Genomic DNA, 72,089 nt, shown 5'->3' on the forward strand with positions numbered 1-72,089 from the left:
GGGTGCAAAGGTAGCACAGGGTGTTACTATAGTGGTGCACAGGTAGCACAGGGCGTTACTATAGGGGGTGCAAAGGTAGCACAGGGCGTTACTATAGGGGGTGCAAAGGTAGCACAGGGCGTTACTGTAGGGGGTACACAGGTAGCACAGGGCGTTACTATGGGGGGGGCACAGGTAGCACAGGGTGTTACTATAGGGGGTGCACAGGTAGCACAGGGCGTTACTATAGGGGGTGAACAGGTAGCACAGGGCGTTACTATAGGGGGTGCACAGGTAGCACAGGGTGTTACTATAGGGGGTGCACAGGTAGCACAGAGCATTACTATAGGGGGTGCACAGGTAGCACAGGGCATTACTATAGGGGGTGCACAGGTAGCACAGAGCATTACTATAGGGGGTGCACAGGTAGCACAGGGCGTTACCTAAAAGATGTGCTCAGTAAATGAACACGCATTTCTTGCTCATGGGCTGATCACTGATCATTAACATGGGGAAATTATTCATAGAAAACAAACATTCCTATAAATGTCTGCTTGGCCAATAGTCCCCCTGTGTATTAAAGGGGTACTCCGGTGGAAAACGTTTCTTTTTTTGTAAATGAACTGGTGCCAGAAAGTTAAACAGATTTGTAAATCACTTCTATTACAAAAATCTTTATCCTTCCAGTACTTATTAGCAGTTGTATGCTACAGAGGAAATTCTTTGCTTTTTGTATTTCTTTTTTGTCTTGCCCACTGTGCTCTCTGCTGACACCTCTGTCCGTGTCAGGAACTGTCCAGAGGTAGCATAGGTTTGCTATGGGATTTTCTCCTGCTCTGGACAGTTCCTGATACGGGCAACAGGTGTCAGCTGAGAGCACTGCGGACAAGACAAAAAAGAAATTCAAAAGGAAAATAATTTCCTCTGTAGCATGCAGCTTCTAAAAAGTACTGTAAGGGTAAAGATTTTTTAATAGAAGTCATTTACAAATTTTTTAACTTTCTGGCACCAGTTTATTTAAAAAAAAATGTTTTCCACCGGAGTACCCATTTAAGGCCTTTAACTCCTTAATGACGAAGGATCGCGTCATATCGGGTCGGTCCCGGCGGCCATCAACGGCCGGGACCCGCGGCCAATACAGAACATCACCGATCGCGGTGATGCCCTGTATTAACATTTCAGACACGGCGATCAAAGCTGACCGCCGCGTCTGAAGCGAAAGTGAAACTATCCCGGCTGCTCTGTCGGGCTTTTTGGGACCGCCGCGGTGAAATCGCGGCGTCCCGAACAGCTTACAGGACACCGGGAGGGCCCATACCTGCTTCCTCTGTGTCCAATCGACAAATGACTGCTCCGTGCCTGAGATCCAGGCAGGAGCAGTCAAGCGCCGATAACACTGATCACAGATGTGTTAATACACGCCAGTGATCAGCATAGGAGATCAGTGTGTGCAGTGTTATAGGTCCCTATGGGACCTATAGCACTGCAAAAAAAAAGTGTTAATAAAGATAATTTAACCCCTTCCCTATAAAAGTTTGAATCACCCCCCTTTTTCCCTTTAAAAAAATAAAACAGTGTAAATTAAAATAAACATATATGGTATCGCCGCGTGCGTAAATGTCCGAACTATAAAAATATATTGTTAATTAAACCGCACGGTCAATGGCGTATGCGCAAAAAAATTCCAAAGTCCAAAAAAGCGTATTTTTGGTCACTTTTCATACCATTAAAAAAAATGAATAAAAAGTGATCAAAAAGTCCGATCAAAACAAAAATGGTACATATAAAAAAGTTATAGGGGTCAGAAGATGAAATTTTTATACGTATACATTTTCCTGCATTTAGTTATGATTTTTTCCAGAAGTGCGACAAAATCAAACCTATATAAGTAGGGTATCATTTTAACCGTATGGACCTACAGAATAATGATAAGGTGTCATTTTTACCGATATATGCACTGCGTAGAAACGGAAGCCCCCAAAAGTTACAAAATGGGGTTTTTTCTTCGATTTTGTCCCACAAATATTTTTTTTTCCGTTTCGCCGTGGATTTTTGGGTAAAATGACTAATTTCACTGCAAAGTAGAATTGGTGATGCAAAAAATAAGCCATAATATGGATTCTTAGGTGGAAAATTGAAAGGGTTATGATTTTTAAAAGGTAAGGAGGGAAAAAACAAAAATGCTAAAACTTAAAAACCCTGCGTCCTTAAGGGGTTAATGATAGGATCGAATTGATATAATTATTTAGACCATTTCTGCACATGGTAAATATTATGGCAGAAATCGCTACGTGCAGAGGCATCGTGAGGTTTTCTTTATTACACATGTTTACTCGGTGTACATTTCTAGTATAAAGCAGTTGTTCTCTCTGGTCTCACTTCAATTAAACTTGTGCCCTACCTTTCTTTACCACTCACTACTGCAGTGTAAAACTCCTGGTGCTCGTGCTTAATTGCTTTGTTCTGGTGTTGTGTAACCTCTATAAACCTGATTCCCAAATCAGCCGTCTGGGACAATCACGCTCAACGCTGAATAGAATGTGGCTCATTCTTCCAACACCGTTATATCTTTGTCATTTCCTTAGACACTGCAGTTGAATTTCTTTTATACTTAATTCCCTGTTACAGTTGCTTTCCCAAGACTTCACAGTGTCTCATAAAGGACAACAAAGTCCTAATATATGTATTCCAAGTGCTAGCTGTGTCTTTTACAGTATTACATAATAACCTCCAATATCTATGTGTAAAATAGAAGTATTCTATCCTGCTACTCACTGTCATAAATAATGGCAAACTATCAAATTAATCCTTAAAGGGGTACTCCACCCCTAGACATCTTATCCCCTATCCTGATCGCGGGGGTCCCGCCGCTAGGGACACCCATCTGTTTCTTGTCCAGAAGCGCTGGAGGGTCCGGGTCCCGACCACGGGAACGGAAGTTTGTGACGTCGCGACTCCGCTCCCGTGTGACATCACCTCCCGTCCCCTCAATGCAAGTCTATGGGAGGGGGCGTGACGGCCGTCACGCCCCCTCCCTTAGACTTGCATTGAGGGGACGGGGCGTGACGTCACACGGGGGGCGGAGTCGTGACATCACGGCTTTCCTTTCTGGTGGTCGGCACCCGGACCCTCCAGCGCTTCCGGAGCAGAAACAGGGTGGGGTGGAGTACCCCTTTAAATTTGTTGTGAATGCTGTGGTACCAGATAGGGGTTCACCTAAATAAAGTGTATGAACACCTATTTAAAGGGGACCTGGGACCAACTCCCAAAAAACGAGATTGCATTATCATTAGAGAGCTTATGGTGCCCCGATCACACACCTTTTTACAGTTTCTTGATAATTTCCTTCCATTTCCAACATATGTGGTTTATAGTTTGTCTGACAATTCAAGGAATCAGCCAGATGTTAATTTAACTTTAAAAATGGGATCAAGTGTTGGGCGGGATTATACATTCAGGGGGTGTGCATTATGCAAACACACTCCTCAATGTGAAACATTGACACCCCCTGACTGTATAATCCTGCCCACCCGATCACTCCCATTACTAATAACTAAGTTCACGCCCATCTGACTGAGTCTCTGAATTGTCAGACAAACTATACACCCTCATATTTAGACACAGAAGGGTATATCAAGAAACTGTAGAAAGATGTGTGACCAGGGCTCCATAAGCTTTTTTATGACAGTAAATGTCAAATTTTGGGGGTTGGCCACAGGTCCTCTTTAAAGGGGTACTCCCGTGGAAAACTTTTTTTTTTAATCAACTGGTGCCAGAAAGTTAAACAGTTAAGTTTGTAAATTACTTCTATTAAAAATTCTTAATCGTTCCAGTACTTATTAGCTTCTGAATACTACAGAGGAAATGGTTTTCTTTTTGGAATACAGAGCTCTCTGCTGACATCATGACCACAGTGCTCTCTGCTGACATCTCTGTCCATTTTAGGAACTGTCCAGAGTAGGAGAAAATCCCCATAGCAAATTTATGCTTCACTGGACAATTCCTAAAATGACAGAGAGGGCAGCAGAGAGCACTGTGGTCATGATGTCAACAGAGAGCTCTGTGTTCCAAAAAGAAAACCATTTCCTCTGTAGTATACAGACCCTAAAAAGCACTGGAAAGATTAAGATTTTTTATAGAAGTAATTTACAAATCTGTTTAACTTTCTGGAGCTAGTTGATTTAAAAAAAAAAAAAAGTTTTCCACGGGAGTACCCCTTTAACAATTGTTTTGTCCTAATGTATCTTTAAAGGGGTTACAAATTATCTCCTAGCTAAAGGATGGGGGATATGTGTCTAATCATGAAGGGTCCAAATGCTGGGATCACCCTGTGATCTTGAGAATGGGTTTCTTAGTTTTCTGTCAAAACAGCAGCATTAACATATGAGCATGGCCACTCCAGAATTGTCTGTGGGTGTTGCCAAAAATAGCCAAACACCTTGTGTCAGGTGACTTAATGTCTATTTATCTAAGAAATTCCTAGCTGAGAAAGTTTTTTTTTTACCAGTAAACCCCTATTCAGAGATGTGAACTTCTCTGCAGATAACTCTAGATCACTTACCTCAGAGTAGTCTCCATTACCAACAGCTGATGATTCCAAAGCGTGGTGTCACTTACCTCAGAGTAGTCTCCATTACCAACAGCTGATGATTCCAAAGCGTGGTGTCACTTACCTCAGAGTAGTCTCCATTACCAACAGCTGATGATTCCAAAGCGTGGTGCCCAAGAAGAAGACAAGCAAAAGTCAGGACAGAAGGAGATCTCTCAATACATTTGATGATCAGAACAGTAGACCACTTTTGCAAGAACCTATAAACATTATTCTATCCTATAAGTAGGAACTGATTAAAGATGGATGTTCAGATAGCATCACGCTCTGCAGCAGAAGTCATCCCAGCAGGAGAAAAGTGTTGCGGCTATGATACCAGAGATGAGAAGACAGAGGTGGGTGCCACAGTGGAGTAAGTGTGACAATGACAACTATAGCATACACAAGGGGGTAATTTCACAGTCTTAAAGGGGTAGAGCCAGTATTGGGAGCTCGTGACGTCATAGCCCCACCCCTCATGACATCACACCCCGCCCCCTCAATGCAAGTCTATGGGAGGGGGCGTGACAGCCGTCACGCCCCCTCCCATAGACTTGCATTGAGGGGGCGGGGCGTGACCTCATGAGGTGGCAGGGCTATGACATCACGAGCTCCCGATGCCGGCTCTAAGCATTCGGAACATTTTGCTCCAAACACTGAGCAGCGGAGTACCCCTTTAAGTGCCCCATTGAGCCCCATTCAACTGTACGAGCATCTTCAGGAGTAATGGTGAAATACTTGTGTGCCGCTTTTAACTGTTAGTGCATTCTAAGGATGTGCTTCCAGTTAAAAGCAGCGTTCCTTTTCCTACAAACAGAAGATGCCACTCATCATATGCATGTGTGTTCCAAATAAAGAGACCCCCCAATCTGCCTAGAGCCATGATGATATGATGATAGAAGAGTGCTAGTGACTATGGAATAGCTGAGGTGGGTATGTTTTTTTTTTTTCCTTCTCTTTTATAATCTTGCTTAGTGGAAAATCTACATACTGGAGCCTATTTACAGGGGAAACCACCTACTGGGACTTAACCACCAGTAGGTATGTTTCCTTTGTAGATATCTACAGGGGCAACATACCTACTGGAGGTCTATTAACTGAGACTACCTAATGGGGGCTACCTACCAGGGATAACTACCTATTGGGGGCCTATATACTGGGGAAACTACCTACTGGGGCACGTGTATCCTGGGGGGAAATTACAAACTGGGGGAGGACCTATCTACTTACTAAAGTGACTGACCTTCCTATTGGTTAGACATACCCCTATAATTTATTGACTGAACCCCAAAAATACAGTGGCAGTTCTTAAAAAGATGAAGTTGTGCACATTATTAAATTAGTATTATTTGGCTATTATCAAATTATACGAAATGTATTGTTACTATTGCTAAAAAGTTGTTTATTTTAATGTAAATGTTTTAAAGAATAAAATCGGTATACAGTAATACATGCTAGAAGCTAAACAACTTTAAAATGTGAAAGCGCTGGAGAAAACCTAAAAGCCAATGCCAAAAACCATAAAGAGCACAAATCATTAATGCTTCCATGAGCCCAATGAGCCAATTTAAGAGGATTTAACAGAATTTTACAAAAATATACAGAGCTAATAAAGCATAAAATAGGCAAGAAACAGCAAGTCGGAGGGAGAAGTGAGAGAAGGGCCTTCCCGCTGGCTGCAGGGATTCTGCATATGGCTGTGTAGGCCTCTGCTCGAGGCCTCTATGGGCTGTGAAGTTTTACACTCACAGAAGCAGCAGCTGGGATGTCAAATTGCAATTAGGTTTGCCTTCCAAAATCATATTACTATGATTCCCTCAATTAGGAACTCATGCTAACCAAAAAGGAGAAATGTGTCTCATCCGAGCTCTGTAAACTAACTCACGTCAGGTCCTGTCTCCCGTGTATACAGTCATTGCTTATCAGTTCTAGGCAGCCATTGATTTGACAAGCGTGGAGAAATATTGACTGCTCTTTTCCTTCTCCAGCTGCAGCAAAGCTTCTTCTTACAATTTGCCGACTTTCTAAGGGAATATACGTACAGGAGTTATGTAAAATGTAAACATAGAAGATGGGAACAATAGGAAATCCAGTACAATGCTTAGAGGCTTTATTGGGAGCTAAATTTATGAATATTTTTGTTGATTACTTTTATATTATTTATACTATAACTATTTATTGTGAGGCTACAATAGGTGATGGAAAACAGCAGTTCTAGTGTTTCCACAGCAAAGTTTTTAGTAAATTAAACTGGAAAAAGTTGAAGCAGTTTTATAAAAAATAAAAAATAAAATAAAAATAAAACTATAGCTGTTTTCTTCTAGAAATAGTACAACCTCTGTCCATGGGTTTTGTGTGATTTTCTAGTTCAGCTCTGTTGAAGTAAATGATGCAAAACCCCATGGAACCTGGTAACAGGCAAAGCACTGTTTTTGGAAGAAAGTAGCTGTGTTTTTAATCCTGTAAAATATCACTTGTGGCGGAGGGGTCAGTGCCTATAAACGTCTGGGCGGTCTGCCACAAACTCTACAAGGACACTTCTGGTGTCCTCAATAATGACTACAAAGGCTTTCTGCTTCCCACCCTGGAGATTATGCAATCGGCGTGTACCTGCACTGAGGTATCCAGATTAACCCAGATTAAAAATAAATAAATATATGTATTAGGGATCGACCGATTATCGGTTTGGCAGATATTATCGGCCGATATTGACGATTTTGAACATTATCGGCATCGGCCCCCGTGCTATTCCCATTCCCCCATGATGACTTCCTCTACAGTGAGCAGTGGATTGTGGTGAGTGCAGAAACATCTTGTTTTTTACATTATGTATATTATTATTATTAACCCCTTAAAAACACAGCCCATTTTGGCCTTGAAGACACAGGGAATTTAAATTTTATTGTTTTTGTTTGTGTTTTGTTTTTTCCTCCTTGCCTTCTAAGAGCCATCATTTTTTTATTGTTCAATCTACAGAACCATTTGTGTGCTTGTTTTTTGCTCACCCAATTATTCTTTGTAATGAACCTTTTATTTTACCATAAAATCTATGGCACAACCAAAATATGGCAGATCGATTAGAAACCGTCAATTTAGCTATTTTTGGTATTTTTTTTACGCACTTTCGGGGACATTTATCATCGTTGCTTTGGTAAGCAAGTTCTGTAGTCATTTTTTTCTTGCTATTTTTTTGCTTATGTATGACACATTTATCATACTATCACAGGGGGTTGATAAATTTGGCTTACATGAGCAAAAACCAAGAAATCACTTTTAACCCCTTAAGGACCAAGGGCGTACAGGTACGCCTTTGCTCCCTGGTACTTAAGGACCAAGGGCGTACCTGTACGCCCGTGGGAATTTCGGTCCACACCGTGCGCCGGGCGGGGATTGCGCCGGGGTGAGTGCTGATATCTATCAGCAGGCACCCCGCGCAAATGCCCAGGGGAGTCATTAGACCCCCCCATGTCGGCGATCGGCGCAAATCGCAAGTGAATTCACACTTGCGATTTGCGCCGATTCCGGGTCATACGGGTCTATGGTGACCCGGTGACCCGGGATAGAAGGGGGATCGCGGGTGTCCTAGACACCCACGATCCCCCTGTAGCGATAGGAGTGAGGTGGCAGGGTTGCCACCCCTCCTATCTCTGCTATTGTTGGTCTAGACGCGACCACCAATAGCAGATCGGGGGCAGAGGGGTTTACTTTCGGTTTCCCCGTCCTGCCCTCCCACAATAGGCGGGGCAGGACGGGGAAACCGACAGGGACCGGCGCCGAAGATCCACTTACCCATCGGCGACGGCAGCGGCGACGATCAGCGGCGTCAGCGGGCGACGATCGGCGGAAGAAGAGGACCGCGACACAGCTCCCTGGATCCAACGGAAGCCGGTGAGTTACTTAGCAACATCTGGAGGGCTACAGTCTGAGACCACTATAGTGGTCTCTAAACTGTAACCCTCCAGATGTTGCAAAATTACAACTCCCAGCATGCCCAGAGAGCTGTTTAGGCTTGCTGGGAGTTGCAGTTTTGCAACAGCTGGAGGTCTACAGTTTGAGACCACTGCAAAGTGATCTCTATACTGTGCACCTCCAGATCTTGCAAAACTACAACTCCCAACATGCCCAGACAGCAGTTTGCTGTCTGGGCATGCTGGGAGTTGTAGTTTTGCAACATCTGGAGGTCCACAGTTTGGAGACCACTATGCAGTGGTCTCTAAACTATAGCTCTACAGATGTTGCAAAACTGCAACTCCCAGCAAGCCTAAACAGCAAACAGCTGTCTCTGCATGCTGGGAGTTGTAGTTGCGATCCCTCCAGCTGTTGCATAACTACATCTCCCAGCATGCCTTTCGGCGATCAGTACATGCTGGGAGTTGAAGTTTTGCAACAGCTGGAGGCACACTGGTTGGAAAATACTGAGTTAGGTAACAGAACCTAACTGAAGGTTTTCCAACCAGTGTGCCTCCAGCTGTTGCAAAAGTACAACTCCCAGCATGCACGGTCTGTCAGTACATGCTGGGAGTTGTAGTTTTGAAACAGCTGGAGGTTTGCCCCCCCCCCCCCCCCCCCCCCATGTGAACGTACAGGGTACATTCACACGGGCGGGTTTACAGTAAGTTTTCTGCTTCAAGTTTGGGCTGTGGCAAATTTTTCACCGCAGCGCAAACTCCTAGCGGTAAATTCACTGTAAACCCGCCAGTGTGAATGTACCCTAAAAACACTACACTACACTATACTAACACATAATAAAGAGTAAAACACAACATATACACCTCCTTACACTGTCCCCCTAATAAAAAATAAAAATTGTATTGTACGGCAGTGTTTCCAAAACAGAGCCTCCAGCTGTTGCAAAACAACAACTCCCAGCATTTCCGGACAGCCACTGACTGTCCAGGCATGCTGGGAGTTTAGCAACAGCTGGAGGCACCCTGTTTGGGAATCACTGGCGTAGAATACCCCTATGTCCACCCCTGTGCAATCCCTAATTTAGTCCTCAAATGCGCATGGCGCTCTCTCACTTCGGAGCCCTGTCGTATTTCAAGGAAACAGTTTAGTGCCACATATGGGGTATCTCCGTACTCGGGAGAAATTGCGTTACTAATTTTGGGGGCTTTTTTTTCCTTTTACCCCTTATGAAAAAGAAAAGTTGGGGTCTACACCAGCCTGTTAGTGTAAAAAAAAATTTTTTTTTTACACTAACATGCTGGTGTTGTCCTTTACTTTTTATTTTCACGGGAGGTAAAAGGAAAAAAAGACCCCCAAAATTTGTAACGCAATTTCTCCTGAGTACGGAGATACCCCATATGTGGGCGTAAAATGCTCAGCGGACGCACAACAAGGCTCAGGAGTGAGAGCGCACCATGTACATTTGAGGCCTAAATTGGTGATTTGCACAGGGGTGGCTGATTTTACAGTGGTTCTGACATAAACACAAAACAATAAATACAGACATGTGACCCCATTTTGGAAACGAAACCCCTCACGGAACGTAACAAGGGGTATAGTGAGCCTGAACACCCCACAGGTGTTTGACAAATTTTCATTAAAGTTGGATGGGAAAATGAAAAAAAATAATTTTTTCACTAAAATGCTGGTGTCACCCTAAATTTTTCATTTTCACAAGGGAAAATAAAAAAAAGCCCCCCAAAATTTGTAACCCAATTTCTTCTGAGTAAGAGCATACCCCATATGTGGATGTAAAGTGCTCTATGGGTGCACTACAATGCTCAGAAGAGAAGGAGCGCCATTGGGATTTTGAAGAGAAAATTTGTCCGGAATTGAAGGCCACTTGTGTTTACAAAGCCCCCATGGTACCAGAACAATGGACCCCCCCATATGTGACCCCATTTTGGAAACTACACCCCTCATGTAATGTAATAAGGGGCGCAGTGAGCATTTACGCCCCACAGGTGTCTGACAGATTTTTGGAACAGTGATCCGTGAAAATGAAAAATGTAATTTTCCATTTGCACAGCCCACTGTCCCAAAGATCTGTCAAACGCCAGTGGGGTGTAAATGCTCACTGCACCACTTATTAAATTCTGTGGGGTCACATGTGGGGGGGTCCACTGTTCTGGCACCACGGGGGGCTTTGTAAATGCACATGGCCCCTGACTACCATTCCAAACTAATTCTCTTTCCAAAAGCTCAATGGTGCTCCTCCTCTTCTGAGCATTGTAGTTCGCCCGTAGTGCACTTCAGGTCCACTTATGGGGTACCTCCATACTCAGAAGAGATGGGGTTACAAATTTTGGGGGGTATTTTCTGCTATTAACCCTTGCAAAAATTTGAAATTTGGGGGGAAACACACATTTTAGTGAAAAAAATATATATATTTTTTTACATATGCAAAAGTCGTGAAACACCTGTGGGGTATTAAGGCTCACTTTATTCCTTGTTACGTTCCTCAAGGGGTCTAGTTTCCAAAATGGTATGCCATGCGGGTAATTTTTGCTGTTCTGGCACCATAGGGGCTTCCTAAATGCGACATGCCCCCCGAGCAAAATTTGCTCTCAAAAAGTCAAATATCACTCCTTCTCTTCGGAGCATTGTAGTTCGCCCGTAATGCACTTCACGCCAACTTATGGGGTGCCTCCATACTCAGAAGAGATGGGGTTACAAATTTTGGAGGGTATTTTCTGCTATTAACCCTTGCAAAAATGCAAAATTTGGGGGGAAACACACATTTTAGTGAAAAAAAAATAATTTTTTTTTACATATGCAAAAGTCGTGAAACACCTGTGGGGTATTAAGGCTCACTTTATTCCTTGTTACGTTCCCCAAGGGGTCTAGTTTCCAAAATGGTATGCCATGCGGGTAATTTTTGCTGTTCTGGCACCATAGGGGCTTCCTAAATGCAACATGCCCCCCAAAAACCATTTCTGAAGTACTCTCCAAAATCCCCTTGTCGCTCCTTCGCTTCTGAGCCCTCTACTGCGCCCGCCGAACACTTTACATAGACATATGAGGTATGTGCTTACTCGAGAGAAATTGGGCTACAAATATAAGTATACATTTTCTCCTTTTACCCCTTGTAAAAATTCAAAAATTGGGTTTACAAGAACATGCGAGTGTAAAAAATAAAGATTGTGAATTTTCTCCTTCACTTTGCTGCTATTCCTGTGAAACACCTAAAGGGTTAAAACACTTACTGATTGTCATTTTGAATACTTTGTGGGGTGTAGTTTTTATAATGGGGTCATTTGTGGGGTATTTCTAATGGGAAGACCCTTCAAATCCACTTCAAACCTGAACTGGTCTCTGAAAAAAAGCGAGGTTCAAAATTTTGTGAAAAATTGGAAAAGTGCTGCTGAACTTTGAAGCCCTCTGGTGTCTTCCAAAAGTAAAAACACATCAATTTTATGATGCAAACATAAAGTAGACATATTGGAAATGTGAATAAAATAAAAAAATATTTTGAATATCCATTTTCCTTACAAGCAGAGAGCTTCAAAGTTAGAAAAATGCAAAATTTTCAAATTTTTCATCAAATTTTGGGATTTTTCACCAAGAAAGGATGCAAGTTACCACAAAATTTTACCACTTTGTTAAAGTAGAATATGTCACGAAAAAACAATCTCGGAATCAGAATGATAAGTAAAAGCATTCCAGAGTTATTAATGTTTAAAGTGACAGTGGTCAGATGTGCAAAAAACGCTCTGGTCCTAAGGTGTAAAATGGCCTGGTCCTTAAGGGGTTAAATACCACTTTTTTAGCACACATAAGCAAAAACCAAATAATGACTACAGAACACCACTTTGCAGCTTTGAAAAAAAAATTTGCACATATTATATATATATATATATATATATATATATATATATATATATATATATATAATGTGTGTGTTTATTACATATTTTTAACACAGTTTTTTCTCCCTAATTGTACTTACTTTTTTTTTTTTTTTACTTCTTCTACAGATCCGTGTATCCTGTGGACTCCTTCGGATTCGGGGGACTACTTCGACAACCAGCGTTTTTCTTTGCTTGATATTAATAAAATGGTTAACGAGGGCTTGCGGGGGAGTGTTTTTTTTTTTTAGAATAATTTTTTTTAAACCTGTTGTGTTTTTTTTTTTTTTTTTACTTACTGTACAGGCTTAGTAGTGGAAGCTGTCTCAAAGACGGAGTCCATTACTAAGCTGGGCTTAGCGTTAGCCACAAAAACAGCTAGCACTAACCCCCAATTATTACCCCGGTACCCAACACCACAGGGGTGCCGGGAAAAGCCGCTACCAACATGCCCGGAGCGTCAAAAATGGCGCTCCTGGGCCTAGGCCGTAACAGGCTGGGGAGGGCCAGTACCAATGGTCCTCGCTCACTCTGGTAACGTCAGGCTGTTACTGTTTGGTTGGTATTTGGCTGAGAATCAAAGTAGGGGGGACCCTATGTGTTTTTTTTATATTTAATTATTTATTTAAAAATAAACGCATAGGGTCCCCCCTATTTTTATTCTCGGCCAAATACCAACCAAACAGTAACAGCCTGACGTTACCAGGGTGGGCGAGGACCATTGTTACTGGCTCTCCCCAGCCTAAATAACGCCAGCCTGTTACTGCCTAGGCCCAGGAGCGCCATTTTTGATACTCCGGGCCTGTTGTGTTTTTTTTTTTTTTTACTTACTGTACAGGCTTAGTAGTGGAAGCTGTCTCAAAGACGGAGTCCATTACTAAGCTGGGCTTAGCGTTAGCCACAAAAACAGCTAGCACTAACCCCCAATTATTACCCCGGTACCCAACACCACAGGGGTGCCGGGAAAAGCCGCTACCAACATGCCCGGAGCGTCAAAAATGGCGCTCCTGGGCCTAGGCCGTAACAGGCTGGGGAGGGCCAGTACCAATGGTCCTCGCTCACTCTGGTAACGTCAGGCTGTTACTGTTTGGTTGGTATTTGGCTGAGAATCAAAGTAGGGGGGACCCTATGTGTTTTTTTTTATATTTAATTATTTATTTAAAAAAAAACGTATAGGGTCCCCCCTATTTTTATTCTCGGCCAAATACCAACCAAACAGTAACAGCCTGACGTTACCAGGGTGGGCGAGGACCATTGTTACTGGCCCTCCCCAGCCTAAATAACGCCAGCCTGTTACTGCCTAGGCCCAGGAGCGCCATTCTTGATACTCCGGGCCTGTTGGTACCGGCTCTTCCCGGCACCCCTGTGGTGGTGGGTACCGGGGTAATAATTGGGGGTTAGCGCTAGCTTTTTTTGTGGCTAACGCTAAGCCCAGCTTAGTAATGGACTCTGTCTATAAGACAGCTTCCACTACTAAGCCTGTCAAGTAAAGTAAGGAAAAAACACAACAGGTTTATAAAAAATTTTATTACAAAAAACACTTCCCCACAAGCCCTCGTTAACCATTTTATTAAAATCAAATGAAGAAAAATGCTGGTCATCGAAGTAGTCCACCGAATCCGAAGAAGTCCACATGATACACGGATTGGAAATGAGAAAAAAAAAAATGGGTTAGTACATTTATCACCTGCTCGCATATCTCCCGCCCCGCACAACTACAACTCCCAGCATGCCCTTACAGTAAGGACATGCTGGGAGTTGTAGTTGTGTGGTGCAGGAGATGTGTGGGCAAGTGACAAGCTTGTCCCCTGCCCCCAGCTGCAGGACTACAACCCCCTTGCGGGCGCGGGGGTGCTGACGGACCCCCCCCCTGACAGACTCCTATATCTCCTAATGTTATGTCACTGTTCCAGTTGGGTCCTGTGATTGGCTGCTGGTCCTGGCCAATCACAGGACCCAGCGGGAAATGTGACATTACAGCAGGGGATTTTGGAGTCTGCGGCACCGGTATATGTTATAAGGAGCCCGGGCTGACATTACAGTGCAGCCGCCCGGGCTCCTCATACAGCCTCCCCGCTACCCTCACTTAATAATGATGGGGACACTGATATCCCCCCCCCTTGTCTCCCACCCGCGCCGCTCAGCTCCCGCTGCTACAAGACTACAACTCCCAGCGTGTCCTCACTGTAAGGGCATGCTGGAACTTGTAGTCTTGCCACAGTTAGCAGACAGATGGGAGTTGTGTGGCGCTGGCAGCTGAGAGGGGGGTGGGATGTAAATCACTGCAGTGTCCCTGTAGCGAAGTGAGGGTAGCGGGGAGAAAGTATGTCAGAGCCCGGGCGGCAGTAGCTTTTCCTGCTCCATGTTGGAGCTGGAGTAAATTTAGTCATTTTTTACGGCTGTTGCGACATTTTATTGCGCAGCTGCGACTGTCGCAGTTAATAAATACCTGACTAAACCAAGTAAAGTTTTCAAACCCACGTACCGTAGTCAAAAAAACAAAACTTGCTCTTCTTGCTCGCATAGATGATTGTCGCACGAAAAGTCACAGTGTCGCAGTAGCAACTTTTTTGCGACAAATTTACACTGAAAAACTCGGGTAAAAGGGTTGATAAATGCCCCTCTTTATGTTTTCTTTATTCTGTGGGGCAATGCCCATCTTTACATGCTTTTCTAACATTGTACTACTTTTAAAAAAACTCAAAAATTCGATCACTTTTTTTTTCCTTACAGCAGCGCCAGCGTTATTTAAAAAAAATCAAAAAAAATCCCAGAAGACCCCTTAAATATCTTACTATCTGCCATTATGGGGAGCCTTGGAACATAATGCATACTTTTAAGTCAACAATGAAACCGTACGCCATATGTTCCTAAGCTCCCGCTTGTGGCACCTACAGGCAACCAACATTTTATCATCAAATATGATGTTTACTTAGATGATTTTCTCTGTATTTAAAAAAGAAACAACGCTTTGACAAAGATACATTCAACAATACGTCAATGCAGAATGTTGGACCTGTAAGGTTTTAATATCCACAAATTGCATCCTAATATTAGCACATTAAAGGAATTGTACTGTTAGATTTTATACTGACGGTTTTTTTGTACTATACTTTTTGTTTTATCTAGGCTATGCAAGAAAAAGGGCAGCTGAGAATAAATGAAAGGGAAAAGGCTATGATGTTTTATTCCCTGAAAATGGCCTAGGGCAATTGACTGCTTGTAACAGCTTAACTACTTTACAGGATAAATATTCATTGTTTTATTTTTAGCTTTTACCCTACTATGTTCCAATACATTCTACACGCTCATAAGGACAAAATGGATATTATAGATTTTTTAGGGTACAAATACGTTTGTGTTCTATTTGATGAATATTGAAACATATATAATAGTCTTTTGACAAATAATACATGAATTTGTTGCCTTTTAAATAAGGGTGGTCTTCATTGGATACAATGCATTGGGAAAGTCTTTAGACCCTTTAATGTTTTTTAAGTTGTAATGTTGCGGCCTTATGCTAAAATAAGAAAAAATGAAGTGTTCCCTCATCAATCTACACCCACTACCCCATAATGAGAATGTGAAAACAGATTTTTTTTGCCAATTTATTAAAAATGAAGAAATAAAAATTTGATTGGACATAAGTATTCAAAACCTTTGCTATGACACTTGAAATTTTTCTCTGAGATGTTTCTACGCCTTTTTTGTCACTTTTGGTCAATTCAGTTCATTCAGTTGATTGGACATAACTTGACACAGTCCTGTCAATATAAGGTTTCACAGCTGACAATCTACAGGGTGGGCCATTTATATGGATACACCTTAATAAAATGGGAATGGTTGGTGATATTAACTTGTGGCACATTAGGATATGTGAGGGGGGAAACTTTTCAAGATGGGTGGTGACCATGGCGGCCATTTTGAAATCAGCCATTTTGAATCCAACTTTAGTTTTTTCAATTGGAAGAGGGTCATGTGACACATCAAACTAATTTGGAATTTCACAATAAAAACATTGGTGTGCTTGGTTTTAACATAACAGTATTCTTTCATGAGTTATTTACAAGTTTCTGACCACTTATAAAATGTGTTCAATGTGCTGCCCATTGTGTTGGATTGTCAATGCAACCCTCTTCTCCCACTCTTCACACACTGATAGCAACACTGCAGGAGAAATGCTAGCACAGGCTTCCAGTATCCGTAGTTTCAGGTACTGCTCATCTCGTATCTTCACAGCATAGACAATTGCCTTCAGATGACCCCAAAGATAAAAGTCTAAGGGGGTCAGATTGGGAGACCTTGGGGGCCATTCAACTGGCCAACAACGACCAATCCACTTTCCAGGAAACTGTTCATCTAGGAATGCTCGGACCTGACACCCATAATGTGGTGGTGCACCATCTTGCTGGAAAAACTCAGGGAACATGCCAGCTTCAGTGCATAAACAGGGAAACACATCATAATGTAGCAATTTTGCATATCCAGTGGCCTTGAGGTTTCCATTGATGAAGAATGGCCCCACTATCTTTGTACCCCATATACCACACCATACCATCAATTTTTGTGTTCCAACAGTCTTGGAGGGATCTATCCAATGTGGGTTAGTGTCAGACCAATAGCGGTGATTTTGTTTGTTAACTTCACCATTCACATAAAAGTTTGCCTCATCACTGAACAAAATCTTCTGCGTAAACTGAGGGTCCTGTTCCAATTTTTGTTTTGCCCATTCTGCAAATTCAGTGCGCCAATCTGGGTCATCCTCGTTGAGATGCTGCAGTAGCTGGAGTTTGTAAGGGTGCCATTTGTGAGTAGCTAATATCCGCCGAAGGGATGTTCGACTAATGCCACTCTCCAGTGACATGCGGTGAGTGCTACGCTGTGGGCTCTTGCTGAATGAAGCTAGGACAGCCACTGATGTTTTTTCATTAGTGACAGATTTCATGCGTCCACATTTTGGCAAATCCAACACTGAACCAGTTTCACGGGTGGTCTTGTAGGGTGTCTTGCATTGAAATCTGCTGCAATGACCCGGTTACTGCGTTCACCATACATCAACACAATTTCTATCACGTGTTAACCTCGACGACATGTCAATGGCTGTAAACAAAGAGAAACTTGTAAATAACTCATGAAAGAATAAAGTTACTTTAAAACCAAGCACACCAGCGTTTTTCTTGTGAAATTCCCAATAAGTTTTATGTGTCACATGACCCTCTTCCTATTGAAAAAACTAATGTTGGATTCAAAATGGCGATTTAAAAATGTCCGCCATGGTCACCACCCATCTTGAAAAGTTTTCCCCCTCACATATACTAATGTGCCACAAACTGGAAGTTAATATCACCAACCATTCCCATTTTATTAAGGTGTATCCATATAAATGGCCCACCCTGTACATCAGAGCAACAACCAAGTCATGAGGTAGAAATAACTGCCTGTAGAGCTCGGACACAGGATTATGTGGAGGCACACATCTGGAGAAGGGTCCAAAACTTTTCAACTGCACTATAAATTCCAAACAACATAGTGACAACTCCTGATGAAGCTCAGTTGAGCGAAACATATGTTTGGGTTTTCACCTACCTGAGTAAGGTTGATATCTATGACACATGTTGGGAATTTTGTATTTATATTGTTTATTTACCTGTAATTCTGACTGCATTATGCTTCTTACTGATTGTATGAGTTTCTTTGACTAGCAATGTATGTACACCCTCTGCTTTATTCATGATTCATTATACTTTCTGCCTTCCATGAGTATGCGCTCCTTAGGGGACTAATTTTGGTGCCATTTATATGTCTATTATGTATATTATTTCAATATGGATTTTCAATAAAGTTTTGTATATTCTGTTGGAGTGTTTCAGTTTTGGGGTTATTTATATTAGACGCTACACATTTTTTTGTGTTTACTCTGTAGGTGGAAAAATTTAAAAAGATATAGGGCTCAGACATTGGTAATGAACAGATTTTCCGATTATTATTTCTATCAAGTTTTCAATTTTTTTAACCTGTAAAACAAAACATACATTTTCCATGTTTGTACGTTTGGTATCATTGGAATCATACTGACCCATACAATAAAGTTAGCATATCAGTTTTACAGTTAAGTCAACTCCGAAAAAACTGTTGCTCCACAAAATTGTGCAATTCCATATTTTTTCATATAATTTTTTTCTGGCTTTAAGGGTACGTTCAGACGAGCGGGTTTACGGCGTATATTATGCTGCGGATCCGCCGCTGAAGGACCTCTGTATGCTGCCTTTACATGTGCCTGCTTGGAGCGGCAATACGCCGCTATGTGCAGACACACTGAAGCGGTGTGCGAGTCGCCCACGCATGCGCGATGTACTCGCACACATCGTGGCCGCTCCCCCTGCTCTATGAGCTAAGCCGAGAGCTGCCGCGACGTGCGAGTATACTGCACATCGCAGTGTCTGCTCGTAGCAACGTATTGCCGCTCTGAGCAGGCACATGTAAAGGCAGCAAACAGAGGTCCTTCAGAGGCGGATCCGCAGCAAAATACGCACGGAAAATACGCTCGTCTGAACGTACCCTTAGCATACATTATTTGATAAAAAATAAAGTGAGCCAATGAAAAGTACAACTTAGTCCTAAAATAAGGCCTAATACAACTTTGTCGAAAAATAAAAATGTTATGGGTCTTACAAGGTAAGGAGGAAGAAAACATAAGCCACAAATCAAAATTCAAGGGGCCATGAAGGGGTTTAGATGGGTGATACCCTCTTTAAGTGGAATCTTGCATAGTACACAGGTTACCTATTTTCACTCTCGATAATTTAAAGGAGAAATTCGGCAAAAATAAACGGGGATAAGTAGCTGATCGCAGGGTGGTCCGAGTGCTGGGATCCCCCGTGCTCATTGGGATGGAATACAGCACTCAGTGAGGATCATGTGCTGCAGCTGACACGCGCTCCATACATTTCCATAGGAGTGCCGAAAAGACCTGAGTACAGCACTTGGGCATCATCGGCACTCTCATAGAAATGAATGGAGCGCATGCAGTCTACCAGTAGACCACACGCTCTCCTCACTGAGAGAGCCGGGGTCCCATCCCAGAGATCGAAGAGGGCCCCAGCGGTCAGATCCCCCTTGATCAGCTACCTACCTTAAAATTTTTCTTTTTTTTTTGCATCAGCAATACATAAACTTGTATATCTTATTAGCGGAATGTTACATTTTACTAGTCTGTGGTTTAACCTTCCCTGTAATTAATACATTGTTTTACAATATGAAGAACAGCAAATAGCGGATAAAGAAGCCAAATAAACGCATTCCTTGTATATTCAGTGAAATAATAATTCTCATGTAACATATGTTTTTCTAATGGACAGATCAGGTTTTACTAAACTTTCCATCTGCTCTGTTGTTTTAGTAGATGAATTCTGAACAGTATTAACTACAGCAGTGAATAAAAAAAAAAAAGGAGAAAGAGGTGTTAAATCCCCCTGAACATTACAAGTGAAGTCTAGAGTGCAGCTGTTACAATATTTCAATGTTAAGTGAATGCATTGTGTGACAGTGACATCGCTGCAATGATACAATCACGATTGACTTAGTCTTGCTTAATGCTGAAAATATGGAATGAGAATATTTCCTATCTATGAATCTGAATGTTAATTATGATGAGCGCTACATGGTTGACAGGAAACATCTGGCAGTGTTATTGTATGCCCCATCCATCCCCTCCTATAGGGTACAGCGAACATCATAGGATACGGAGGTCACTGTCAGGTGAAAACGAAGAGCTTGCACATTGCTGGCTTATTTATTTTTATCTAACTGTTAAAAGGTGTTTGAGATGTGTCATCGGTAGCTGTGGACACTTGTTAAGTTAGGGTTAATCATAGTCATGTTGTCGCAATTACGGTGATTTTTTAATATACTCACTAGACTTACTTGTACTGAAGCAGAACTTTAAGGGTTAATTTTTCATTCCAAATGGGACAGAAGAACAAATCTCCTAAATTATAAATAGATGAACAATTAACTGATCAGACAATTAACGCTTACCAGCAAGAGACACTATAAGAACCCCCTAACATTTAAACTTTCCATTATGTCCCTCAGCAGCACACCAAGGGATTCATAAAGCAATAATAGGGAGGGGTCAGGAAACCACTACTTCCAGTACATGCCTGCCTTTGGATGCCTCTTTGCTCCTAAGGGGATCCAATTGGGAATACTTCACAAAACACGTTGCAGCAGCCCAGACCTGTACCAGTGAAACTTGGCCCAATTCAGCCCACATAGTAGCTGTTGATCTGGCAAGAAAGACCTGCAGATGAATAACAGAACCAAATGGTGTATTTAATCCACTGAGAAATTAAAAGGGTACTCCTGAAGTTTTTTTTTTATTTTTTTTTTATCAACTGGTGTCAGAAAGTTAAACAGAATTGTAAATGACTTCTATTAAAAAATCTTAATCCTTCCAGTACTTATTAGCTGCTGAATACTACAGAGGAAATTCTTTTCTTTTTGGAACACACTGCTCTCTGCTGACATCATGACCACAGTGCTCTCTGCTGACATCTCTGTCCATTTTAGGAACTGTCCAGAGCAGCATATGTTTGCTATGGGGATTTTTTCATACTCTGGACAGTTCTTAAAAGGGACAGAGTTGTCAGCAGAGAGCACTGTGGTCATGATGCCAGCAGAGAGCTCTGTGTATCAGAAAGAAAATGATTTTCTCTGTAGTATTCAGCAGCTAATAAGTACTGGGAGGATTAAGATTTTTTTTTAATAGAAGTAATTTACAAATCTGTTTAACTTTCTGGCCCCAGTTGATAAAAAAAAAAAAAAAAAAAAAAAAGGTTTCCACCGGAGTAACCCTTTAAGGCTATAGAGGCTGTTTTGCCTTTGTTAGTGCCACAAAACTGCAGGAACCAAGAGTCTGATATGCAAAAGTCTTCGATTTCTCAATATAGCCCAAAACTATCCTCTTGGCATCTAACAAATATTGCTGTTCAATCTCGTCTTCAGGATCGAGAAAAAATCGGGCTTCTTAATTAATGTTGTAAGTGGAGGCCATTCTAGGAATAATAGATGGTTTAATCTAAGGCAGTCTTGCCTGCTGCCGCAGACTTTTGTGCCTGTCATTGTAGATCTACTTGTACAAGCTGCCTCAGACAGGCTGTACTAGCAGAGCACATATTTAACTGATCAATGCTATGCAATAACATAACATTGATCAGTATAAGCAAGCCAATGGACTTAAAAAGTGTAAAAGAATAAAATAAAATTTAAAAAAGCTAATTCATAGCGGAACGGATGATCTTCATGTAGTCTATTGTGGCTCATCAACATCACAAGGAACAAAATTGGGTGACACATTGGGAGGAGTTGTGCAGGGGCCTTCCCTAAAAAAAATGTTTAAATTAAAATCATCCTCTTTTTCTCATTTTCCAAATAAATAAAAAAATGTACACAAAAACATAAACATTTGATATGTGGTCACATCATATATGAGAAAAAATGTACAGATTACACATCGGTTTTACTATATCTTGCATGGTAGTTGTAGTTTTGCAACAGCTGGAGACACTGGTTGGGAAACACTGACTTACCTGTTTGCTGTGATTAAATATTTGACAATGTTTGTAAATGTATCTGATAAGTAGAATACATAGCAAATACCATAAAGATAAAATACACTCTTTGCTATGTTCTTTACCTTTAGTTAGATGTGTTAAAGGGAACAGACAAGGCCATTGAATTTAAAGTAAATAAAACTTGTTTTAGTAAGGGAGATCTGTAAAGCTTCAGGCGTTTCTTGCTTTAACAATGAAAAATAAAATGCAAACCAAAAATCATTCTAACATTTCAGCTGGATGTGCAGCTCATGTGCTGCTTATCTCTTGGTTCTCAGCAGAATGTTTGTGTCCTTGCTAGTAATCCTGGTATCTTTTCTAAAAATACAAATGTAAAATCTTCATTTAGGTTTCTGCTCTTTTTCATTTGTGGATTACAAATAAATTGAAAGGGATAGAGCAGTGGGCAGAGTTTTTTTATTTAATTTTTTTTTCAAATAAAGAGAGTACACAGAGATAATGGGGCATATAGCAAAAATCACAGTTGTGGTGTCCCAGAGTGGAGGCACCTTCTGCCACTCAGAATACTGTTCGGGTGGCTGTAATCACTAAGGTTAAAGGGGTACTATCCTTTGGATAGGGGATAAGATGTCTGATGGCAGGGGTCTCACCACTAGGACCCCCGGGATCTCTCTGCAGCACCTGGCATTCTAAAGGAATGGCGCCAGAGGCTCATGACATCACAGTCATGCCTCCTCATGACATCACACCACGCCTCCTCAATGCAAGTCTATTGTAGGGGCGGGGCGGACATCACGCCCCCTTCCATAGACTTGCATTGAGAAGGAGGGCGTGACGTCACAGTGCTGCAGCAGAGATTGCAGGGGTCCCAGCGATGGGACCCACGAAATCAGACATCTGGGGGGGAGTACCCCTTTAACCTTAGTGACTACAGCCACCCAAACAGTATTCTGAGTGGCAGCAGGTGCCTCCACTCTAGGACACCACAACTGTGATTGGATAGGGGATAAGATGTCTAGGGGCGGAGTACCCCTTTAATGCCCTGACTAAAGTCTATATCGTAAAGGTTTATTATAATGTGTTTTTTTGCATGCACTGAGCCTCACATAATGTGTAAGGGGTTAACATTAACTTCCCAAGAGTCTGTTCTCACTGTGAGAGCTCTGGTAATATGTCACATGTCCAAACCCATCAGCCAATTAGGTCTAAGGTCTTCACAAGGTTTCCAGTTAGTTGGCTCTGGTCAGAGTGCATGTGTTCCTGCAGGTCTCTCACCTTTAGAGGGAGATTATCTCCAGCTTCAGCTGCATCATGCCTGGCGCTACAGGGGTACTACAAAAGGTAGCATTAAAGGGGCACTCTGGTGGAATTTTTTTTATTTTTTAAATCAACTGGTGCTATAAAGTTAAACAGATTTGTAAATTACTTCTATTAAAAAATCTTAATCCCTCCAGTACTTATCAGCTGCTGTATGTTCCACAGAAATTTGTGTAGTTCTTTTCTTACCAGTCTGACCACGGCGCTCTCTGCTGCCACCTCTGTCAGTGTCAGGAACTGTCTGAAGCAGGAAAGGTTTGCTATGTTGATTTGCTCCTGCTCTGGACAGTTCCTGACATGGACAGAGGTGTCAGCAGAGAGCACTGTGGTCAGACTGGAAAAAAAAAACAACTTGCTCTGTAGTATACTGTAGGTACTGGAAGGATTAAGATTTTTTTTAATAGAGGTCATTCACAAATCTGTATAACTTTCTGGCACCAGTTGATTTGAAATTTTTTATTTCCACCGGAGTACCCCTTTAAGGACAAAGGCAAATCCGACGGGCCTTATTGCAAAATAAAAAAAAAAAAAAGACTAGGTGTGACTGAATCTTCAACAGAAGTAAAGAAAAAGTTATTTTCTATAAACCTGGTCTTAAAAAGCAGGAGGTGCTCAACCCCAAACGCAGTTGTGCATTTATACTGGGAGAACAGATCCTGCTCTTGTAGTCTGTTGCTAAGGGCGATCCCCAGTATAAAATGCATACAATGGAGGATGCCTGCAGCGGACTACAAGTGCCACAATATAATCCTACAGCAGATGAAAGGTGTGGATGTGTTACATATAGAGTAATACATACATTTAGGTGCACTACTGTGGTAGATGTAAACAGTGACATGTGAGGTTGGCAACACATTAGCCAACTTGGGTGGGGCTTATAGCCTGGGGCCTTGTGTACAGATTATAACTTATTTGAAGTAGTGGTTTGTGGGAAAATACGTATATCAAGATAAAGAGGTTGCACCACTCATTGGCCCCATGTGCCAATTATAATACTGGCCTCTTATGGGGCAGATGTGCTTTGGGGCCCCCTTAGGCACCAGAGCCTCAGTGCTACTGCTACCTCTGCACCCCCTATAGCTACCCCCCTGAGTCTACATACACAACTCTGCTTCTGGCATCACAAATTTGACATATGTGGAACCTAATCCCAATAGCCTGTTACCCCCCTGCCTACCACACAGTGGTTACTCCGAGTCTATATTCAGGCATCATATTTCCATGGAGGCAGAGGGGCTCAAGATGTATTTGCCTTTTAACCTTACCCATCTTATATATAGGCTTCTTCAATCTAGACAATGCCCTCTCTCCCTCTATGCTGCACTGCTTAAATAAGCTTTTGCATTGGAGCCAAAACATTTGTCACAACTTAGCTTTCAAGATTGCAATCAAAAGGGGAACATTGAGGTTACAATTGAGGTGTTTTTATAGGGCAACTTTTCAATTGACAGTATACTTACCTACACCTAGTCCTAGTAGGTCCCTCTGCAGCTCCTATTTTGTCAGGAACGTGTGTTACGCCAAGCGCTCCGGGTCCCCGTTCCTCCCCGGAGCGCTCGCCTCATCCTCGTTGCTGCAGCGCCCCGGTCAGATCCACTGACGCTGATGGGTGCGCTGCGGTCCCGCCTCCAGCCGGGATGCGATTCGCGATGCGGGTGGCGCCCGCTCGCGATGCGCACCCCGGTCCCCGTACCTGACTCGCTCTCTGTCGGTCCTGTCCCGGCGCGCGCGGCCCCGCTCCCTAGGGCGCGCGCGCGCCGGGTCTCTGCGATTTAAAGGGCCAGTGCACCTATGATGGTGCCTGGCCCAATCTTCCTATTAGCTTAATTAGTTTCCACCTGTGCACTTCCCTATATCACCTCACTTCCCCTGCACTCCCTTGCCGGATCTTGTTGCACTTGTGCCTAGTGAAAGCGTTCCCTTGTTTGTTCCTAGCCCGTGTTCCTGACCTCCTGCCGTTGCCCCTGACTACGATCCTTGCCGCCTGCCCCCGACCTTCTGCTACGTCCGACCTTGCTTCTGCCTACTCCCTTGTACCTCGCCTATCTTCAGCAGTCAGAGAGGTGAGCCGTTGCTAGTGGATACGACCTGGTCACTACCGCCGCAGCAAGACCATCCCGCTTTGCGGCGGGCTCTGGTGAAAACCTGTAGTGGCTTAGAACCGGTCCACTAGCGCGGTCCTCGCCATCCCTCTCTGGCACAGAGGATCCACTACCTGCCAGCCGGCATCGTGACAGTAGATCCGGCCATGGATCCCGCTGAATTTCCTCTGCCAGTTATCGCTGACCTCCCTACGCTGGTCGCCCAGCAAGCCCTAAAGATCGCCCAACGAAATCAACAGCTGGCATACTTGACCTCCGTGACACTGCATCTTCAGTCACAGATACAGCAAATTCAGTCACAGCTACAGCTGCAACAACCATCTCCTCCGCCGGCTCCTGCAACTCCTCCGCAGCAACCGGCCGCTCCTAACCCCTGCTTGTCCCTGCCGGACAAATTTGATGGGGTCCGCAATGATCCTGCCACAGCCACAGTCCAGTCCTACTTCGCTGAGGTCCGTGGTGTCTTCGAGGAGCCTGCCCGAGCCTCTTCTGCCAAGACTGCCCTGCTGAACCTGGTCCAGGGTGTTTCTTCCGTTGGCGAGTACGCCATTCAGTTCCGTGCTCTTGCTTCCGAGTTGTCCTGGAATAGTGAGATTCTCTGCGCGACCTTTAAAAAAGGCCTATCCAGCAACATTAAAGATGTTCTGGCCGCACGAGAAACTCCTGCTAACCTGCATGAACTCATTCATCTTGCCACTCGCATTGACATGCGTTCTTCCGGATGGCGTCTGGAGCTCCGCCTGGATATGGACTTTGTTCGCACGAGGCGTTTTTTCTCCCCGGCTCCTCTCTCCTCTGGTCCTCTGCAATCCGTTCCTGTGCTTCCCGCCGCGGAGGCTATGCAAGTTGACCGGTCTCGCTTGACACCTCAAGAGAGGACACGACGCCGCATGGAGAATCTTTGCCTGTACTATGCCGGTACCGAACACTTCCTGAAGGATTGTCCTATCCGTCCTCCCCGCCTGGAAAGACGTACGCTGACTCCGCACAAAGGTGACACAGTTCTTGATGTCAACTCTGCTTCTCCACGCCTTACTGTGCCTGTGCGGATATCTGCCTCTACCTTCTCCTTCTCTACTATGGTCTTCTTGGATTCCGGATCTGCAGGAAAAAATTTTTTGGCCTCTCTTATCAACAGGTTCTACGTCCCTGTGACCAGTCTCGCCAGACCCCTCTACATCTATTGTATTTACAATGAAAGATTGGACTGTCTCATGCGTTTCCGCACAGAACCCCTCCTAATGTGCATCGGACCTCATCACGGAAAAATTGACTTTTTTTTCCTCAGGTTCTTTGGCCCCAAGAAGAGGGGGAGACCCAAGGGGGGGGGTACTGTTACGCCGAGCGCTCCGGGTCCCCGTTCCTCCCCGGAGCGCTCGCCTCATCCTCGTTGCTGCAGCGCCCCGGTCAGATCCACTGACCGGGTGCGCTGCGGTCCCGCCTCCAGCCCCCGTACCTGACTCGCTCTCTGTCGGTCCTGTCCCGGCGCGCGCGGCCCCGCTCCCTAGGGCGCGCGCGCGCCGGGTCTCTGCGATTTAAAGGGCCAGTGCACCTATGATGGTGCCTGGCCCAATCTTCCTATTAGCTTAATTAGTTTCCACCTGTGCACTTCCCTATATCACCTCACTTCCCCTGCACTCCCTTGCCGGATCTTGTTGCACTTGTGCCTAGTGAAAGCGTTCCCTTGTTTGTTCCTAGCCCGTGTTCCTGACCTCCTGCCGTTGCCCCTGACTACGATCCTTGCCGCCTGCCCCCGACCTTCTGCTACGTCCGACCTTGCTTCTGCCTACTCCCTTGTACCTCGCCTATCTTCAGCAGTCAGAGAGGTGAGCCGTTGCTAGTGGATACGACCTGGTCACTACTGCCGCAGCAAGACCATCCCGCTTTGCGGCGGGCTCTGGTGAAAACCTGTAGTGGCTTAGAACCGGTCCACTAGCGCGGTCCTCGCCATCCCTCTCTGGCACAGAGGATCCACTACCTGCCAGCCGGCATCGTGACAACGTGAGAACTGGAAGAAGACTAAATGGGAGCTGTATTGGGACCTGTTGGGGACTAAAGGTAAGTATAGGTTTTTTTTTTTTCTACAAACCCAGCAATCTAAGATTTTTTGATAAAATGCCTAAATATCCCTTACCAGATGAAACACAGGTGTGATGTCACAGCACTTACCAGATGAAACACAGGTGTGATGTAACAGCAGTTGCCCAAATGAAACACACTTATAATGTCACAGCAGCTTATACGTGACTAAATCCCACTTGTGATGTCAGAGGAGATACCTCATAAAAGTATAGGCGTGATGTCACATGATTATCTAAATGGAAACTCACTTTCACACAACTTGTAAGGGAGCTAACCTCAGCCACCTCTGGTGTGTGGCAGTATTATATTCAGGGGGTCCAGTGTGTGACGGTATTATGTTCATGGGTACAGTGTGTGACAGTATTACATTCAGGGGCACAGTGTGTGGCAGGATTATATTCAGGGGCACATTGTCTGGCAGGGTTGGTTGATTGAGGGGGGGGGGTGCGATGTGTGACAGGGTTATATTATTTTTTGCCTTCATATATAGCGGCTGAGGATCTGCTTAGGAACCATTAATATTTGGGTTTCAAACTCTGCAGAGGGAAGAAGTAGCTGGAAGAAGTCATTACAGAAGAATAAAAGAAGAAAAGGAAAGACTACAGAGAAGACATTACCTGTGAGTCACTAATATCATTGTATATTCTGCCTGTGTCCCATTGGTGCTGTAGTCACTTGTAAGATCTGCAGTGGTCACCGGGAACCTGTTGTTAAAAATGTGAATCTCACCCCTGGTCCCATCCTCTTATTATGCAGGCCTTTATCTCTATAGGAACCGCATGGGTCATGAAATTGTCTGGCCCTTCTGTCTTGGGTGGTAAGACCCAACACCATAATAAGGAACCCTTTAATCTTTCTTATGAGTGCCCCTTTATAGATGAATGCCACTGATTAGTTACTTAAAAAGCTTGTGCAAGATTAGGTGAAACATGATAGCGTAGTTCCAAATAAAGTACCACACCTGTCCGTATTTTATCTGGTATTACAGCTCTGCTCTAGTGAAGAGAATGGGGTTACATTACAACACCAGACACAACCTACATACATTCAAGAAATAAACCATATATTTCTAATCCTGGACAACCCCATTAATACAAAATATTGCAGATCTAATTTTCTTCTTTCTATTTTACACAATGATTTAGGTTCTAGAGGTCAATAATACACCTCGGTCAAACTACGGTGACGTTTTCGAGAAGCTCTTCTGAGCATAGAGGAAGGAGACTCAGGGTACACAGTAAAGTTATGGATTATCTACAGTTCAGGAGCTCCTTTAAAATTTCACAAAATAGTCATTTCCGCTAATGTCAGGATAACAGTGAAAACTGGGCCCGATTATTCTCACCCTGCCATTAGAAAAAAGTAATGAATGACTTCTCTATCGCACTGGATGGATTATGGTAATGTTTTATGGCAGTTTAGGGATTCTTGCCAGAAGTGTAAGTGATTTTTTATTATCATCATCCAATCTAGTGGTATTAATAGACGGGAACATTTCCAAATCTTTATGAAGACATGAAAAAGAGAAATGTACAGTGGCTGAAATCTTTACTGGTTGTAATGTGAAAGCTTTATTCTCAATGTGTCCTTATGAGAGAATGACCTACTAAAGATCACTGTCAAAAACTCCCATTTACTGGCAGCACACGGGGTATAGCTAAAGGGGTACAAAAACAGCAGTTACATGCAGGTCTTGGTGCCAAATGCCCCTCTACCACTTGGGAGTATCCTAGTTTAATAAATGGCACATGGGTGGTGGAGGTACTGAGATTTTGCATTAGAGTCCTTCAAGTAATGCCTCCAAGTAACACAATGTCTGAATATGGTTCATAGTTTACAGAGTGACTAACACAGATCCAGGACCTACGGGTGCCATCTTTCTAAAAGACCTCTCCAATCACCAGCAGCAACAGTATAGCAATAACCTCACGTACACCTTGATGATGGCTGCAGATGCAACTAAATTATATGAATTTGCTTATAAGAAGGCCAAGTGGTGCAGCTAAGGAAATGGTGCAACAAGTAATTTGACAATCTTTTCTGTTAAACTCAAGCAGTCGTAGTTGACCATACTATTCTCTAAAGGCAACATAATTTTCTTTGTAAATAAAGTTATTTTCACCCTGTTTGTCTGGTGTACGTCATGTGTACTTCCCCCACATTTATCAGAGAGGTGCACATTCTTCTTAAATAGCAAAGTAGTTTAGGCATAAACAAGTTTCTAAGTGTGCTCTGGACTGGCATGAGATTACTCAAAAATTTGAGCACTTGGGCCAAACTTTTGTGACAATTTGAAAAGTCACAGTTGATGAATCACCGACCGCTGCAAAAAGCTAACCCTGCCACATTGCATTTAAAGGTGATCTATAGTGTATATATTTTTTTTATCCCCAGTGCCCGGGCTGCAAAAAGTAATAAAACAAACTTTAACTCACCTTCCTCAATTCCCTTGTTGCACCAATATCGGAGTCCCGGTCCTCCGGTGATGGTCTTCTTCCTGCTTCTTGGGGACAATGAGTCATACTGCGCTCAGCGTTTTGCCGGCCACAGTGATGTCCCGTCTGGGCCGGTGATAGTCTGAGCGCACTGTCATGCAACGAGCCCGGGCAGCAGGGAGAAGGCAGGGCACAGGTTCCTTACATAACAGTGCGCTCAGCCTATCACTGGCCGAGGCGGGACATCGGTGCAGCCGGCTATACACTGAGCGCAGTATGACTCCTCATCTCCAGGAAGCAGACCAGCACCGGAGGACCGGGACACCGATATCGATGCAACAGGGGAGCAGAGGAAGGTGAGTTAAAGTTTGTTTAGTTAATTTTTGCAGCCTGGGTACAGGGGATTGTAAAAAAAATTAAACTATAGATCTCTTTTTTACATTTTAAAAAGGGGTTTGACCTATTCCCTGTGCCTGGGCCACAATGAACATACTGTAGTCTCTGTACTTGTAGACCCCACTTCAGGACACAATATTCCGCAGTCAAATGCTGCACCAGTGCTACTCAGGTGGATGTCAACTGATGGTATTGATGTTATTGATGGTTCACTCTGTCTGTGTCCACCTCTGGCCAAGCTGTCTGTCTGACTACACACCTATGTAGTTGCTGGTCCCTAGCCGTCTTTACTGTCACTGTTGATGATAACATGGTACTGTCTCTCAAAGGCCAAGCCAGCAGTCTCACTGTCAAGGCTTCTCCTGTGCTCTCTCAGTCTCTGTTGGCTCAGCTGAACAAAGCAACACAACTGTACCAGTGGGTGTTTGTCACATGGGCCAGGAATACTCACTTGCCATTTGTCACACTAATAATTATTCTTTATTTATATAGCACATACAGGTTATGTTTTGCTGTACACTGTTTACTCAAATTGGTCCCTGTCCGCATTGGGGCTCACAATCTAAATTCACCTATCAGTATAATGTAGGTATGTAGAAATGGAAAGCACGGAGCACTCACCCAGACTTCTCTTGAATCAAAAGGCAACTTTTATTTGTCACATCACTTGTGGCAGCAGTGGATCAGGAAAGGAAGGCAGCGTGGGGGAGAGATAGACGGGCAACGGTCCATTAGCGTGCTACCAGCGCTTTGTCAGGCACTGATTAGCACGTATACAGGTGTGCTTTTAACACCCAACCCATCACCATGGTGACAAGGTAAACAAAAGGTGATTAAAAACAGGTAGTTAAAAACAAAACATGTATTCCATGTGAATCATGCAGCGGCTTATTAAATGACAACCCCTTCGTTCCTATCATTTAACCCTAAGGGTCCGGTTGCATCTAGTCTAATAATCCATCTAGACTCTTGTACTAAAAGCCACTGCTGCCTATCCCGACAGTGTGAATATGGCCCCACACGTTCTAATGCAGCAAACTTGAATGGGTAAGTTTCATCTTTCTGCATGCTATTAATATGGAAGATAAATCTTGTGGCACCTATGCCCACGCTGCCTTCCTTTCCTGATCCACTGCTGCCACAAGCGATGTGACAAATAAAAGTTGCCTTTTGATTCAAGAGAAGTCTGGGTGAGTGCTCCGTGCTTTCCATTTCTACATACCTACATTTTACATGCATGTTTGGCGTGAGCACATTATTTGAACTCTCTGCTGATGCTGTGGGAGATTGTGCCATACTGCTGTTTCTGGTCAGTGGTGCCGAGACGCCTCTATTAGTGACTGCCTCACCTATCTGTATGTTTGTGGATGGAAAAAATTAAAAATAAACTGGGAGAACATACAAACTCATTGTAGATGTTGTCCTTGGTGGGATTTGAACCTAGGACTCCAGCACTGCAAGGCAACATTGCTAACCACTGAGCCCACATGCATCACATTGTCCGTTACACTATCAACCAGTGCATCATTTTCCCTTACAGGAACACAGCTTAACTCCGTTTTGAAATGTTTCTGCAGTTAACAGAACACTACTTCACAGCGTCAACACTAAAATAACTCTTTGTATTGAGAGCAGCTACCACTGTTAAGGGGACCCTTGCATAGTCCACAAATTAAGTTCATAAGTTACCTTTTACACACTCACTACAAAGTGGGAAGCTTACTACTAGTGAACCTAAAACAAAATACAACTGTATCTTAAAGTGAAACGGTCATCCTGTTCACCCACACTAAACCCAATACACTGGGTTGTAGTGCAGGTGAACAGGAGACCGATGCAGGGTCTCTGACTAATATACATAGCATTCAGTCTGGCGCCCGGTCCTCTGAAGATCCTCTTCTATCTGCGTTGCATTGCAAGCTGGAGGTGGGCCTGCCGGCTGAATTAGAATATTCATGGTCGCTGGTCCCAACAAGCCTTTTGTCAAATAAGTTATTCTCGTAGTATGAAGTGCAATAACAATAACTCCCGACACTGGGATAATGTGAAAGTAACGTGCAACTTTACAGAATATTCCAGGAAAGACTGTAGAAAGTCTTTCTTAGAATGTAGAAACACTATGTTTCAACTGAGCAAATCCAGTTAAAACGTCTCTCTAGAGTAGAATGTTACACTTTTTTTTTGCAGATGAGTATAGAGGTGGTCACTGTCCCTTTAAGAAACACCTCACTAGCAGATACTGACTGCATAGTCTGTAATGCACTTTGACACATTGTGTGGTTGCTATTGGTAATGCAGTTGCTAACAGGATTCAGTCTAATTAGTTGAAACTCTACTGTGGACGACCTACACAGGTTGGCTTACTGTGGTGCAAATACTCAATACTTTTACTCACAGGTTAACTGCAAAAGAACATACAATAAGGAACTGTATGTCAGCCATACTGCACTAACTTTTACTGTAGGTCAACAAAGAGATTAGTGTATACAGAAAGGTCCTTGTTCAGCTTTCTTCTCCTCTGGCTAAAATACACTCTTTCTTGGCGATGGAAAATTCAACATGAAGCCCTCACAGTGTGGACTGGAGACGACCCTTTAGGCGAAATCCTCCAAACTCCGTACAGTGCCGTGACCACTGCACACGTGGCCCAGATCTGTTACAAGGGGAGATAAAACTTGCAACTGGTACAGGACTTGTAACTTGCTTGAAACAGGCTTTGACTTGAACAGGATACAGGACATTCAAGAGGTGCAAACTTCATCCTGTGGGTACACATTTAAACTATGTTTTCTTCCCCCCCTCCCCTCTCTTCTAGCCTAACCTTTACTGTACCTAGGAGGAATACTTTAGGCTATGTACAGACTTTTATACTGACAGACTGGTCTTCCCAGCAGGAGCAGAGCTGGAAGACTTCTTCACACTACCCTGGCCTTATCCAGAATGAATAGCTGAACAGTTTTGGGCACTCCTAGAGGAAGTGAATGAAACGCGTTGGCGTTTGAGTCAAAGGGTGCGGGGACCTGGTCTGTGACATGCTTGTTCTCTTTTACTAAATTGGGCTTGCAGTTTCTTAGAGCCACATTACATTTACTGCCTTCTATACTGAACATATATCATGCACATGACACCAATGTTTATATAACCATGAACTTTGGGCAGGTAAATCCCCTAGGAGACAAATACTTGTAAAAAAAAAAAAAAAAAAGGTTAATAAGTATTTTTTTTTTTTCCACTTGTCTGCATGAAATATAAAATTGTGTCTGCAGAAGATCTAAGAATTCAAGAAGCACTTGAAGGAAACACTCGAGCATTGCTGTTCATTTTCCTTGCATTCACTAGATGGCACTGCTGATGAAAGCATAACCTGGTAAAATAACCTGGAAATGGCTAAAACTTCTTAATATCTATTATGTAGACCAGATTATATTCCTAACTTACATTTTTCGTAATGTTCAAAAAGTAAAATGGCTACTTTTATTTTTGCATTGTTACTATTGCAACTTAACCAACATACCTGTTACATAAACAGTAACCAACTAATATACAAATGATAACTAAATAAATATCTCATAATTCATTGATCACCAATAGAGATGTCCTTGTTTTCATGCTTTTTTCTCCATTCTTTTTAATCTTTTTTTTTTAATCTTTATCTAAGGTCCTGCCCATTTTTAAACAATTCTATAGTTTTTAAATAGAATAAATATACATTGAAAAGTCAGTACCGTATTTTTCGCCATATAAGATGCTCCGGCATATAAGATGCACCCAATTTTAAAGGAGGAAAATCTAGAAAAAAAAGATTCTGAACCAAATACAATGTAAAGTATAGGACAGTGATCTTCAACCTGCGGACCTCCAGATGTTGCAAAACTACAACTCCCAGCATGCCCGGACAGCCGATGGCTGTCCGGGCATGCCAGGAGTTGTAGTTTTGCGACATCTTGAGGTCCGCAGGTTGAAGACCACTGGTATAGGAGGCAATACTCACGTGTCCCCGCTGCTCTGGACCCGTCACCGCTCATCACCGCTGCCCTGGATGCCGCCCTCCATCGCTGTCGCCGCGTCCCCGCGGTGTCCCCGTCGCTCCGGAATGTCTCTGCTGCGCGGTATCACGCCGCTACGCACGCTGCTCCTATTGGATGACGGGACGGCGTGCTCGACGACGTGATGACGACGAAGGAGAGCGCCGGCCATGCAGGGGATCCCGGCACGGAGCAGTCATTCGCCAATCGGACACCAAGGAGGCAGGTAAGGTCCCTCCCGGTGTCCTGTAAGCTGTTTGGGTCCCGAACAGCCCGACTGAGCAGCCGGGTTAGTTTCACTTTGGCTTAAGACGCGGCGGTCAGCTTTGATCGCCGTGTCTGAAGGGTTAATACAGGGCCTCACCGCGATCGGTGATGTAATGTATTTGCCGTGGGTCCCGGCCGTTGATGGCCGCAGGGGCTGCCGCGATATGACAGGATTTTAACGTGTATTTGCCCTATAAGATGCACCAACTTTTCCCCCCCAGTTTTGGGGAAGAAAAAGTGCGTCTTATATGGCGAAAAATACGGTACTTTATTTTTTTAAATGCATAGCATGGTTTGTACTGATCCTGCATTAAAGCTTGTTTTAATAGTAATTAAGACCAGATTACAGTATATTAACAATTCTGCTCATTGTCCAAAGAAATTGGAAGATTTCAGCTCTGAAGCCATCAGAATTGTAAATACAGCTGTGGAGCAGGCTGTAACTCATGATCAATGCAATAATGTATTTATCGAGTGACTTAACTTTTTATATACATTAATGGAATATGTAAACTGTAACAAGTTTTTCATAGTAAACATACAAACAACAAACACTGAAGAGTGAGCATCAACAACATCAACATCAAATGGAGTTTCTGGCTGACATGTTGTCATAAGATTCTTCACATCTGCTCTGGAATCATTATACAGAATGTGGCTTTAGAATTTTACTAGTACTGGGATAAAATCATGATCAAAACTTTACTTTATTTTTCACATGCCATACTGAAGAAGAGGAAAACGGAGCACACATTTGTAAGTCCTGCTGCAATAGTTTATTCAATGTTCATGTGCCGAATAAAGACATCTCCTCACCCCGTATCACGAGCATAGCTGGTACCACAGGAGCGTGCACCCGGACGACAGCTGCTGTTTCATGCCGTAGGGCGTTTCATCAGGTCCCTAGTGACAGCTTCCTGTTGCTCATTCTAGTATTTAAATAATACACACTATATGCAAAATATTAAAAGATTTACATATGTGCAAAAGACATAAAAATACAACGTGACAATATTTAAATAATTCTAAAAACAAGAACATACTGTGTGAGCTATAGAAATGAGCCCAATTCATTCCAATCGTTAAGCCCTAGAGCGCCGAACGCCTCGGCTACAATGATCTATCGTGCATCTGCCTATCTCCACCTCTATCTGGACACTTTACTCTTTCCATGCCGGCAAATTTCGAATGGCTTACGTCTCCCCTATGGACCTCTTGCATATGAGTTACAAACCTGGGAGCTCCAATGTCCATTTTAACAGATCTGGATGTTCCTTCATGTGTAAGTATAGTTTTATTTTTTGTTCCTATGATTATAAAAAGGGGAGAATAATAATCACCACCAACAATGCAATATATAAGCGGCCATAAAATATATAGAACAAAAGCTAACAAGTGCAAAGTAGCTTATTACTCAAACAATGTAAGTGAGTACAGATCTAATGCTATAGCACCTATCCAATATGGTATAAAGTCTTGTGGTGTAAATTGTCCTGCAAATAAACTGTCCTGCAAAATAAATTGGGAATAAAGGTTCCTATGGGGAGAAAAAGCAATGGTGCATTCACTATTTTGAAAAACCCTGTCGAAACCCAAACTGCATTAAATGAAGAATTTAAACATGCCATTTTGAAGAAAAAAATCAAAATTTTTCCCTAGACAAGTAACCGGATCTTACGGCATTTGCCAAAGCAGTTGATCTGCTTTTGTTTTGCCAAAGCAGAGTGATCTGAGAAAGTTGAAACTCCCATAGAATCAATGGGGGAACCTCACATCTGCAGTAATACAGGCCATTCACATTTACAACACAACTTGTCCATCACTATTAGGCCTGCCGACAAAGGCGGCGGGATAGTAGAGATGGATACAGATAAACATAACACAGAGTGTTTGAGGCAATTGTCAGACACAAAGACATACACATCGCTCCCTGGAGACCCAATTAATCACTATGTAGACAACTTAAGAGATTTATGCACTAAGGCCCTATATGCACTATATTTTCAAAAACTGCATATGAGTTTATAGTAGATACACATAAAAGAACTCCGATATTCTACTGTATACCCAGAATTCATAAGAGCACAACAGACCCCCTAGGTAGACCCATAGTGTCTGGCATACAATCACTAACAGCCAGCCTATCCCAATATATAGACCAGTGGCTTCAACCTTATGTTAAAGGAATCCCTTCGTACCTACGAGACACCACTCAAATACTTAACATCCTAGAGTCCATACCTTGGGAAGTAGGGTGGATTCTAGGGACTCTTGATGTAAGCTTACTCTATACAGTTATTAATCATAGTAATAGCTTAGTAATAGCTTAGCATAGTAATAAAGTTTTTGTGCCAAAAAAATGATCTTCATCCTGAACAAATACATTTTATCTTACATAGTATTAGGTTCATTTTATCGCACAATTATTTTATGCTTGGGTCTGATTTTTATCTTTAAATTAATGGTACAGCCATCGGCACTAGGTTCGCCCCCAGCTATGCCAACTTGTTTTTTGCATGTTGGGAAGCAGAAACTATAACACCTAAGCTGGGGTTTGGCATAGTGTCCTGGTATAGATACATTGATGACATCTTTTTAATATGGAATAAGTCTGAACATAAATTGCTTGATTTTATTACATCATTAAACACAAATCACTACAATCTTGAATTTACTTCGCATATTAGCACTGTATCTGTAGAGTTTTTAGATTTATTGATCACTGCCACTCCGACAAGATTAATTAGTGGCACCTATCATGTACCAGTTGCCAAAAACTGTTTTATTTTACACACAAGTTTTCACTTACCTAGATGGCTCCTCAATGTCCCTACTAGTCAATATCGTCATCTCAAAGGATATTGCACCTTACTTGAATAATTTGAAAAAGAGGCAGATGTGTTAACTAGTTTTTAGCAACAACAAAAAAAAAAAGAATCCAGAATTTTTTTTTTTTTACAAAAGTCATTAGAAAAAGTAAAGGCTCTAGACAGAGCTGATTTTTTTTAATCAGGTAAATAAATCTTCCAATACAGAACATGGTGAGACTTCCAAATTAATTTCACCTTTATACCCTCAGCACAATGTCACATACCGGCTGGACTGGTAGTGGATCCTCTGGACCTGAGAGCCGATGATGCGGGTTGTACCAGAGGACCGGTTCTAAGTGGTTACTGGTTTTCACCAGAGCCCGCCGCAAGGCGGGATGGTCTTGCTGTGGCAGTAACCACCAGGTCGTATCCTCCAGTAGCAACTCAACCTCTCAGGCAGCTGATATGGCGTGGTACACAGGGAGCAGGCAGGAGCGACGTAGCAGAGGTCAGGGCAGGCGGCAAGGGTTCACAGGCGAGTAGTTGGTAGCAACGGGTTCGGCAACAGGCAAGGCAATACACACTATAGGAACGCTTTCTCAGAGGCACTAGGGCACAAAGATCCGGCAAGAGCAGGAAGGGGCAGGTGCCTTTTATAGAGAAGGCAGGAGAAGTGAGGAACCAGCGCACCAATTACCGGTGCACTGACCCTTTAAATTTACTGAAGGCGGCGCACGCGTGCCCTAGAGAGCGGGGCCGCGTGCGCCGGGAGGCAGAGAAGGACGGAGCAAGGAGCGGGGAGCCAGGTGAGTGGAGCTGGGACGCGCCGCGTGAACGGGGGCCAGCCGTCACGGCAGCCACGTCCCAGACACAAGGGAACCCGGTCAGTGTGACTGACTGGGAGACGCCGGGATCCCGGGGCAAAAGGCCGAGGGGGCGGGCGCTCCGGTCCGGGGATGGGGACTGGAGCGCGCGCTTTAACAGTACCCCCCCCTTAGGTCTCCCCCTCTTCTTGGTGCCCAGAAAAGAGAGAATGAGACTGCGGTCCAAGATATTCTCATCAGGCTCCCAAGACATCTCCTCAGGGCCGCAACCCTCCCAATCCACCAGAAAAAATCTTTTCCCCCCGAGAGATCTTGGTCGCCAAAATCTCCTTAACAGAAAAAATATCGGAGGTACTGGCAACAGGGGTGGGAGAAAAAAGCTTGGGGGAGAAGACACCAGGTTTAAGAAGGGAGAAATGGAAAGAGTTATGGATTCGGAGGGAGGGAGGAAGATGGAGCTGGTAGGAGACCTGATTAATCCGAATCTTGATTTTGTAGGGTCCCAAGTAGCGAGGACCCAACTTGTAGCTAGGAACCTTGAATCGGATATATTTCGAGGAGAGCCAAACCTTGTCACCTGGGCAGAATTCCGGAGGGGCTCTGCGTCACTTGTCGGCTTGGACTTTCATACGAGCAGATGCCCTGAGGAGAGTCGTTTGGATATCATGCCAGATGGTGGAAAAGTCCTGCACTAGATTGTCAACAGCAGGTATAGAAGAAGGAGAGGAGGACTGTGGCAGAGGTGGAAGAGGATGTTGGCCAAAAACTACAAAAAAAGGAGATTTGTTAGTAGCAGAGGATTGTTTGTAATTGTAAGAAAATTCTGCCCAGGGAAGGAGATCCACACAATTGTCATGGCGGGAGGATACAAAGTGGCCCAAAATTTGATTCACCCATTCTACTTGGCCATTGGACTGAGGGTGGAAGGAAGAAGAAAAGTCCAATTTGATCCCAAATTGCCCACAAAGGGCCCTCCAGAACTTGGAGACAAAATGTACCCCATGATCCGAGACGATATGTTCGGGGAGGCCATGGAGACGGAAGATGTGTTGGAAGAATAGTTTGGCTAACATGGTTGCAGAAGGTAGACTGGAGAGAGGTACAAAGTGAGCCATTTTGGAGAAGCGATCAACCACAACCCAGATCACAGTCATGCCAAGGGAGGAGGGAAGGTCTGTAACAAAGTCCATGGCAATTTGAGACTAGGGCCTTGCGGGAACGGGCAGAGGCAAGAGAAGACCCGCTGGTTTCTGACGGGGCGATTTATCCCGGGTGCAAATCACACAGGTGTGGACAAAGTCCGAGACATCCTTCTCCAGAGATTACCACCAGTATCATTGGGAGATCAGCTGAAGGGATTTTTGTATCCCTGGATGCCCGGCAAAAAGAGAAGAGTGGCCCCACTTGAGCACCTGCAACCGCTGACGTGGAGGTACATAAGATTTGCTGGGAGGAAGAAGACTCAGGTCCACGGGAGCTAAGGCAATCAGCAGTTCAGGTGGGATAATATGTTGAGGAGTTAGTTCATCGCCCACTACATCAGAAGAGCGAGACAGAGCATCTGCTCTAATGTTCTTGCATGCAGGATGGAAATGGATTTCGAAATTAAAGCGGGCGAAGAACAAGGACCATCGAGCTTGGCGGGGATTTAGTCGCTGGGCGGACCGGAGATAAGCCAAGTTCTTGTGATCAGTGAAGATGTTCACAGGGTGTGAGGCGCCCTCGAATAAATGCCTCCATTCCTCCAGTGCCAATTTAATGGCCAGCAGTTCTCTGTCTCCAATAGAATAGTTTCTCTCTGCGGGGGAGAATGTTTTAGAAAAGAAGCCACAAGTTACTGGTTTGCCCCCGGGAGACTTCTGGGTAAGAACAGCTCCAGCGCCCACCAAGGAGGCATCCACTTCGAGAGAGAAAAGCTTGGTGGAATCTGGCCTAGAGAGAACCGATGCCGAGGAAAAGGCAGCTTTCAGTGACTGGAAGGCTTCTTCGGCTTGAGAAGGCCAGGATTTGGGGATGGCTCCTTTCTTAGTTAAAGCCACGATAGGAGCCACGAGAGTGGAATACTGCGGAATAAACTGTCTGTAGTTATTAGCAAAGCCCAGAAATCTTTGTATGGATCGGAGTCCAACGTGGCCAATCCAGTACCGCAGAGAGCTTGTCTGGATCCATTTGAAGTCCTTGGGCTGAGATAATGTATCCCAGGAAAGGTAGGGAGGACCGTTCAAAAAGGCATTTCTCAAATTTGGCATATAGGCGATTGCTCCTAAGGCGGGTGAGAACTTGACGCACATGGACCCGATGTTGAATCAAATTGGGGGAGAAGATTAGGATGTCATCCAAGTATACGACCACGCAGGTATAGAGTAGGTCTCTGAAGATGTCGTTGACAAATTCTTGGAAGACGGCCAGTGCATTACAAAGGCCGAAGGGCATCACCAGATACTCAAAGTGCCCATCCCTTGTGTTGAAGGCGGTCTTCCACTCGTCCCCCTCTCGGATGCAGATCAAATTATAGGCCCCTTGTAGGTCCAATTTGGTGAAGATCTTTGCCCCTCGGAGGCGATCAAACAGTTCCGAGATCAGGGGCAGAGGATAACGGTTCTTGACGGTGATTTTATTAAGTCCTCTGTAGTCAATGAAGGGACAGAGAGAACCGTCCTTCTTAGTCACAAAAAAAAAAAAAACGGCACCAGCAGGGGAGGAAGACTTTCTAATAAATCCTCTCTCTAGATTCTCACTAATATAGTCAGATATGGCAAGAGTCTCAGGAGGAGAGAGAGGATAGATCCTACCCCGAGGTGGGGTCGAACCGGGCACCAGGTCAATAGGACAGTCATAAGGTCTGTGAGGAGGAAGGACCTCAGCTTGCTTCTTGCAAAAGACATCCGCAAAAGAATGGTAAGGCTTGGGCAGACCAGGAGGCGGAGCAACTTGCGGGACCTGTTTGACAGGGGAAGGCTTGCAGACAATGGCCAGAACAAGAGGAGCCCCAACGCAGGATTTCACCGGAGGTTCAATTCAGGACGGGACAATGTCGTTGAAGCCACGGCAGACCCAGGAGGAGTTCGGAGGAGCACAATGGGAGAACAAAGTACTCTAAGGTTTCGGTATGGAATATTCCAATGTCCATCTGCAGAGTCTGGGTACGGAACTGCACCGTGGTAGAGAGTCTCTCACCGTTAACTGTAGAAATGAGGAACGGCTTAGGAAGACGGGTTACTGGAATATGGTACTTGTCAACCAAGGAAGCATGAATGAAATTGCCAGCTGAACCGGAATCCAAGAAGGCGGAAGCGGAGAAAGAGGACTTGGAAGAGGTGAACAACTGCACGGATATAATGAGTCGTGGAGAGGAGGAATCCACACCTAGCAATGCCTCTCCCACGTTTACTAGGTGCGAGCATTTCCTGAACGCGGTGGACGGAGAGGACAGTCTCATAGAGGTGCTCAGTACTGGCGCAGTACAGACATAGGTTCTCGTCTCTGTGACAGCTTCGTTCCTGTGGGGTCAGGCGTGACCGATCCACCTGCATGGCTTCCACAGCGGGAGGCCCGGAAAGGGGTTGAGGTGGACGCTGGAAAACGGGAGCCAGACGAGGATAGCGTCTAGGTTGAGATTTTCCATTTTCTAGAAGAAGTTCCTCCCATCTCTCGGCAAAACGCTTGTCGATTCTAGTGGCCAGCAAGATGAGGTCACTAAGGGTGGAAGGTAGTTCACGTGCAGCCAGAACGTCCTTTACTTCACTATTAAGTCCCTTCTTAAACGTGGCACAAAGGGCATCATTGTTCCAGTTCAGTTCTGAGGCTAGTGTGCGAAACTGAATGGCGTAGTCGCCCATGGTAGAGTTTCCCTGGGACAAGTTTAGTAAGGCAGTCTCTGCGGAGGTAACCCGGGCCGGTTCTTCGAAAACATTCCGTAACTCTTGGCAGAAGCTCTGGACGGAGGAGGTGGCTGGATCAGCGCGGTCCCACAGCGGTGTAGCCCAGGCCAGGGCCTTCCCGGAGAGCAGACTGAGGATAAAGGCTACCTTGGCTCGCTCAGAAGGAAACTTGTCAGACAGTAGCTCGAGGTGGATAGAGCACTGTGAGAGGAACCCTCGGCACTGCTTGGAATCTCCGTCATACTTGTCCGGCAGGGATAGATGGACTCGGGAACCGGAGATAACTGCAGGCGGTGGAGATACAGCAGAAGCAGGAGGAGGAGCTGGTTGTTGCTGAGACGGCAGGAGCTGCTGCATCATGGTGGTTAACTGGGCCAGCTGCTGACCTTGCTGGGCCACAATGGAGGTGAGGTCCGCTAGGCTTGGCAAAGGAACATCAGCGGGATCCATAGCCGGATCTTACTGTCACGTACCGGCTGGACTGGTAGTGGAGCCTCTGGACCTGAGAGGCGATGATGCGGGTTGTACCAGAGGACCGGTTCTAAGTGGTTACTGGTTTTCACCAGAGCCCGCCGCAAGGCGGGATGGTCTTGCTGCGGCGGTATCCACCAGGTCGTATCCTCCAGTAGCAACTCAACCTCTCAGGCAGCTGATATGGCGTGTTACACAGGGAGCAGGCAGGAGCGTAGTCGGACGTAGCAGAGGTCAGGGCAGGCGGCAAGGGTTCACAGGCGAGTAGGCGGTAGCAACGGGTTCGGCAACAGGCAAGGCAATACACACTATAGGAACGCTTTCTCAGAGGCACTAGGGCACAAAGATCCGGCAAGAGCAGGAAGGGGCAGGTGCCTTTTATAGGGAAGGCAGGAGAAGTGAGGAATCTGTGCACCAATTACCGGTGCGCTGGCCCTTTAAATTTACTGAAGGCAGCGCACGCCCTAGAGAGCGGGGCCGCACGCTGGGAGGCAGAGAAGGACGGCGCAAGCAGCGGGGAGCCAGGTGAGTGGAGCTGGGACGCGGTGCGTGAATGGGGGCCAACCGTCACGGCAGCCGTGTCACAGACACAAGGGAACCCGGGCTCCCGGTCAGTGTGAACCCGGGGCAAAAGGCCGAGGGGGCGGGCGCTCCGGTCCAGGGACGGGGACCGGAGCGCACGCTTTAACGCACAAGCAGGTTGAGAGTATTATTAAGAGATATTGGCCACTTCTGAAACAAGATAGAGCTTTGGGAGAATTGTTACCAGATAAATCTCCCATTGTGTATAACAAGGAACACAATTTGGAATTAAAAGTGGCACAGTACGAGATACAACGGGCCAATTTAAGAGAACAATTGTGGACATTAAGGGTTTCTTTAGATGAGGGCTGTGCCCTAATTGCAAAATTACCAAATTTGCTAGAAAAACTCTGTTACTTCACCAGCAAATGGTTTTAAATGAAAAATAACTGATTTTCTCACCTGTTCTAGCAAGGGTGCTGTCTACATTATTGAATGTCCGTGTCACAAACAGTACATAGGTAGAACTTCACTTTCTCTGAAAAGACATATCTCAGACCATAAGTACAATATCCGAAAGAGTAGAAGTCATCCTCTTGCAGTACATTATAATGAATTCCATTCTAGTGACCCATGTCAAATGACCTTTACTGCTATACAAAAAAGTAAAGTAAAAAAAGATTGGAAGGGAGGTTATTATCTAGCAAAAATGTCAAGAGCGGAGACTCGAAAAATCTTTGAGTTTGAATCCTTGACTCACAAAGGACTGAATGTAGACTTTGAACTGTTTGGTTTTTTTGAGGAAGTTTGAGAAAGCTTTTAGATGAAGCTTGTTTGGACTCCTCATGACCCATCGGGTGCCAGGCTGTTTTACCAGCGCACCGATTGGTCCTGAGGATTAGTCCTTCCCAACATTTAAGAAGGTTGCAAGGTATTTTATATTTTTGTATTTTATATTATTTAGAGATACCTCATTATGGAGCTGTTCACTTGAATGTCCAGGGTTTAGTATTTAGTTAGAGCATCATGTGGAACGTTTTCCACATAATACAACTTTTTTTGCACCATATGTAACGTTTACACACTCATCTATTCTATATCATGTATTACCATTGTGTACTTTTATTTTGAATAATTTTAATAATAATTTTTTCTGTACTAGCACTGTATTTATGGTAATTTGTATTCTCATCTCTGTACCCCTAATGAACAACACCCAGAGGTTGTGTATATAAATAAGCAACAGATATGAGTTGGCACTTCATTCGAGAATATATTAGTGGACCAGTAAAGCAATACAATTGAGCTCAGTCACTTCCATGGTGAGGCGTATGAATGGTGGTGCTCAGTCCTGTGGAGATCATATGTAATCAAATGGTAAGTAGAATGAAAGGATGGCACCCACCATGAGCTCCAAATATGCTTTATTCTGTGATCATCGGCAGGTACAAAGTTGGGTGCAGTAAGCGACAGTTGTTTCGCTGGGGAGAAGCGCATGTCTGCGCGAAACAATTGTGGCTTACTGCACCCGTATTTGTACCTGCAGATGATCATGGAATAAAGCGTGTGTGGAGCATATGGTGGGTGCCGAGGTTGCATATATATCGCTCACGTCACAATTTTGAGTTTTTATTTTTGCTTTTATTTTATAAATTTTTTGTTTTTATTTATATATATTTTTTATATTTTTTGTTTTTATTTTTTACTGTTTTGTTTTTATTTATATTTCTTTCAAATTTTCCCTGCTACAATTCTCATTTTATTTTTAGTTTATTCTTTATTATATTTAGTACTATTTAATCATGTTTATCAATTTGCATCAATTCTTTATACATGTATAATGTATATTTCCACACATGTGGCTGACATAGATTTATCCTTATCTTATCCATCTACCTATTTTTATTATTTAATTTTTTTTATTTACTTTTACTTCTATTCCTACTTTTCAATATATACACAATCTTATGCATAGGATCATAACAGTTAGTCCATCTAAATAGTTCACATTGGTCATCCCCTAAGTGTTGATCCAGTCCATATCTTAGCTATTACCAAGACACAGCAGTAATTAATAAGACTTGGGACTCCATATATAAGAATCCCAGCCACAGTCATCAGATGTCCCAAATCCATATGTATCAGTTTTACTGAGGAAGGTCCATATGGAAGGACCGAAACGCATCTAAAGAGGTACATTATATCACCATACTCACAAAGTGCCAACCTCTGAGATTGGCTTTAGCGGCTTGCCATAAGGTCTATTATTAAATACCGATCAGCGCTTGGCGCGCAACCCTGCCACAAAGTTATCCACCTCCACCTGCATCCACCAAGGGTTTACCTGCTCTAACACTCTCATGACCATACCACCTTCCAGTGTGAATTATTCACTATACCCGGCAACGAGGTCTGCACACACACTTGTAGCTGCGCCTGGTGCAAGAACCAGAAGGTTCACGCGCAGGAAGTGTCAGCGGCACTATGTACCACAGTTTCTATTTGCAGGATCTGCACCAAGAGACAGACATTGCTTTAGTGGATGTACCATTGCTTTTTTCCCCATAGGATCCTTTGTTCCCAATTTATTTTGCAGGACAGTTTGTTTGCAGGACAATCTACTCCACAGGACTTTATACCATATTGGATTCATGCTATAGCATCATATATGGACTTAATTATGTTGTTGGAGTAATAAGCTACTTTGCGCTTGTTAGCTTTTGTTCTATATATTTTATGGCCGCTTAGCCTACAGTAAACTATATTTCATTTTTTTGTGGTGATTATTATTCTATCTTTTTATTATTATTATTATCATATTTATTATCATTCCATTATCATCTTTTGGTCACCCATGTGCGCCCTGTGGGTGTTTTATTTTTATTTTTATGCTGTTAATAAATGTATCATCTTTTGGTCACCCACATGCGCCCTGTGGGTGTTTATTTTTTATTTTTATGCTGTTAATAAATATAATTTTATGATATTTTATGTCATATCGATTGTGTACATATATCCATTTTTTAAACGCCAACCTTTTTTCCTTCATTTATTCTGCACATATTTAGCCCTGTTCAATAGTCATCCAGCTCCACTCCTATGCCCAGGATAGAGAGTGGAAAATCCAGATTTCTAGAGTAGTCAGGGAGCATTTTGGTCAGTTATCTTCTTACACACTACCGGAGGAGAATTCAGTCAGTCTATTGTTAGCCCTGATTCATCCGGGAGCCCAGCTTCTCAGCTATACTAGTCTAAGGAGACGGAAACTAGCCGGTGAACCTCAGGTGTAGCATAGGTCATGCACATCTTTACCTATCACTTGCACTATCCCAAGACAAGTTTCCTGCCTAGCAAGTCCTGCTAAAAGGGTGGAAGAAAGAGGTAGCATTTGGGAGAGAAGGATTCTGTGGGCTCAATTGCAACAAAGAAGTAGGTGTGTTATCCTAATAATCAGGCCTGAAGTAAATACTCAAATAGCGTGGGCTGCGAATATTCCCATTTCGAATTTTTACCACGAATATAGCAAATTTGCGAATTAGCGAGTATTGCGAATATATTCGCTATATATTCGAAATTGCGAATATTCATTTTTTTTCTGCATATGCGCATATGTGAATATTTACATATTCCTTATTTTCACTTTTGGGCCAATTAAAATGATGCAAATACAACAACAACAACATCCCTAGCAACCAATAGTAAAGTTGCCCACCCCCTCACTGTTTTCTTTCTCGAATACGCAAATATGCGAATATTCACATATGCGAATATTCACATTTGCGAATATGCGAATATAACGAATACATGAAATTTGCGAATATAGGACGAATATTCGTCTATATATTCGCAAAATATCGCGAATTCGAATATGGGCAATGCCGCTCATCACAATACTCAAATTGTCTGTGTAAAGAACCGCTCATATGGGCAATGCCGCTCATCCCTATACTAAAAAAGTCTGTGTAAAGAACAAAAAATATCACAAGGATAGTGCCTAGTGTTTTCAGACTGCTTTCTCCTGAAGTCAAAGTATATTCTAAAGGATTTAGGACTACAATAATCCTGCAACCTTTCCAAAGTATTTTCACTTTACTGGTCTCAGAAAATTGACAGTTGTTTTCCAAAACCCTGAGGTTTTCTTTACTGTGGCCTTGAGTACAGCTACATTGGAATAGGTGTCTGTGGAGTACGCAAAGTTGCATTACTCAACCACGTGATTCAGAAAGGACAATCACCCTCATCGTTAACCCACTATACTCCTCAGACACAACCCTATTTCTGGCGGACCAAACACTTTTTTTTATTTCCTCAGCCTTAGCACCTTTGGCATCAGAGACTTCACCATTAGATTACCAAAAGTGGATTGCACCCCCAAAATGAAATTAGTTTTTTTTTTTTTTTTTGGGAAAAAGGACTTCTTTCTTTAGTATCAGTGAATTGGCATAATTTTTTTCGCCCTAATACATTGGACTTGATGGACCCTTGCCTTTTTCCAGCCTTATCAACTATGTAACATTTGGAAGTTTATAATTTACTTGTTATGATTTTAGTAAATAATTAATAATTAGTAAATTAGTAAGTAAATAATGAAAAAAAAACAACGTAATGGTGCCTTTGGTCCAGTGTACTTTTTAAGTTGTATTTCAAGGATAATAGGGGGAGATTTATCAAAACCTGTCAAGAAGAAAAGTTGCCCATAGCAACCAATCAGATCGCTTCTTTCATTTTTAACAAGGCCTCTGCAAAATGAAAGAAGTAATCTGATTGGTTGCTATGAGCAACTGGGTAAATTTCCCTTTGCACAGGTCTTGATAAATATCCCCCATAGTATATGTTTAGATTCATCCCACAAACTCACCTTTTATCCAAAAATTATTAAAACATATCAATTGATATGAAACCTACAATCCAACACTGTACAGTGGGGATTAAAAGTTTGGGCACCCCAGGTAAAAATGTGTATTAATGTGCATAAAAAAGGCAAGGAAAGATGGAAAAATCTCCAAAAGGCATCAAATTACAGATTAGACATTCTTATAATATGTCAACAAAAGTTAGATTTTATTTCCATCATTTACACTTTCAAAACAACAGAAAACAAAAAAATGGCGTCTGCAAAAGTTTAGGCACCGTGCAGAGTTAATATCTGGTACTGCCCCCTTTGGCAAGTATCACAGCTTGTGAAAGTTTTTTGTAGCCAGCCAAGAGTCTTTCAATTCCTTGTTTAGGTATCTTTGCCCATTCTTGCTTACAAAAGTCTTCCAGTTCTTTGAGATTTCTGGGCTGTCTGTCACGCACTGCTCTTTTAAGGTCTATCCTGCCCGTCGAAGCACTAATCAGTGAGAAACATCGGTGTCGCCTCTCTGTGATACCCCCCCCCCCCCGTTACCATCTGCTGTCCTCCCTTTGATCATGTAGCAGGCTGTGAGTATGTGCAATAAATATTGCTGAACTGAAAGTACCGGTGAGTGCCGACTTTTCATTCTTCTATCAAGTAAACCAAGATTTTCAATTATGTTGAGGTCAGGAGATTGTGAAGGCCATGGCAAAACCTTCAGTTTACGCCTCTTGATGTAATCCGCCATGGATTTCGAGGTGTGTTTAGGATCATTATCCATTTGCAGAAGCCATCCTCTCTTTAACTTCAGCTTTTTCACAGATGGCATCAAGTTAGCATCCAAAATTTGCTGAAATTTTATTGAATCCATTTTTCCTTCTACTCGTAAGATGTTCCCTGTGCCACTGGCTGCAATACAACCCCAAAGCATGATTAATCCACCCCCATGCTTAACAGTTGGACAGAGGTTCTTTTCATTAAATTCTGTTCCCCTTCTTCTCCAAATGTACCTTTGCTCATTCCAGCCAAAAAGTTCAATTTTAACCTAATCAGTCCACAGAACATGTTTCCAAAATGCATCAGGCTTGTCTATATGTTCATTTGCAAAGTTCAAACGCTGATTTTTGTGGTGAGGACGTAGAAGAGGTTTCTGATGACTCTTCCATGAAAACCATATTTGTACAAGTGATATAGATTTAATCAGATAGCCTGGTAAGTATCCTGCTCCCTTCCAAATACAAAAATAAGGCCTTTGATTCTCTGTGCTAGCACCGGAGTAAATAACACAGACACACACGGTCAGTGGTAAAATACTTCTGATGGAGGGGAAGATGGGGAAGGGGCCTCCTAAATGAATCATTTTTTTTACATGGAAGGAAATGATAGAAACATCTATTACGAGCCCCCCTAAAAAAATGATAATTTTACCTTTCCCTAATTTCCATTATCCTAACTCATCTGCCCCAATGTGTTTTCTTGAACGTTTCACTGTACTTTAGAAGACCCATGGCTTGTCCATGGACCCCCTTAGGCTCAGACTTTACACATATGGAGTCAGATGCTGTCCCTAAGGTTTACTGAATTTAGAGATGGCATTGAAGCTCTGCAATGGGGTATAGGCCTCTTCTGTAGTCTCGTAGTCCAAATTCGTCATCACCGATGTTGCATTTTCGACAGCCTTCTCACACATCTTCTTTAAATAAGGCAAAATACAACACACAACAAAGGCAAGGATTATCAGGATTATAAGTATGGTTATTCCTATCTGGGCCAAAGTCTTTTTCCACCCTCCCATCCAATCGAAATATTGATCCCAGGGGTCTGAGATTCCAGAATTCTTTTTAAGTTCTATCGATAGGTCTTCTAATTTCTTTATGGCTATGATTACTTTACCATTGGGTCCTGTGTTGGCTGGTATATAGGTACAACAGGTTTCCCCAAACATTTTACATACTCCCCCTTTTTCCGCTAACACCATATCTAATGCCATACGATTTTGGAATGTCATAGTAGATGTGGCGCTTAGTTGTTTGGCCTGACCTTTAAGAGCATCCACTGAGAAATTTATAAATCTCTGCTGATTATAATAGATATAGTTAATCCAATCTACATTCTTGTTTATGGAAATCTAGGCTATTATAGACTCAAATCCAGCTTTTACTTGATCTCTAGCTTTGAATTCATCTGGGACCCCCCTTGGGACTCCTATAGCATCAATATATACATGGGGGTCAAGGCTCCCAGCAGGGGCTGTACGCTTACTTCTAAAGTGTGATTTGGATTCATCTGTATGTTCAGTAGTGAAAATGTGTATGGGCGTAAGAACCTTAGCTAGTGCGCATTCTCCAGTCCAGTTCCCTTCTAACCGAGTTCTGAGTTTCATATCCCCACAAAACCAATATATGTCCCCTAGTGACTGAACCTGGTTCCGTAACTTGCCTTTGTCCATTTCCCTATACGATGAGCAATAACCCTTGCTAAAGATCCCCATAAATCTACCCTGGTTTCCTGGGACAGAATAACAAGTGTAGTTCCCAGGGTAGATAGTTATGCTCTCTCCTGGCTTGGGGGTGTTGGTAGTTATGGGGTATTCTTTCTTCCAGTTCTCACAACTGATGTGGTCTGTGGAACTATTAGTGTACAGGCTAAGAAAGACTCTTCTGCCTGTTCAGGAATATTCAATGGAACTGTACCTAGATGGGGTCTTGCACTGCCACAGACATAGCAACCGGATTTATTGGACTTGTTGGCGGAGTACCTCATCCATTCTAACCAGAGATTTGTATCAGAGTATCCTGTCTCTATGGCCATGGTGTCTTCAAAAGTGGGGTGGGCAATAGCTACCATTTTATTAAAAACTTGAATATGTTGTCTTAAAGCAGTAATCAAAGGTGCAATTGGGTCTTTCCACTCCCTTGATTTATACATATCTTTAAGTTGAAATTTCCCCATTTTACCTCCTCCCACGGTTCCCATTATATATAACCCTTCATCCTGGGGCCCAGGGTTCTTAATGGTGTAAATGGCATATTGCTTCCTGTTCTCCCTGCGTGATGACATGTCCCTGTTTTGATCAGGGTCATTCGGGTGAGTAAGGATTTCCCATTTAAATCCTTTCTCCTTAAGGCACTTTCTGGCTTATATCTCCAGTCCTCCCCTGTGTTCCAGTCCTCCCCTGTGTTAGTTCTCAGGTGCTGATTCCTTTTTGCAGTGGGAGGCGTGGATCCAAGTGCTCTTCCCTCCCACTTTAACTGAAGTGGCTGTGGTCAACAAGACTTGGAATGGATCATCAAATCTAGGCTCGAGATGGTTCTTTCTCACAAATTTCTTTATTAGTACCCAATCACCAGGCAATAGCTTGTGAGTTCCAGTATCTGCTTCAGGATCTGGAATAGAAGAAAACACTCGGGCATATATCTTAGTCAACTCTCTTGACAATGCGATCACATAATTAGTTAGGGCATCAGATTGCATTTGTAGCTGCTGAGGATAGTAACACCCTAATCTGGGGGCAGTCCCGAACAAGATCTCATAAGGGGATAGGGAATGTTCTCCTCTAGGGGTGTATCTGACACTATAGAGGGCTATGGGTAAACTATCAGGCCAGGGCAAACCAGTTTCTTGGGACATTTTCAACATACGCGTTTTAAGGGTACCATTCATCCTTTCAACCTTCCCCCTGCTCTGGGGATGATAGGGGGTGTGAAAAGACAAAGTAACTCCTAGTGCAGACCAAATTTCTTTAGTCAATGTGGCTGTGAATGCAGGTCCTTGGTCACTTTCTATTACTTCTGGTACTCCATACCGACACACTATTTCACTGAGTAGTTTCTTGGCTGTGGTTTTGGCTGTCATATTGACTACCGTGTAGGCCTCCGGCCATCCAGAGAACATGTCCACCACGACATGGGCAAATTCAAATCTTCCGCTCTTTGGCATCTGGATGTGGTCGATCTGTATCCTTTGGAATGGATATAATGGTTTTGCAAGGTGTTTCTGGGGTGTCTTCTCTGTACGGCCTGGATTACATTTTGCACAAATAGCACAGGACTTGCAGTAAATGTCTGTTAGTGGCGTGATCCCTGGTGCTGTATAATATTTCTGGATGAGGGCATTCATGAGAGTTTTTGACAGATGAACGTCACCATGTGCCCACTGTACCACTGCTGGATACATACTTCTTGGTAAGCAGGGTTTCCTGTTATTTTTGAATAAGCCATTCCTATTCAACACGGCCCCTTTCTGTTTCCATATTTCTTTTTCTTCAGTACTTGCTGCCTCTTGAAGTTCTTTCAGTTGGGATTTGTCCACTGGTAGGGTTTGTAGAGCCAGCATTGAAGTATTTTCCACTCTGCTCTTCTCTTCCTGTGAGTTTCTGGCTGCTTGCTTGGCCGCAGAATCCCCTAGGTGATTGCCCTTTGCTTCCCTAGAGTTCAATCGTCCGTGAGCCCTCACTTTCAGAATTGCCACTTGAGTTGGGAGGAGTAGAGCATCCATCAGATCCCTGATGGCCATGCTATGTTTCACTGGTGTTCCCGCTGCTGTCAGAAAGCCTCTGGTTCTCCAAATGACTCCAAAATCATGTGTGATGCCAAAGCCATATCTCGAATCTGTGTGGATATTTGCTGGTTTTCCTTCTGCCAGGCGGCATGTCATGGTCAGGGCTTGAAGTTCAGCTTCTTGTGCTGACATGATAGGAGGTAGGGCCTTAGCTTTTAGTACTGCATCTTCTGTCGTTACGGCATATCCTGTTTGGTATCTTCCATGTTCGTCTGCAAATCTTGAACATCCACAAACATAGTGAGGTCTGGATTGGGCAGCGGGGTTTCACTTACAGTTGGCAAGTGTGCTGTTTCCATTTTCATGAGTTCAAAACAGTCATGGGAGTATTTTGTGTGACTGGAATCCTCATGCCCATCTTCATCATCATCATTCCCTTCGTCTCCCCCCTCAGGAAGTGGAAGCAGAGTGGAAGGATTCAATACATTGCATTGCAGTAGAGTGACATTGTCGGGTATCAACAGGGAGCATTGGAGCCTGAGATGCCGTGCTGTGGAGAGATGTTTGGGTTGAGTCTGATTTAGTATAGCAGAGATGTCGTGTGGAGCCAGAAGAATGAGTTGGTGTCCCAGAACTAGGTCAGCAGTTTTATCCAGGAGTGCTTGTGCAGCAAACACAGCTCTAAGGGAGGATGGGCCTCCTCTGGCCACGGCATCAAGTCTGCAGGAGTAGTAGCCTATTGGTCGCATTCTGTTGCCATGAGACTGAGAGAGGACTCCAGTAGCATGTCCATGTCGCTCTGACACATACAGTTTAAAAAAATTATCATAGTCCGGTAATCCCAGAGCAGGTGCTGAGGTGATGGCATTTTTGAGTTTGAAGAAGTTGGAAATGGCTTCCTCAGGAAGGTCGAAGGGGTCTGTCTTTAAGGCGTCATAGAGTGGTTGCATCAATAGAGAGGCCTCTGGGATCCATGACCGACAGTAAGAGATTAATCCCAGGAAAGCATGTAGAGCCTTGGGCCTAGTTGGTATTGGAAGGTTGTGTATTGCTTTCACTCTGTCCTGAGTAAGATGTCTAGTTCCTTGCAAAATGCAATGGCCAAGGAACACAACTGAGGTGGAGCACCATTGAAGCTTCTGTTTGGAGGCTTTGCAACCCTGATCGGCTAGGTAACAGAGCAGGCTTTCCGAGTGTCTCTCAGCTGATGGAAGGTCGTCAGCGCACAGAAGGAGATCATCCACATAAGATAGAAGCACTATAGATGGGTTCTGTGCTTGCCAAGTAGATAGGATGAGAGTCATGACCTTAGAAAACTGGCTAGGGGAGTTCTGAGCTCCTTGAGGCATCACGGTCCAGGTGTACTGTTGACCTTCATGAGTAAAAGCAAATAGGTACCGGCATTTCGGATCTAATGGTATACTGAAGAAAGCATTAGATAAGTCCACGAATGTGAAATACTTAGCAGTAGGAGGCACTCCCGATAACAGCGTATGGGGGTTGGGGATAATAGGGGTGTCCAATACTGTGGCCTCATTGATAGCTCTCAGGTCTTGAACCATCCTGTATTTTTCAGACTCTCCCTTCGGAGTCTTCTTTTTAATTGGGAACAGAGGCGTGTTACACGGAGATGTGCAGGGTGTGAGAGACCCATTTTTGATTAAGGTCTGAACTTGTTTAGTGATTGCTTCTGATTGGGCACTCTTCAATGGGTACTGCGGCTTCCTTGGAAGGGGTGCTCCTGGTTTAAGGACCACAGTCACTGGTGGCACTCTTAGGCGACCTATGTCTTCAGGTCCAGTTGACCACAGATATTCCGGTATACGGGCCAAAACTTCAGGCGGTATAGTGGTTGGAGAAACTTTTTCCAGGGCCAGGAGTAAAGGGATTGAGCACAAGGCAGAGATATCCTTGGTCTATAATGGAGAGGACACAGAGATGGTACCATCTTCTCCAAGTCGGATAGTGGCTTTCAGTCTTGATAGGAAGTCTGCACCCAGCAGGTTAAGTGGGCAGGTGGAGGAAACAACAAATCTAGCCAACAAGTGGGGAAAATTAGCAATCTGTAGAGGCTTCGTGAGTGGGCTGCTCCTAGGGATGCCATCAACATCCACACAGGAGACATCAATGGTAGACAGGAAAGAGGGATCAGGTAGATATTGAGCCCTAATAACGCTTCTGGCTGCACCTGTGTCTATCAGGAAAGTGGTGGGGTGTCTCTCGATGGGTAGAGTAATTCTAGCCAAAGGGCCATCTTTGTTGTTTGCTGATACTGCCATAGCTGGTGAGTGAGACACAGGCTTACCCAAATCCTATGGGAGCAGATCCATATGGTTCTGCTGGGGTCTTTGTCCTTGGCTTGGGTAGTACCTGGGGTCTGGTGTACCAGGGAGTCCATTATGTTGCTGGTGCTGGTAATTGCCTGTAAACTGACCCTTGGGGCCTCCTAATCTTCTTGGGCATTCACGTCGGAAATGCCCAGTGTTGTGGCAGGTGAAACAGACTGGAGGTTGGCGTCGTCCAGGCGGTGGGTGGCCATTAAGGAGATCCTCAGTCATCATGAGGGGTTGGCTTCTTGGTGAAAGCTTGGCTGGACTCTAACCCTTTTGCCACTAAGAGTAGGGTATCAAGTGTCAACACTCTGTATTCCTGGTGTGACAGTACAAGACCCTTCTTTATGGGATCCTTCAGGCCACTGACAAAAGCAGAGGACAACATCTTTGAATGGGATTTGTTGGATAAGTCAAATCCAAGGTCATAGAAGAGTTGCTTGAGTCGGGCATAGAATTTCTCAACCGATTCACATTTGTCTTGACTAACATCATGGACATTGGTCGCTTGTTCGGCTAATCTGTCTTGGGCCCACTTCAACAGGCGTTCACAGAAATAGGTGCCTGACTGGTATGTGGTATCTTCAGGATAGTGTCCTTTCCTAAGATCAGGTTCCATGATTGGCCAGTAAGCATCCCCAGCCTTAATTTGACATATGCTCTGTAGATCCCTGAATGAAGCTGAGTATGTCTGTTGGATTTCCCGGACCCTACGATAAAAGGGCATTGGTTGCTTCTCTGGGTCTGGGAGCTGAGCTACAAGAGTAGCTGCTTGAGAAGGGTTAAAGGTAACAAACATAGTAGGGGCATCATGAGGGGCATTGCCCCGTACATAATCCTTAGGCCACCTTGAAGCTGATGGGGTGTCTTCAAAAGGGGTCTCAGACTGATTCCTTGGGTCATCTTCTGACATGTTGACAGTTTTTGGTGTAAAAGGCATGGTGGTTGGTAGTTGCCAAGTAGGTGCCAGTTGGGTCCCTCGTCTTTTGAGATGTGGTCCTGGTCCATTAGGGTCCACTGAGAATATAACCTCAGCAGCAGATGTGTGAGATTGGGACTGCTGAGTTGGGGCCACTCCTGCCAGATCTATGCCTCCACTGGCTATCTTGGATTTATTTTTCTCATCCTTCTGCTCCTCACCGTCTTCTGATCCATCCATAGAGAGAGTGAGAACAGGTACCGGAGGGACATGATAGGAACCATCTAAGTTAAGTACAGGGTAGATATGGATGGGTTTTACGGGTGTAGCAAGATGGCTGCTAGGAATGGAAGAAACTGTATTAGCAGTGGGTGCCTCAATATGGTTATTGAGGGCAGAAGAGGACATTGGAACAGTGACTGTCCCAAAATGGCTGCTGGGGGCTGAGGAAGATGTTGGAACACTGACAGTTCCAAAATGGCTGCTGGGGGCGGAGGAAGATGTTGGAACAGTGACTGTCCCAAAATGGCTGCTGGGGGCGGAGGAAGTGAGAATATTGTCAACATGGTTACTAAGGGCGGAAGTGGGAGTACATGATGAGTCAACATGGTTGCTAGGGGCGGAAATGGGAGTACATGATGAGTCAACATGGTTGCTAGGGGCGGAAATGGGAGTACATGATGAGTCAACATGGTTGCTAGGGACGGAAATGGGAGGAACTGCACTTCTGGGAGTGGTAACATGGCTACCTCCATATGGAGACAGCATGGGATATATGGATGGGGTAATGGGGGTAGTGATGTTAGGATGTGGCCTGTGCATGCCACAGCTATAACACATTTCATTCCATAAGGGATTTTGAACACCACAATGAAAACATGACCAATATGGATATGGTGGTGGCTGATTACACCCTCCAACATTGGATACCGATGGTACAGAAGGTATGTCATTTGTATCTTCACATTTATGATAGACATACATAATTTGGTCCCCTTTTTCTATTTCTTGCTCTAACCATCCCTCCTTATGTACAAATTTAGCCGTACTAAACCATGCTTCAGCTGACTTAAGTAATTTTCTGTCCATTAAGAATCCTTTCTTTATTCTAAGTGCTATTCTCCATACTTCAGGTTGCAAACGACCACCCACTGTGTATGGTATTCCACATACTTTTAACAGCCTATCCCTTCTCCTCACATTCCCCTCCCCCTCTCTTTCTGCCACCACCTCACAAGCCAAAAAACCTTTCTCTGGCCTCACAATCTTTTGCCCCATCTCTCTTTCTGCTATTACACAGCTTGAAATCCAAATCCTTCACTCTATTATTCTCCTTAATTTTCCCTGTCCCAATATTCTGTCTATACACTATCCCCCTGCTCAGCCCCCCTCTCTCCTTCAACACAACAAGCAATGTAAGTCTCAACCCTGCTCACTTTCAATCTCCCTCTCTCAGCATGAGCCCAATAGCCCCCCTCCTTCCTGCTTCTTCTCAGTGGGCTGTGGGCAACACCTGCAAACCCTCCAGCTGTTTGAACAACTGAAATCCCTCCTGTACTTCAGGAGATAGCTTTTAAAACACGAACACAGTAAAATTCAATCAACAAACACTTTTGAACTAGATCTAGTAATGCATTAGCTAGCTTAACATTAATCCATGGACATCAGACACACGCAATACAAGACTTTATCAGTTGCAATGGGACAAGTTCCAGGAATCTGCTATTGCCGGGAAAATCCCTTGTACCCCCAGTCCTAAATAAGCTCTAATTATGACCAGGCAACCAGCACCTTATTTGTCCTAGATCACTTATCTATTTATGACTCTGTCCTAATCATTCTTATGATGCCTAAACATCCCAATGATTAATTACGACAATGTACTCCGCAACGCAACTCCCCAATGAACAGTCCCAATTCCACTTATTCACTCACACACACTTCATACACACTCGGGTAGCAGATAGTTACTAAAATGACAGGCATCGGGTAAAATAACACTGGGTGATAATTTGAGAATTACCTGTCTCGTATGGGTCAAAAGCATGTCGTCATAGAGCAGAAAGATAAGACAAAGGGGAGACAGGAGTACATTTGGCTAGGTACAAGAATGTCCTACTGTACACCTGGAGTTGATCAAGTTCAGTCTGCCGTCCTCCTTTGTTTAAATCTTTCGACTCCGTATCCAGCGACTTGCCGATGATCCCGAAAACCCAGCGCCCCACGTTGGGCACCAATTCTGATATAGATTTAATCAGATAGCCTGGTAAATATCCTGCTCCCTTCCAAATACAAAGATAAGGCCTTTGATTCTCTGTGCTAGCACCGGAGTAAATAACACAGACACACACGATCAGTGGTAAAATACTTCTGATGTTTATTAAGCAGGCCCCTGATTCATATAACCTCTGTAGTTAGCATAAGTTCCCACCCCCTGCTAGGGGCTAAGGCATGCCATTCTTGCGACTTTCGCCGGCTTTCTTTGTTCAAGTTTTTCAGACGATGGTGGGGGCCAGATGTTGTGAGCGATGTAGTAAGCAGAGAGGGGAAGGGCAGATGGGGAAGGGGCCTCCTAAATGAATCATTTTTTTTACATGGAAGGAAATCATAGAAACATCTATTACACAAGTATCTCTTCAGATGTTTCTGGAGGGATTGTGCAGTCAAACGTGGGTTTTGAATTGTTTTTCTCACAATCCTGCGAGCTGTTCTGTCTGATATTTTTCTTGGTCTTCCAGATCTTGCTTTAACTTCCACTGTCCCTGATGACTGCCATTTCTTAATTACAACCCGAACAGAGGATATTGACATCTGAAAACTATCTTCTTATAGCCTTCTCCAGCTTTGTGAGCGTCAACTATTTTCAGTTTCAAATTTCTAGACAACTGCTTAGAAGAACCCATGGTGCTGATTATTGGGGGAAGGTCAGATGAGTCTGGGCATTTAAAACCTTTTCTTCCCAGATGATGATTGAGAACAATCCATGACACTGGCAGGTCTCAGCTTTGCAAAGGGAGCACTGCATGCTATAAATTCTGCAGGGTGCCCAAACTTGCAGATGCAATTTTTTTGTTTTCTGTTATTTTGAAAGTGTAAATGATGGAAAAAAAAATCTAACTTTTGTTGACATATTATAAGAATGTCTAATCTGTAATTTGATGCATTTTGATGCATCTTTCCTTGGCTTCTTTATGCTCATTAATACAAATTTTTACCTGGGGTGCCCAAACTTTTGATCCCCACTGTATAATAAAGAAGTACCGGGACCTCAAAAAGTGTCCAAAAATACAAAACCTTTATTACAGCATACGTATACAAAAAAATGACAGGACCCACCCATTAAAACCAACCCACCCTTAAAACACACATAACCCACAAATAAGTGAGGAACCGCAGACCACAACAGTCCTAGCTAATTGTGCAGTATCAATGATATGTATACAATGCAAAAACTAATAACTTGGTCACATGATATTACCTAAGGTAGTCATGCTGGACTTCACCAAGGCCCGTTGCTCCCCACCACCGCCTCAACACATGTTTCGCTGTCTTCCTCAGGAGGTGGTGGGTAGTAATAAACAGTGTCCTTTTATATCCCCGTACCGCTGTAATGGCGCATGCACCTGGTCCAGACGCCACCGGAAGTTCCGGGCGGTGTCACGAGAACACACACGTCACATCCTGACGTGGGGGGGGGGTGTAATCACTTCATAACATTGATCATTGTTTTGATCATCTTAACACATCTATTTTATTGTGTTATCACTATAATAAATAAAAAAAAATAAAAAATAAAATAAAAGGGGGGGGGGGGAGATACATATCACCGGTTATAATAATTCATAGTTGTATACTATGGGCACTTGGACATGATCTATTTATGATTTAAGATGTATTTATTATAGAGTATGTGTTATGGGGGTTCGATTTCTTATGTTGTGCAAACAATGGGGATAATATTGTCATTTTATTTTCATTTTATTATTATTCATTTATATCATCATCATTTTGGTGGTTATGATTATGGGATTTTATCAAAGAGTACATTGCACTATGTACATGTATAGATGTATTATTATATATATTTATGTTATATGTGCAGAATAAGAACGATATTGTTCATGAATAACCCCTCTTATGTAACAATTTGGGCATAGTATTGCAGAGTTGTAATTGTTTTCTGTTTAGTAATGGAAGTGTATGGCTTGGTCACATGAGGTATTTAGTTTTGTGATGCAGGTACATTTTCCCTTTAATAATGTGCATGTGAGGGGCCTGAGTGTTCCGATTTTCATGTATTTGTATCTAAGGGAATATCCCCTTACCAGTGCGCATGTGCGTGGTTCCGCCAGCGCTGGGGATTCCGGTCAGCTGTCAATAGGGATGCAATGCGTCACAGGATGTGATGTGTGTGTTCTTCCGGTGGCGTTCGGGCCAGGTGCATGCGCCACTACAGCGGTACGGGGATATAAAAGGACACTGTCTATTACTACTCCCCATCTCCTGAGGAAGACAGCAAAACACGTGTCGAGGCGGTAGTTGGGAGCAGCCGGCCTTGGTGAAGTCCAGCATGACTACCTTAGGTAATATCATGTGACCAAGTTATTTGTTTTTGCATTGTATACATATCATTGATACTGCACAATTAGCTAGGACTGCTGTGGTCTGCTGTTCCTCACCTATTTGTGGGTTTTGTGCGTTTTAAGGGTGGGTTGGTTTTAATGGGTGGGTCCTGTCGTTTTTTTGTATACGTATGATCTAATAAAGGTTTTGTATTTGTGGACACTTTTTGAGGTCCCGGTACTTCTTTATTATATAGTGCAAAGAAACAGCAAACAGCAAAGGCAATTGCAGTGCTTCAGCTCACCCCAGGTGCGGCACGGACCAGGCGTGGACAACACCCAAACGTGGAACAGAAAAAGAAATGGAGGTACAGCGCAGAGACTCAAGAAATAATGTGATTTATTCACATGCCTTATGGAACATCACAGAGAAACGAGGTACAGGTGACGCGTTTCGGCCTTGCACAGAGGCCTTAGTCATACGACTAAGGCCTCTGTGCAAGGCCGAAACGCGTCACCTGTACCTCGTTTTTCTGTGATGTTCCATAAGGCATGTGAATAAATCACATTATTTCTCGAGTCTCTGCGCTGGACCTCCATTTCTTTTTCTGTTCTTTATTATATAGTGTTGGATCGTAGGTTTCATATATATAGTGTGCCGACACTCATATTTTGAGGTGTGTAGCTGCTTTGTAAGTTTGGTATCATATCAATTGATACCCTTAAAACCATAGTCCAGAGGGTTATCCAGTAAAATAAACAATCTGTGTATGGTGTCAAAAAGGTATAATAAAGCAAATTTACTAATATAATGTTATATCAAAATATTAGAGAGATTATCAACTGAACTGTCTCCCTTTGTAGCTGTGACATCATGTCTGTGAAAGAAGTCTCCTCCATTTCTCCCCTTCTCCCCTGCTGTCATGTGAAGAGGGGAGCCCATATTACTGCTCATTAGATAAGGCACCAAAAGCCTTTGTTACGCCGAGCGCTCCGGGTCCCCGCTCCTCCCCGGAGCGCTCGCAACATCCTCGCAATCGCAGCGCCCCGGTCAGACCTGCTGACCGGGTGCGCTGCGATACCTCTTCCAGCCGGGATGCGATTCGCGATGCGGGTGGCGCCCGCTCGCGATGCGCACCCCGGCTCCCGTACCTGACTCGCTCTCCGTCGGTCCTGTCCCGGCGCGCACGGCCCCGCTCCTTAGGGCGCGCGCGCGCCGGGTCTCTACGATTTAAAGGGCCACTGCGCCGCTGATTGGCGCAGTTGGTTTAATTAGTGTATTCACCTGTGCACTTCCCTATATAACCTCACTTCCCCTTCCCTTCCTTGCCGGATCTTGTTGCCATCGTGCCAGTGAAAGCGTTTCCCAGTGTGTTCCTAGCCTGTGTTCCAGACCTCCTGCCGTTGCCCCTGACTACGATCCTTGCTGCCTGCCCCGACCTTCTGCTACGTCCGACCTTGCTCTTGTCTACTCCCTTGTACCGCGCCTATCTTCAGCAGTCAGAGAGGTTGAGCCGTTGCTAGTGGATACGTCCTGGTTGCTACCGCCGCTGCAAGACCATCCCGCTTTGCGGCGGGCTCTGGTGAAAACCAGTAGCAGCTTAGAACCGGTCCACTAGCACGGTCCACGCCAATCCCTCTCTGGCACAGAGGATCCACCTCCTGCCAGCCGAATCGTGACAGTAGATCCGGCCATGGATCCCGCTGAAGTTCCACTGCCAGTTGTCGCCGACCTCACCACGGTGGTCGCCCAGCAGTCGCAACAGATAGCGCAACAAGGCCACCAGCTGTCTCAACTGACCGTGATGCTACAGCAGCTACTACCACAGCTCCAGCAATCATCTCCTCCGCCAGCTCCTGCACCTCCTCCGCGGCGAGTGGCCGCTTCCGGCCTACGACTATCCTTGCCGGATAAATTTGATGGGGACTCTAAGTTTTGCCGTGGCTTTCTTTCACAATGTTCCCTGCACTTGGAGATGATGTCGGACCAGTTTCCTACTGAAAGGTCTAAGGTGGCTTTCGTAGTCAGCCTTCTGTCCGGAAAAGCTCTGTCATGGGCCACACCGCTCTGGGACCGCAATGACCCCATCACTGCCTCTGTACACTCCTTCTTCACGGAGATTCGAAGTGTCTTTGAGGAACCTGCCCGAGCCTCTTCTGCTGAGACTGCCCTGCTGAACCTGGTCCAGGGTAATTCTTCCGTTGGCGAGTACGCCATCCAATTCCGTACTCTTGCTTCCGAATTATCTTGGAATAATGAGGCCCTCTGCGCGACCTTTAAAAAAGGCCTATCCAGCAACATTAAAGATGTTCTGGCCGCACGAGAAATTCCTGCTAACCTGCATGAACTTATTCATCTAGCCACTCGCATTGACATGCGTTTTTCCGAAAGGCGTCAGGAGCTCCGCCAGAATATGGACTTTGTTCGTACGAGGCGTTTTTTCTCCCCGGCTCCTCTCTCCTCTGGTCCTCTGCAATCCGTTCCTGTGCCTCCCGCCGTGGAGGCTATGCAAGTTGACCGGTCTCGCTTGACACCTCAAGAGAGGACACGACGCCGCATGGAGAATCTGTGCCTGTACTGTGCCGGTACCGAACACTTCCTGAAGGATTGTCCTATCCGTCCTCCCCGCCTGGAAAGACGTACGCTGACTCCGCACAAAGGGGAGACAGTTCTTGATGTCTACTCTGCTTCTCCACGCCTTACTGTGCCTGTGCGGATATCTTCCTCCATCTTCTCCTTCTCTACTATGGCCTTCTTGGACTCCGGATCTGCAGGAAATTTTATTTTGGCCTCTCTCATCAACAGGTTCAACATACCGGTGACCAGTCTCGCCAGACCCCTCTACATCAATTGTGTTAACAATCAAAGATTGGACTGTACCGTGCGTTACCCCTCCTAATGTGCATCGGACCTCATCACGAAAAAATTTAGTTTTTGGTCCTCTCCAATTGCACTTCCGAAATTCTCCTTGGATTACCGTGGCTTCAACACCATTCCCCAACCCTTGATTGGTCCACAGGATAAATCAAGAGCTGGGGTACTTCTTGTTTCAAGGACTGTCTTAAACCGGTTCCCAGTACTCCCTGCCGTGACCCTGTGGTTCCCCCTGTAACCGGTCTCCCTAAGGCTTATATGGACTATGCTGACGTATTTTGCAAAAAGCAAGCTGAGACTTTACCTCCTCACAGGCCTTATGACTGTCCTATTGACCTCCTCCCGGGCACTACTCCACCCCGGGGCAGAATTTATCCTCTGTCCGCTCCAGAGACTCTTGCTATGTCTGAATACATCCAGGAAAATTTAAAAAAGGGGTTTATCCGCAAATCCTCCTCTCCTGCCGGAGCTGGATTTTTTTTTGTGTCCAAAAAAGATGGCTCCCTACGTCCTTGCATTGATTACCGCGGACTTAATAAAATCACGGTAAAGAACCGCTACCCTCTACCTCTTATCTCAGAACTCTTTGATCGCCTACAAGGTGCCCACATCTTTACCAAACTGGACTTAAGAGGTGCTTATAATCTCATCCGCATCAGGGAGGGGGACGAATGGAAGACTGCATTTAACACCAGAGATGGACACTTTGAGTATCTGGTCATGCCCTTTGGCCTGTGCAACGCCCCTGCCGTCTTCCAAGACTTTGTTAATTAAATTTTTCGTGATCTCTTATATTCCTGTGTTGTTGTGTATCTGGACGATATTCTGATTTTTTCTGCCAACTTAGAAGAACACCGCCAGCATGTCCGCATGGTTCTTCAGAGACTTCGAGACAATCAACTTTATGCCAAAATGGAGAAATGTCTGTTTGAATGTCAATCTCTTCCTTTCCTAGGATACTTGGTCTCTGGCCAGGGATTACAAATGGACCCGGATAAACTCTCTGCCGTCTTGGATTGGCCACGCCCCTCCGGACTCCGTGCTATCCAACGTTTTTTGGGGTTCGCCAATTATTACAGACAATTTATTCCACACTTTTCCACCATTGTAGCTCCTATCGTGGCTTTAACCAAGAAAAATGCCAATCCCAAGTCCTGGTCTCCCCAAGCGGAAGACGCATTTAAACGGCTCAAGTCTGCCTTTTCTTCTGCTCCCGTGCTCTCCAGACCTGACCCATCTAAACCCTTCCTATTGGAGGTAGATGCCTCCTCAGTGGGAGCTGGAGCGGTCCTTCTACAAAAAAATTCTTCCGGGCATGCTGTTACTTGTGGTTTTTTTTCTAGGACCTTCTCTCCGGCGGAGAGAAACTACTCCATCGGGGATCGAGAACTACTGGCCATTAAATTGGCACTTGAGGAATGGAGACATCTGCTGGAGGGATCAAAATTTCCAGTTATCATTTACACCGATCACAAGAATCTCTCCTATCTCCAGTCTGCCCAACGGCTGAACCCTCGCCAGGCCAGGTGGTCGTTGTTCTTTGCCCGTTTTAACTTTGAAATTCATTTTCGCCCTGCCGACAAGAACTTTAGGGCCGAAGCCCTCTCTCGTTCCTCGGATGCCTCGGAAGCAGAGGTCTCTCCGCAACACATCATTCCTCCTGACTGTCTGATCTCCACTTCCCCAGCCTCCATCAGGCAAACTCCTCCAGGGAAGACCTTCGTTTCTCCACGCCAACGTCTCGGGATTCTCAGATGGGGTCACTCCTCCCACCTCGCAGGCCATGGGGGCATCAAAAAGTCCCTGCAACTCATCTCTCGTTTCTATTGGTGGCCGACTCTGGAGACGGATGTTGTTGATTTTGTGCGGGCCTGTACTGTCTGTGCCCGGGATAAGACTCCTCGTCAGAAGCCTGCTGGTCTCCTTCGTCCTCTGCCTGTCCCCGAACAGCCTTGGTCACTGATTGGTATGGACTTTGTTACTGACCTACCCCCATCCCGTGGCAACACTGTTGTTTGGGTGGTCGTTGATCGATTTTCCAAGATGGCACATTTTATTCCTCTTCCTGGTCTTCCTTCAGCGCCTCAGTTGGCAAAACAATTTTTTGTACACATTTTTCGTCTTCACGGTTTGCCCACGCAGATCGTCTCGGATAGAGGCGTCCAATTCGTGTCTAAATTCTGGAGGGCCCTCTGTAAACAGCTCAAGATTAAATTAAACTTCTCTTCTTCTTATCATCCCCAATCCAATGGGCAACTAGAAAGAATTAATCAGGTCCTGGGTGACTATTTACGGCATTTTGTTTCCTCCCGCCAGGATGACTGGGCAGATCTTCTACCATGGGCCGAATTCTCATACAACTTCAGAGTCTCTGAATCTTCTGCTAAGTCCCCATTTTTCGTGGTGTACGGCCGTCACCCTCTTCCCCCCCTCCCTACTCCCTTGCCCTCTGGTTTGCCCGCTGTGGATGAAGTAACTCGTGATCTTTCCACCATATGGAAAGAGACCCAAAATTCTCTTTTACAGGCTTCATCCCGCATGAAAAAGTTTGCCGATAAGAAGAGAAGAACCCCCCCCATTTTTGCTCCCGGAGACAAGGTATGACTCTCCGCTAAATATGTCCGCTTTCGTGTCCCCAGTTACAAACTGGGACCACGCTATCTTGGTCCTTTCAAAGTCTTGTGCCAGATTAATCCTGTCTCTTACAAACTCCTTCTTCCTCCTTCTCTTCGTATTCCCAATGCCTTCCATGTCTCTCTCCTTAAACCACTCATCATCAACCGTTTCTCTCCCAAACTTGTTTCTCCCACTCCTGTTTCCGGTTCTTCTGACATCTTCTCCGTAAAGGAGATACTGGCCTCCAAGACGGTCAGAGGAAAAAGATTTTTTTTGGTAGATTGGGAGGGCTGTGGTCCTGAAGAGAGATCCTGGGAACCTGAGGACAATATCCTAGACAAAAGTTTGGTCCTCAGGTTCTCAGGCTCCAAGAAGAGGGGGAGACCCAAGGGGGGGGGTACTCGCAACATCCTCGCAATCGCAGCGCCCCGGTCAGACCTGCTGACCGGGTGCGCTGCGATACCTCTTCCAGCCGGGATGCGATTCGCGATGCGGGTGGCACCCGCTCGCGATGCGCACCCCGGCTCCCGTACCTGACTCGCTCTCCGTCGGTCCTGTCCCGGCGCGCGCGGCCCCGCTCCTTAGGGCGCGCGCGCGCCGGGTCTCTACGATTTAAAGGGCCACTGCGCCGCTGATTGGCGCAGTTGGTTTAATTAGTGTATTCACCTGTGCACTTCCCTATATAACCTCACTTCCCCTTCCCTTCCTTGCCGGATCTTGTTGCCATCGTGCCAGTGAAAGCGTTTCCCAGTGTGTTCCTAGCCTGTGTTCCAGACCTCCTGCCGTTGCCCCTGACTACGATCCTTGCTGCCTGCCCCGACCTTCTGCTACGTCCGACCTTGCTCTTGTCTACTCCCTTGTACCGCGCCTATCTTCAGCAGTCAGAGAGGTTGAGCCGTTGCTAGTGGATACGACCTGGTTGCTACCGCCGCTGCAAGACCATCCCGCTTTGCGGCGGGCTCTGGTGAAAACCAGTAGCAGCTTAGAACCGGTCCACTAGCACGGTCCACGCCAATCCCTCTCTGGCACAGAGGATCCACCTCCTGCCAGCCGAATCGTGACAGCCTTTCCCAGTTACAGAAGTTTCCATCAGAACAAGCTCATTGCTGTCTTACCTGATAATGGAAGATATGTGCAGTATGACTAATAACATTAAATTAAGTTGCTTTATTATACTTTTTGACACTATACACGTATTTATTTATTTATTTTGCCAGACAACCCCTCTAAAACTCTATAAGGCTTTCTAATCTTAGGTAGTCTAACTGCTTATTGGCCATAATAAAGTGATTTCTTTTTTGTAAGACAACATAGATAAAGTGTTGGGGTGTCTGACATCTTGAACCCACACCTTTTTACCAATTGAGAGGTATCCTAACCCATATGTCTAGGAGCCTGTTGGCCTTAATGCCTAGGCAGAGTGTGAATGGAGTTGTGGCCTTGCATTCATGTAGCTCTCTCTTCTCATTGCTATGGTAGTCACAGAAACAGCATTTCCATGACCAACAGCTGCCTCAACAGGCAGGTGGGAATACTCCTTTAAGATCAGTAGGAAACATGTACATAACAGTATGGCAGCCCCCGACAGCTTAGCCTGCATCCCCACTGGGACTCTCTCTTGTGGTTCAGATGGTGCTAGAATGTTGACAGGTGATAAAAACCCAGCATTTTATTTGGCCTACCAATATGAATTAATTTTGCTTCACCGTAACACAAATAGATTGAAATGACTATGTTCAGAACTATGGCTTTCTAAGTACATGCTAAATACCATAATATTCAAACTGTCTGAGTCATAATTTCATTAAATTGCAAATGATTGTTCTTTTGGTGCAAATTGTTTCGGTCCACACTGCCCTTAAATGGAGTTGTATTGAATTTAGTCATCAGTTCTTTGTACCCAATCATGATTGCATTTACAGGTAACTGTGTGGATGGAAATTCAGCTTGGAAATCTAATATTTCATTAGCCACTTGTCATGAGTGACAAGACTTTGCCAGGAATGCAGAATATAAAACCTTCTCCTTATATTACAGGCGCTAAAATCATTTCTTACTGAGCAAATTACACTTATTATATGTCTCCATTGGCCTTGGCTTTCCTGGAAATGTAAGCAGGTGCTTTAACTGATGCATTGCATGATGTCCAGACAAGTGGCACTAAAAATAAAATAATGCGGATAGTTTTTCTCTTGGCATTGATGAGAACAATCAAATCTGAACAGGTCCCTTGTATAGACAGCACAGAGCTAATGTCTCTTGGCTAATGATCATATGAGGGTAGTAAGCTGTGCACTTTAGTTCTAGTCTGCTCATTCTGTACTGCACACAATACCCAGCTTTATTTTTAAAGGCTGTGGAAACCTTTGAAAAAGCATTTTTTTAAGTTTAAAATTTTTCTTTTACATAATGTTTTCTGTGTATGCTCTGCTTTTACACTCCATTAGTGCACAGCCTATATATCCCCTTATATGTCCCCTTGCAAGCTGCCTTGTATCTGCTTTCCTTCCTAGCTACAGCCAGTGTAAGCTGCCCCCCAAGGATACACTTCCTTCTGTCTACACTTTTGAGCTGGTGTGTAACACAGTCCCACTTACTACTGTCATCTTTAGCAATGAAGAATCAGAAAGTCTGCCTGACAGATTTATGTTATCTTTCTCTAAGAAGCAGCTAAATTAAAGAGGGTTGTTTAGAAAAGTGCTTCATTTTGCATTTAGGAACCTGTTCTCAAGTAAATAGCTGAAATTTGGAGAAAAATCTTCATACAATTTTAGGGTAGGGTCACCGTATTTTGCTACATATTTGTTGCTGTTGATTTTGTTACCCATTGACGTCAATAGGTAGGAAAATAAGCAGCAGCAAAATATGGCATGTGTGACCCTACCCTAAAGGGGTATTCATATCTCAAACATTTATGGTACATTCACAGGATATGCCATAAATGTCTGATAGATGTAGGCCTCACCTCTGGAACCCCCACCTATATCTAGAATGACAGCTCCTTGGCCCCCTCTGTCCTCTTTGTAATGTGTGGAGGTGGCTGGGGTTCTGAAAACAGCCACATGAGCTGTTTTATGTAGTTCATGGGAGACATTACTGGGAGTTGTATAAACATCACAGTACTGCCAGGCCATAATAGTGATATCTCCTTATGAGGCAAAAGGCACCAGAGCTTTGGGGTGACTGCCCTGATGGTTATTCCCCTGAACGGAAGTTAACAGATTTGTACCCCATTTATTTTGGGAATTAGGGGATTCAACCTAATGGACCTCCCTCACTAATATCTTCTGCCTTATTCTGCCACACCCAAAAATATATTTAAGTGGAATTCATGGCTGAATATAGCTCAGAAATTCAAGGTTTTTTCTCATCACTAAGGCTGGGTTCACTTCACGTTTTTACCAATACGGGACCGCATACGGGTGGGGGAGCTAAAACCTGGCGCTCCCGTATCCCTGCCGTTTGCTGCCCCTATGTCATTTATTTCAATGAGCTGGCCGGAGTGAAACGCTGACTCTGGTCGGCTCATTTTTGCCCCGTATGCTGTTTTCCACCGCACCTCAAACTGTGGTCGACTACGATTTTAGGTGCGGTGGGAAAACTACATACGGGGCAAAAATGAGCCGACCGGTGTCAGTGTTTCACTCTGGCCGGCTCATTGAAATTAATTACATACGGGCGACATACAGCAGGCATACAGGAGCGCAAGGTTTTAGCTCCCCCCAGCCATATGTGGTCACGTATTGGTAAAAACGTGATGTGAACCCAGCCTAACAATAATGACATTATAATGTGATCAGTGTCTGATTGGTGAAGCTGTGACCTCTGGGACCAATACTGATGCTTAAAATATAGGAGGACAGGAATCATGGATGTGCGCAGATTCTTAAAGATACCACCCATGCATACACGTGGCCCATACGCCAGAAACTGTCACTGCCTGAGTCAGTACAAAGTATGGTGTCTGGAGTCTCCAGCAAGGAGGGAAGCAGAACATGTTGCTTGACCAAGGTAAGTAGGGGGAAACAATGCATGATGCTACACAATGCCTTTATTTAGTACTTTCATTACTGCATGCCTTCACACAGAACTCTTACTGAGACACAGTGTCAGGCCCAAGGCCTGATTATGGAGTTGTACATGTGTATTATAATTGTATTTGTGTATAATGTATAATCTAAGACATGGATGAGGGGTCATTCAGACTGTGTATTTGTTTTTGTGTATTCCAGTTTTATTGGGGGGTCTGTCTGCCTGTGTTATACTCCTTTTGAAGTCAAAAGCCTTCGTAGCAGCAGGATATGAGATTTCTCTGGTCCCATCATGACATGAGGGACCCGGAAGAGAGATCCCCCTACCTGGTGGGATCAGAGGGGAGAAGGGGATGGAGTTTTTTCCCTCCTAAAGAGCCACTATTATGTTCAAGGCTGTGGCCAAAAGCTGGACAAAGACCCTAAGCAACAGTTGGAGATTCACTCACAAGGACTGCTATACCTTTATGCTGTAAGGACTTTTCTTTTTGTTTTCTGAACTTGTCTTGCTGAACTCTTTTATATATTTTTGTACCTGTATGTAATTTCTTTATTTTATACGTAGCACTGTGATATCTTTTTTCAGATTAAATGTTTAATTAATCAGCTCTGGTCTTTGATCTCTGAATATAGGAGCTCACCTTTCTGAAGGAAGCTCTGGTGAAACACATTTATTAAAAGGTTAATTTGGTGACTTTCTGGGACAGGTAGTGGATACCCAGAGGTCTGGTGGCTTTAACCCTTGCACCATCACACTCTCTCTAGTATCTTGGCTGGACCGATAGGGTGTGATTGTGACAACTGGTGGCAGCGTCGGGATATATTTAAAGATTTTTAGTGCTTGCTGGATTTTACCTGTAAGGAAATCTAAGCACTAAAAGAAATTGCATATATATATTCTTGTGTGTAAATTCCAAAAACAGAGCTCAGTGCTGGTTTAAAAGATGTACAAAAAGAGTGCAAGACAGTTCTGCCCTCCCCATCTCCTGGTTTACCTCCTCTGTCTCATTTCGGAAATATGGAGGCATATCGCAATCAGTCCAAGCCTGCACTGGAGCTAATGTGCCATGAAAAGGAGATCTCTACTGCGGGAAAGTCCTACAGCTGGAACTGCCATCCAAGGACTGATATCTCCTGGGGAACGCAACAACATTACTCCTTAACAGGACAGTACTCCACATGAGGCCTTGGACTCTTATATGCGGACTGCCTTACAACACCTTGGGAAAGTGGATGCTAATATGAAACTCCAACTGCTTCTCCAGTACCAAACTGCAGAGAGAGAGGCACAGGCACGGGCCGCAGAGAGAGAGGCATATACACGAGCTGCAGAGAGAGAGAGAGGCACGAGCCACAGAGAGAGAGGTGGCAGAAAAAGAGGCCCAGCAGAGGCATGAATTGGAGGTTCTGAGGCTGAGAGGGGATGCTTTATCTGCTCGCAGTGAGGTGCAGGATCAAGGAGACCACAAACCTCGCTTGGAACATTTCGCCATGTTGGAGAAAGATGGTGATCTGGATTTGTTCCTGAGGGGATTTGAAAAGGTTTGCCGGCAGTTCCATCTACCTAAGGAATAGTGGGGACGATATCTAACCCCACGGTTGCGAGGGAAACCTCTGAATGTGTTTGTTTCTCTTCCCTCTGAAAGTGACCAGGACTATGAGGCAATAAAAAAAGTTTTAATCTGACTCCAGAGGCTTATCGGAAAAGATTTAGGACTATGCAACAAAGCGCCACAGAAAGCTGCCCTGAACATGCAAGTCAGCTAAGGGCTGCATTCAGGCAATGGATTGGGGGCCTACAATTCACTACTTATGAGGCTCTTGAGGACTTGATGGTCCTGGATCAGTTTCTCCAAAAACAGAGCTTTGAAGCCAGAGAGTGGATTTTGGATCACAAGCCCAAGACAGCAGCGGAAGCAGCAGAGCTAGGAGATGACTTTGCCAATAACAGGGCTCTAGCTGCAAAGCGTGGATCTGCCCAAGCTGGAGCAAGTACCTGGAGGGGAGCCACACAATCACAAAGCACCACAAGGCCAGCCAGGAAATTCTTGCCATCATCACCTAAAGCAACACAAGCCACATTGGGTCAGGGGGACACCCACTGATGTTACAGATGCAATAAGATTGGGCACCTGAGTGCCACTTGCCCCAACTAAAAGAATTATCCACTGGCAGCTGGAGGACACAAAGCCGTTCTTCTGGTGTCCGGAGCAGTGGAGAAAAGAGGGGATAACCTACAGAGTGTAACTGTGGGTGACCAAGTGACAGTGGGTTTACGAGATTCTGGAGCCTCATTTATCTTGGTGCGGCCTGAAGTGGTGGATGCAGAGGACATCATCCCTGGGAGAA

At 44.3% G+C, this 72,089-nt stretch overlaps 1 long non-coding RNA gene across 1 annotated transcript; it reads left to right on the forward strand.

The window, feature by feature from the left end:
* The first annotated feature begins 4,632 nt into the window (after positions 1 to 4,632).
* On the forward strand, positions 4,633 to 16,312 carry LOC130285510 (uncharacterized). The gene is made up of 3 exons (XR_008847357.1): positions 4,633 to 4,923; positions 5,385 to 5,496; positions 15,493 to 16,312. It is a non-coding gene; the product is annotated as an uncharacterized LOC130285510 (long non-coding RNA).
* The last annotated feature ends 55,777 nt before the right edge of the window (positions 16,313 to 72,089 follow it).

This window comes from Hyla sarda, chromosome 8, assembly GCF_029499605.1.
Source record: "Hyla sarda isolate aHylSar1 chromosome 8, aHylSar1.hap1, whole genome shotgun sequence".
NCBI lineage: Eukaryota > Metazoa > Chordata > Amphibia > Anura > Hylidae > Hyla > Hyla sarda.